This window comes from Benincasa hispida, chromosome 1 (genome assembly GCF_009727055.1).
Source record: "Benincasa hispida cultivar B227 chromosome 1, ASM972705v1, whole genome shotgun sequence".
NCBI lineage: Eukaryota > Viridiplantae > Streptophyta > Magnoliopsida > Cucurbitales > Cucurbitaceae > Benincasa > Benincasa hispida.
This window is the reverse complement of record NC_052349.1, coordinates 65,310,270-65,382,358: the sequence shown is the minus strand read 5'-3', so window position 1 is coordinate 65,382,358 and position 72,089 is coordinate 65,310,270. Positions and strand designations below refer to the sequence as shown.

Genomic DNA, 72,089 nt, shown 5'->3' with positions numbered 1-72,089 from the left:
AATAACGCACAGCCTGTTCTAAAAACTGACAGTATCTCTCAATCCATCCCCATGGCTTCGTAATTTTTTACGTCGAGATCGTGGGAACAAGAGTTGTTGAATCTGCTTCTCAGCTGCAACTTCAGATGTTGCCTACAACGACAACATAGAAAACGGATAATATACTCAAGTAGCTAAAAGGTAAAATGTTCGCCCCTCAAGAAAGGTGCCGTAAGTAAAACTTTATACAAACTAGAAATAATTTTATAAACGGTGAGGTGTAGGTGGCTCACCCTGATTTTAAAGGGAAATCGAAAAGTCTGTACTTCTGTCCCAAAACATACTCTCACATCCATGCCAAGACTATCGACTCCGATCAAAATAGCATCCTGAAAAATATATACCACACACTGTCATATACGCAGAAGTTATTAGTAACTCTAATAAGGCAACTAACTTCTAGTCAGTCTAAAGAATCTTCAACCAGATGCATCAAGGTCACATAGGCCTATACTGACACTGAAGTAAACAACATCTCATGTTTACTAGAACAGGTAAAATGGCTAAACTATATCATTAAAGAATAAGTGAGAGGGCAGTAAATAGCAAGATCTGAATACTCAAAGTTGGCCAATGAACACAAATTTGAACTTTTGTGTATCAACTTAAATGGGAAGGTCGTCTTGTCCTTCTGGGTTGTGAAGGGGGGACACCTTTTTTCCTGTCGCCCTTCAAGTTGTAAGCTAGTTTTTTTTAAATGAAGTGATTGTCAATTCTTATCCCCCACACCCTACCCCACCCCCTACCCAAAATAACTGAGTGAGTTTATAGTATCAAAGATAATGTGACCACCATAGGTTGGTCTGGTAGTCATAATCGATCAGACCAATGAAAGAGTAAGGATGCTAGAAGAAATAAGTTCAAACTACTTGAAATTTTATATCCTATGAGTTCTCTTGGTAAGGTCAAAGAGTTGTCCCATTAGACTAGTCGAAGTGTGTGCGCTATTTGACATATGGTTGTTCCTTTTTGTTCCATTAGACATATGCATGTTGTAAGACTAAAGAATCAAAAAAATCTATTAAACATCTCTTTTTACCCTTAAAAATATGGTTGTTCCTTTTTGTTCCTGTTAGACCGAAGGAAAGCCCTGATGAAGTTGTTCAAAGTATTTCTTTCTCCCCTTTGTATGGGGGCCAAGAAAAACTGAGGCAATCAACAAGAAGAGATCTCCAAGAAAGGCAATGGACCAACCAAATCACCTCAAACAAGGTATGACCAAAATTATTTCATAGTCCATTCAAAATATAAATGGACAAAAGTTCCATGTTTCTTGAATCAACATTGATGTTAAAATCCAGAGTCATGATTAGAACCAGCCAAAGAAGATTTACTTAATAGGAGCGGCTTTCAATGTATACACATTAAATTTTAACCACGATAGAATATAATGTTACAACTTACAACATGCATTTTACTTTTCCTTCTTTTATTTTGTATTGATGGCATGAAGGGAGGAGAGGAGATGCAATAAAACCAAGAGACCTGCTAGGGGATTCCTTCAGAAAAATTATTTTAAAAAGTCTAAGATGGACCAAACTTATATACTAGTGAATGAATTGACGTACTATCGATGAAATTAGAAGAAAAAATTTTGTTGCAAAACATTATAACAAACATAATAAAAAGGATTACCTCAACATGAAGACCCCTCTTTTTGCAAAGAGCTTTAAGAGCAATATTGCACCTAATGCCCTTCTCACTAAAACGCTCTATAATTTCCGCAGTAGAGTGCAGAAGAATATCAGGTTCAGCACCTTGAAAATCTTGCAAACTAACTTCGGACTGAAAAAACCCATCCAAAAATAGCATGTCTAAGTTGCCAATGCCAGAACTTCCTGAATTATTTTTGTTCTCCTTTTGCTTCAAGCTAAATCTATTTGTGTCTACCTTCCATTTTGTAATTCTTTCTTTATTAAATTTCTCCTTAATATTCCACTATCTGATATGATAAATAGCCATTACATTCATTCTTGTCATTCTATCTTATTGACCCTACTGCAGATCATATAAATACTCATATACGAGACCAAATTACAACAGCCATCACTGTCGGAAAAAGGGAAATCATGTACACACCTGAACTCCATATACAGAGAAGAGCTCAATTCTCATTATCTCCAACCTGTAGAGAGTGGATCTTTGGCTGCTTCTATCAATTTTGGACTCCAAGCTCAAGGTTTCGCCTTCTAAACCTGTGGTTAAAGATGAGATGACTAGGAAGAAGTCCATCAACAATAACCCTATTGTGCTTAGAAGCTAGAACGTGGAAATATATATACCTAAACACAAGTAACGAATCAGTGACTCTTCTGTTTATACCAAAAGGAAAATAAAAACCATGCAAATGTGGAACCTTCTAGTACTTTTCATAAATCAAACCCTGATCCAAAACCACAAGAGATTTTGGGTATGTTATTGTAAAACGAGGATCATGAATTGAACCTACATCTAGAACTAATGATTGTGGTATTCCTTCTGTTAACTTGATATATATTCTTAGATATAAACAAAAAGAGGTAAGATGAAATCTTGCACTAGTCATCCAATACATAACTATACATCCTATTAATATCTTCTAACTTGAGGACCTTTACTTTTTTAATTTTTTCTTTTCTTCTTCTTCTACTTCTTCTTTCTTTTTTTTTCCTTTTTTTTTTTTTTTTTTTTGGGAGAAACAAGAGAACATCATTTGAAAAGGCAACGAGCCTAAACAAAACAACTTAAAGGTCAAGAGCCTTTACTTTTACTATCATAACATTGAAACTCTCCACGGTATTCTGTTAGGACCCAAGGTAGTATGGGCTACCTTTGTCCCACATTGGTTAGAATGGGATGACCAATGTGGTACTTAAGTGGGTTAGCTCTCTCACCTTAATAGTTGGCTTTTAAGGTGTGGTTCTCTAAGGTACTTAAGTATTCAACAATGGTATCAAAGCCGATAGTCGACGTTCCAAAGAGAAGCACCAGCGGAGGGTTCTGATCGGGTGTTTTCGAGTGAAGTACTGTCAGTCTAGCCGTCGAGGACATTAGCTTTTCGGGGATGAAGTATTGTAAAGAAGCAAGGGAGTGGGCTACCTTTGTCTCACATCAGTTAGAATGGAATGACCAATGTGGTACTTAAGTGGTTTGTCTCTCTCACCTCAATAGCTAGCTTTTGGGGTGTAGTTCTCCAAGGTGTTTAAGTACCTAACATATTCACACGGCATTTAAGGACCCTAAATGGAGAGATGCTGTCATTTTTTAGAGTTAAGCCTTGGACAAGAAAAGGCATCTGGGAAACTACGATCTTCATCGGTAAATAAAATTCAAATGGTAGAATAAAATGATTTGAAGCTAGGTTGAAAGCTAAAAGATGCACCCAATCATTCAGTGTAAATTACTACCTTTGCACTTGTTAAACTCAAAACATTTTCCTGCTGGCTGTCAATAATGATTGGGTCCTCTATCAATTATATTTTTAAAAAAGAAAAAAACCGATCTTAAATGGGGATCATAAAGAAGAGGTCCATATGGACACTCCCCCTGATTTAGAAACTTCTAGAATAAAGAAATAATCGAAAATTAAAGAAATCCCCTTCTGAAACGATTACTACTTACTAGAGCCAAGTTTGAAAAATTTTTCCAGTGTTGTTAAAAGTAAAGGTTGCATATAATGCCACTCTGGTCCTACTCTGGACCTACTTTATTTGTAAAAAGTTCTACTCATGCTAAATTTCCTACTGCATTGTGTAGGCTGATGATGACATCCTAACTAGGAATAATATGTGGAAGAACAAAGAAAGCCAACTAATTTTAATGTCAACAAACCTAGGAAACCTAACTTTAGGATACGAATTGTTAGATCAAATGAACGAATGAGCATCCTTCAAAGTCAAAGGAAATGTAATCTACTGACATGAACATCAAGTTTAACAATATCCTGAAGAAAAATTAGAATGTTTGGATATAGTTAGCATTTCTTTTAGTATTAAATATTAACCTCACCTATATCCAATTTGAAAACCCAACCAACCATATCCAAATTAAAATCACACTTCACACAGTAAGTAATTATATCATAATACACTTTATACATCTCTATATATCACCCAACTAAGAAGAAATATTCACCGGCCCATACTATATCTCATCAGCTCCCCCTATCATCTTCATATCACAATCATTAAAAGAAAAACGTGTTCTTGTGACTTGATGTGTCAGTGAAAATAACAGCAGAAGAATTTTTTCGGTTGTGCATACGATCGTTGATTTTCTGTTTTGGTTCTTCACAACATGACTGTTTTGTTAAAATGAGTGCAATGCCACAAGAAGTTCGGGATTGCAATTATTGATGAAGTTATTATTATTTTTTTAAATGGAAACAATGCTTTTCATTAATGAAAAGAGACTAATGCTCAAAATTACAATGAGACAGAAAAGCAAGATAAAGCAAAAACAACCAAAGCTGGACAAGTTCAGAAAAAACAAATACAATCAAATACAACCCAAAACGGAACAAAAACATATAGACCTAAGAGGAGAGATGATGAGGATGGTGAGATATGATGAAATTATTTATCATGCCATTTTTTTTTTTTTTTTTTTTGGTGTTATCATGCCAAGATAGTTACAGAAAAGCAGAGGAAGGAAAAAAAACATATAGACCTAAGAGGAGAGATGATGAGGATGGTGAGATATGATGAAGGCTGGATGAAGATTTTTTTGTACTTATGAGACATCAGAAACATCTTTTGTATTATTCCCTTTGAATGGGTCCTTTTCATATATCCTTGGCTATTTCATTCCATCAATGAAATTGTTTCTTATCTAAAAAGAAAAAAGTATCGCGAGATAATATCATAACATGTTAGTTTTAATTTGGGTAGAATCTAATGGATTTTTAAATTGGATAAAAGTAGGCCGGATATTTAATATTAAAAAGAAAAAAGAAAAAAGAAAACAGGGCATCATGTAAAATAAACTTTTTAAAATGACACATCATTATTATTATTTGATTTTATTTGTGTTATTATGTTGGAATCAATTTCAAAAGATAAAACATATGGGGCAAAATTGAACTTTTAAAACAGTGGGAGCCAAAACTGGTATAAACATCAGCAACTCACGGATATAGTTAGCCTAGAAAATAAGTTTAGCAGATCCGAGAAATAAGAGGAAGAAAATAGATAATAAAAACAGTTAATTTTGGAACTTTTCCCTTGGATATGGTGGAAGGAGTTGTAGAACATTTTTTCAATCATACCAATGAGAAATGTATTCACGTCAGACAAATAAAGATCGTGAGATTGGCTAAGTGCTTTCTGAACAGTTCATACAAGTAATTACTTCAACCATTCAACTGAATGGTTAGGATACGATTTATTATTCTAGTTCCACTTTTTCATCATAATGAGGAAGTTACCTTTCCATTCTGTGTTGTAGCCTTCACTTTCTTCAAAGAAAAATAATCTTCTTACATAAGATTCTTCATCAGCATATGCAGGTCTGAGACATCCCAAAATGGAAACCCCATTTGAAGGATGCATCATCTTTCTGTCATATTCCATATTGATAACCTACAGGTAACAAACATTTAATAAAGAGTTGATTGAACTTCACTAGTTCTAACGAAAGTGTTATACCTCTATTTGCAAGGAGCAGGATGTGATGTTAAGAAGAGATTTAAGTTAATAATAAAGGTAAAATAGACTAACAACTAAGATATTTACAACGGTGTATAATGTACAGGCCATGCTACAACGGAAACAAGGTATTGGTGGCAATCACCTTATTCAAGCACTTGGCAAAGTATACAGGATGAACCAAGCTAGAATCATCTGGAGCTCCCCAGTCAACTGGAATATCAGCTAAATCAGTTTCCACTACCTATAAGACCAATAGAAATGCGGGTGCATTAACTCCATAATAAGAACAAAAATAAACAAGAAAAGGAAAATCAGAGAACTCTGAACCGAAACCAGACAACTAGATACTTACCTCAATATAATCGTAATCAAAAGGAACAACATCACCATAGCCACTATCTGCCGCACTATAATCTCCAACTGTCCTCCTACTCTCATACATTTGCATGTCCATTCCAATCAAAGCATTCTGCGGGTGAAGAGGTCATATAAATACCATAATCTCTCTATCATATTCCATATTGGAGTAAGAGAAAAAGAGTGGAGAAACTTTAGGAGATTTAGAAATAAATGAAAGAAAAAAATATATATAGGAGGTATGGAAAAGCAATGCATGATAATGTAACATGTAGATCTGAAACATTTAACTTAAACCTTTATTTATTAATACATTTCAATGATAAATCTAAAACATGTAAATCCTTACCACAGGATTGTGTGCTCCACGATCTTCTAACATGTTCACACTATCAAAAATCTCAAAATACAAATCTGAACAGAACAAAATATTACCAAGTTTGATTCAGTCACTAAGCTACAGTATAAGCTTATCCATAGAAATGAAAATCATTAACAAGAAAAAATCAATAATATAGTGAAAAAGAAATAAAAACCTCCATAATCGTCAATAACATATTGAAACTCATTCCACGATACTTGTTCATGTGGTTCACTGTGCACAGTTCCGGGAAATAACAACAAAGCATTGCTATTGACCTAATAGAAGAAAAGGAAAAGGAAAAGAAAAAGAAGACAGGGTCATGAGGTGAAACCACACTCGATTCTACCTTAATGTTATCACCACATTATACAATAATTTTTATTAACATGTCAGATCACTTCTATTTTATGCAAAAACTTAAAAACAATCAAGAGAAAACACATAGTGCATCAATCCAAACCTCCACAGCGGTCCTTGCTACTTCTGCAGCAGTGAGTTCAGTGTTCCGTGCTCTTTTGCAAACTTTTAGATCTTCAAGAGGATGATAACCTTTGTTAGTTAAAAAACTTGATGAATCTGGAACTGAATCTGGGTAATCAGCAGCCACTGAAACTTTTGACAAGCAAAGGTCACGTCCCTTAGACAACCAATGGAATTCTGTTGATCCAAATCTTTTATTTCTGCCACTAAATATAACCACAGAAACAAGTAACAAATATTCAATTCATAATCTCGAAATGAAAAGTTAAAGTCATAATGTCAAAAGACAAAATCATTTTCATGAAAAGCTGCAACTAGTCATTTCATTATAGAATTTTCTCTAGTATTACGTTAACCTCAACATTCAAAAAAGTCTTAAACACATGAGAAAACCATACATCAACATTTTAAAATAGAATTTTACACACGATCTAAATTGATCACTTTTTAAAATTTGGAGTTTTAATTGATACAATTATTAGTTAAAAGTTTTAAGTGATATAACCCAAATTTTAGGAAAATAAATTGATTTTTTCCCAAAGATAAACATAAAATAGGTTGGAATCATCAGAAATGGATTTTTCCTCTTAAAGATGTTAGCCACTAATCATCTTAAGAGTTTCCCCTTGTATCGTCAAGAACTCTTTGCTAGAGAATGGTTAGAACTTCAGGATATTGTTAAATTTGATGCTCATCTCAGAGTACAATTTACAGTCTCTTAGAAACTAAATAGAATTGAAATTGACGCAGGAAAATAAAACATCCCTCTTCAACTCAATTATATAAGTTCGCTCTTTAAATTTGGACTCTTGAAATTATGTTCGCCTCTAAACCAAAACAAATGAAGTGCCATTCTCAGTCAATATTTGTAGTTTCCATGTGATGAGCATAGAGGACCATAAAAACTAGTATGACGGTATAATTTCAATTTTTAAGGATGGTTATTATGTAATGTGAACAGCCTGGATAGTTGACCAAACACAGAAGAATGAACAATGTGTATATAAGTTTTTGAGTATCCTAATGACGTTATTATCTATCATTCTTATCTTCCAGGCAACCAAAAGGTTTCGTTGCAAGTATAAGACAAATAGCACGGAAACAATGAAAGGAATTGCATCCGTGCCTGAATACAAACAGATTGAGAATGAGCTACAATAGATCATAACCCACCAACATCATAAACTCACCGAACATCAAAAGAAGATCTATTCCAACTGCTTGTGAATGCATATGATGTCGAGCAACAAGCCCCCTCTGTATGACATTAAAAAAGTGGGGAGCGGAGGTGAGGAACAAAACTCAAACTAAATGGCTACAAAATGAAGGATTTTATTAAAATGCCCCAATCACGAGGCAATGTCAAAAGAAAAAACAACTCACGGACGACAAGACCTTGAAATTGAAACCAGGTCAAAATGAATAAATTGTCGTGAAATAGAGATAATTCACATTAATTTCTTCCTATTCCATGACTTTATATTTTCTTTGATAAAATGCAATGCCCCAATGTTGGTGATGGTTGACAGAATGGAAATCCCCAGGTAGAGAAGCAAGAGCTTCTAAAGTTCAGAAAACCTAAACCCTGAGTTGTTCATCAAAATGGAAAAACCAGATTACACAAGTTCATCAGTTGTTCATCATTCTCGATCCAAACAGACGAAAACCCACTTCAAACAAAATTAACCCATCACTCGATTCATAAGTGGGTATTCAGAAACAACTTGAAATTCGATGATCGATGACCCTCCCTTAACAAAAGAAGTGTCCAGACAATCAATTCATCTAGGAAAACGAAATGGGGATTTCCCAAATTCACAATTCGTCACAATCGATGATCCCAAATGCAAAAAGAAAGAATTCAATACATAAAAAGAGGCGAATGAATGATAGCAATTACCAAAGGTAAGTGTAGAAGCAACAGCAATTTCCATGAGAAGGAGATCAAAATCGAACTCAGCTGTGATGGGTATCGGCTTCTACGAATAGGTCGCAGTACGATTTGGCCATAAAGATTGAAACGTCAGCTAAAAGGGAAAATGTCTCAAGTCCCAACGTGGTCAGAAATCTCAGTTTAATAAATGTAGAAAATAACAAATGGGTCAATCAATTCTGTTTATATATGCCTACAAAAATGTTGAGACTGCAAAAATTTTTGAACGAGGATATTGTAATTGTGAAGTACTGGACATAAGACAGACACCACATATTTCTATTTCTATTTTCAACCTCGTACACAAGGTCATGCCATGCCAAGGCCCAAGACAAAGGAGATTTATGTGAAATGTGAATGTGTGGGAACTTTGAAGGAAAAGTAGCTCAATAGATATGTGTGGCTTTTTTTTTTTTTTTTTTTTAGAGAATTTAAAAAACGGTTTTTCAAATATAGAAAAATAAAAAAAAAATATTTACAAAATATAGTCAAGTTTTAAAACTATCAAGGATAGACGATGATAGATTTTATTATATCTTGTAAATATTTTTAACCGTTTTACCATTTGAAATAATTTTTCATTTGAAAATGATGGAATGAAAATAAAGTTGTACTTATATTTTTATGCATGTATTTAGATTCATAAATTAAATTTTAATTTAAACCATTATTTCAAATGTAATATTTATAAACTATAAAAATAGTTATAGTTACCAACTAAATATTAGGTTGATTATAAATTATTATGATTAATTAATTAATATATGATTTTATTTTATATTACAAAAATTTGTATAACTATTGTTTTCTAATATTTTGTAATTTATAATATATATTTTAATTTTAAAATTTGAATTGAGTTTGTAACATGAAATACTATATTTCTAAATATTTTTTGTCTTTATTTAATATAATATTGTATTTTAAATTTTAAAATTCAAAATTTGGATACACTAAAAATATCAAAATATTGTTTTCAAAATTTATACGATTTAGATCACATAATCCAAAAAACAATTTTCAAAAATAGAATACAAATTCTCTGTCAAATATATGTGTGTATATCAGATGATAAAATATTTAAAGTTGAAAAGAAGGACCTCTTTAGGTTAACTTAGAAAGAAAATGTTTTTTAAAAAGTCATTTTCATTTAAGTATTTTTTATAAAATAAAAATAACTAAATAAAGACTCTCACGTGTTGGGTAATTATTTCTAAGAGTGTTTTTATTACAAGTTTATTTAGTTTATTATATCGTGTTATTATCAATAATGTCAAATTACCAAGTAGACTATAAAATACTAATAATTTAAAATAATACTATGCTGGAACTAATGTTTAACGAGTAATTTTAAACTATCAATTCACGAAAATGTAAATCTTTATTATTTAAGAGTTTTTTAATAGAAACAATTTTTTTTTAAATGAATCATAATTGAAAACTTTTAGGTGGCGTTTGGGGTGTTGAGTGAGTTATAATAGTCTGTGTTTATTATAGTCTGTAGGTTAGAATAGTCTGTGTTCAGAGTGCAGATTATTTTAGTCTATATTTGGAGTGCAGATTATTTTAGTTTGTATTTGGGATGCAGATTATTTTAGTCTGTATTATAATAGTCTGTTTGGAGTGCAGGTTATTATAGTCTGTTGTATAGTAGTCTGTGTTTGGTGTGCAGGTTATTATAGTCTGTGGTATAATAGTCTGTGTTTGTTGTGCAGGTTATTATAGTCTGAGTTACAATAATCTATGTTTGGGGTGCAAATTATTATAATAGCCAGTTATAACAGTATGTTAATTAAATGCATGTTATCTTAGTATATATCACAATTGATTCTACTTTTCCGTATATAAAAAGGAAAATTTTAAATGAAATATCATATTTTCACGAACCTAAATAAAATTGTTTGTTCCACTAATTTGTATAAAATGTGTTGAACGTTGCATTGTCCTCATTCCACCAATTTTAACCTTGTTTGACGTATCAAACTTCGTCAGCATGCAGCAAATACAATTTCATTCTCTTCAAAGGATATTAATCATTGCCCAACACATTAATGTATGAAAGATAGAGAAATTTCACAAACTACAAAAAAAGAAAACCAAATCACATTCATGTCCATGAAATAGTACGGAGTGAAACATAAAAAATATTATAAAGTACAAACCATAATTTAGATATGTCCAAATTAAACATGAAAAAGCGGGTGATGAAAATAGTTGGTCAGGCATTGTCTAGAAGAAGAAGCTCGCAATACTTCAATTTCGTATCTGTTGGAACAGACAAAAAACTCTCCGTATTATGCACATTGTGAAATATGATATTCATAGGCTTCATCTTCTGTCGGGTTTGCAGTTTTGGAATATCGTTAAGTTCATTCACAACCTTGGCACGTAGCTCAACCTCTGTTGTACGCTGCTCCTTTAGGCATTCAGCAATGGACTTCAATTGGTCATTTGCAAAGTCCATTGCATTCTTAAAAACTTCAATTAACTTAGACTAATATTCATAACGCTTTCTCTTACTACCCCTTGATGAATTGCCTCCTTCGAAATGAAGTGAAGTTAGGATTCCATCAAACCCATCTTGTGACAGGTCATGTTCCTATGAATCGCCAGTAGAAGCACCTTTATGCATACGGCCTAGCACATTTGAGGCTATGTCACCAGATGTCTCTGCCTCTTCTCCAGTTGCCAGGTCCTTGCCAAAGGTGTAGACTAAGTCATCAAAATATGGGAATGACTTTTTCATGAGCCCTTTTGCTACAGGATGGCTTTACATGGAGAGTATGGTTGGTCAGACGATGAATGAAAAAAATGTTTATGAAATTTTACCTTCACCCAACCATCAAACGTCTCTTTCTCCACAGTGACACATTGGAATTCTTCATTCCAACCAAACCCGCTGCATGTCGGTCCTCACATTTTTTCTATAGCTTGGTACGTTCTTTTAAGGCTTCTTACCATACAATCTATGGTGAGGGTCCCTTGTATTCTACAGTCAGGTATCTTATCAGTCATCATATGTTGTAACTATGCCAAGTACCCAGGGCGAAAGGTCCCGTTATCTGATCTCCATCCACCAGATTCAACCAAAGTCACCAAACATTCCACCAGCTTCGACTCTTCCTCCCTCGTCAAAGTGTGCTTTGGAGCTCTAGAATAACTTGTCATCCTGCAACATGTACACTGTAGTACAATTTAAGTAGTAAAGAAAGAAATTGTCATGTGATGTGTTATTTACAATGGATAAGATGGTAAATCTAATTATATTAAGAAATTTGGAAATTTATTTCCAAAATCGTATAAATGAAATTAAAAAAAAATATATTGTTAAAGCTACAAACTAAGCATGAAGCTACTAATTGTTACATAACTCCCAGTCAGAAAACATATTATGTGCCAGTTCATCTCTTCATTGTGTCCATTCTTTGAACTCTCAATATAATTGATCTCGTCTCCACCAATGGTAGCAGAATGTATGTCCACCTCGTCTAGATCCTCGAGCATTTCGGCAGTATTTATCTCCTTATTAATAAGATTATGAAAAAAGCAACACGTCGTGATCATCTGAGTTTGGACTTGTATAGGGTAGTATGATTTTCTGTGGAGTATTGTCCATCTCCTTTTCAACAGCCCGAATGCCTTCTCGGTGACATTCCTCGAAGAAGAGTGTTTCATGTTAAAAAATTCTCTTGCAGTTGTTGGTGCATTCCCTCCTCCACGTCATTCTGAAAGATGATATCGTTTTCCTCAGTACGGTGCCAAGAAGCCCTCCACATTTGGGTACCCAGCATCACATAAATAATAATACCCTATACAATGTCCAATTGTATGAAATCATAATCGTTGAGTGCTACGATGTACAACAAGAAGTTGTGCGTGTAAGTTGTGACCCTTTGGAACCTTCAATCTGTTAGGTCGTGATATTGCATCTCTAAGCATACGAGAATCAGTTGCAAAACCTTCCCACCTAGGTAAGACAAATACGAAATTGTCATTCGTGTCACAAACACCAAGAACATTTATGGCGATTTTACCCTTCCTCGTCCTATACCTTAGTCGATCAATGGCACTCACGTTGACCTTTATGTATGTACCATCTAACGCATCTAGACAATCTTGTGTGAATACAACGTATGAAATATTCATATACATAAGTTATCTAAACTAGACACAGACAATGCATCAACATTTGTTTAGTTTCACTATACCTCAAATCATCTCCATCTCAAATCTGTACAGGAGGTTGTGATTGACAAATGTTTTTTCAATAATACTTCATGTAGTCGTAAAACGGCATTGAGAACGGAGTTGAAATGCCTAGAAATTGTTTCATCCAACCTAACGAACTGTCTACGAACTACTCTATTCTTAATATCATGGGCTAAGATATATAGGAACATGGCGACCATTTCCTCAACATCTATAACTTATGTTCCCACTAATCTACCAGTTGTCCTTAGTAAAGTACATAAAATGGCAAAACATCTTCTATCCATTCATGTGCTTTCATGACAACTTAAATCAGACTCATGGATTATCAAAAGTATACTAATTGCCTAATATGATGTCTAATGTGATGTGATAGGTATTCTATCCTCCTATGGTCGTTGATTAACAGCTATAGTATTAGCAGTAAATTGATGTTGGGTAGTTGTGAACACCGTTAATATGGTTACTACTTCTTGGGGGTCCATTATACCATAGATTACGAAAATTGGCTCCACGTTTATTAATGAGTGGTTTTTCAAATTAGAATTTAATTTTAATTCCAAACTAATGTACTTTTAATCTAAACAAGAATATAATTATCATGAAATTTTAAATGCATGCAAACTTGTATAATATAGCTTAGTAATAGTAGTAATAGTAGCTATCAGTACTTTTTAATGTTTAACTTTAAGATTGAAACTTTTATCTAAATTTAGAGTGCAATTGGATGAAATTGAAAGTTTGAAGTAAAAATGCATATTTTTTTTCTTTTCTCTCTTTTATACTTCTTTAACAAATAAGTTTAAGTCGTTATCTACGGATTTTTAAGTTTGTTCACCTTAATCCTTAAAGACAGTTATTCGTAGCTATTACTTTACTAATAATTTGTCAATAAACAATTTTATTTGCATTTTTATCAAATATATTCAACCCTACCAAATGAAGTTATAAAATTTTGTTTGCATTTCTATCAAATATGTTCAACTTATTATTTATTTTAATCAACAACAATAACCATATTCAAAATTTCACGCAATGTTGTCGAATAATTTCACTTTTGAATATGAACACATAAATTAAAATTCTCATTGATAAAATAGTCTTGATTTTAGTAGGTTTTAGTTTAGGCTCATGATCAAATCTTGAGTTTTAAATAAAAAATAAATCAATAAAAAGAAAAATAGGAGAAACCTAACAAGTATTTAGGAAGAAAATCAACAAACAACGGAAAGAAAAGATTAATATATAACTGAAAGAAAACCAACTGCAAAAGCATAATTAATATATAACTAAATTATTTTAAGTTTATAAATATACAGGATAAAGAATTTAAATGAAAAGTGAAAGTTTCGTATCAACAAACACTTCAAATATACAAGATTAAATTTGACGAATTAGATTTCACCCGACCTATAATACATGAAAGAAAATATTTTAAATCTACCAACTATAGAGATAAACAAGAAGGACACAAAAGAAAAGAAAATTGAGACAAAAAAAAGTACCACCTTGCATACAATAGAAGGAGGAAATGTGAAGCTTCGCTTGTTCTCTAATAAGTTGAACACTATGACAATCAATAAACAGATGCTTTAGCAATAATATAAAGAAAAAAAAATGAAAGTGACTTAATAGGAGATGTGATAAGCAATACAAAAGAGAGGGAGGGGGAAGAAACTTACCAACAATGGCGTGAGAAGATGGGATTGTCCTCATAGTTGTAAGGAAAAGAGGTCTCATTTATAGAGAAGAGAAATAAAGTACACCTTGGAATTAAGTAGGTCTCATTCATGGGTAGGTCAAAGTTTAGATCTCATTCATGGGTAGGTCAAGTTTAGGTGTACCTATGGTAATAAGTACACTTTGGAAACCCCATCTAGTGAAATAAAGTGAATAGTATACCATTGAGATTGGGAACCAAACACATCAATTTCACTACTGTCAATCACATCTTGCAAACCACTACTTGCAATCAAACTAGAGTAAATCAAACAAGAACAACTTAGGAACCAAACAAGAGTTATGACATAGTTGCAATGAGATTGGGAAAAAAAAACAACAACAAGGAAGCCAACAAACAAACTATCCTAGTATTATGTTTAGACAGTAAGCTAGCCTCAGAGCAACGAAATTCTTTCTTAAGTCGTTCTGAATTTCAGATAATATGATGTATCATGGTGAATAAGATACATTGATCATTAGAGTCAATGCAAAAATAGTCATTGAAATAGTAGCAAAATAATCAAAAACCGATAATCAAAACCAATAATCAAAGACCAAGAATAGAAGCAATTAAAAAAGAGTCATTGAAATAGTAGCAAAATAATCAAAGACCGATAATCAGATATCAATAATCAAAGACCAAGAATAGTAGCAATGCAAAAAGAGTCATTGAAATAGGGGCAAAATAATCAAGGATCGATAATCAAAGACCAAAACAGAAGCAATGCAAAAAGAGTCATTGAAATAGTAGCAAAATAATCAAAGACCAAGTACAGAAGCAATGTAAAAAGAGTCATTGAAATAGTAGTAAAATAATCAAAGACCAAGAACAGTAGCAATGCAAAAAGAGTCATCGAAATAGGGGCAAAATAATCAAAGACCGATACTCAAAGATCAATAATCAAATACCAAGAACAATAGCAATGCAAAAAAAGTCATCGAAATAGGAGCAAAATAATCAAAGAACAATAATCAAAGACCAATAATCAAATATCAAGAACAGTAGCAATGCAAAAAAAAAAAAAAAATCATCAAAATAGGGGGAAAATAATCAAAGACCAATAATCAAAGACAAAACATAACAGAACACTGAAATCAAGCATAGAGACTTATAATCAGACAAAAACAGTTATTGAATAGAACAAATACATTGATCATCAGAGACCGATAATCAAAGACCAAAAATACAACATTGAAATTTAGCGTGGAGTAAAATAAGCTTACATTTGTCAAAAAAAAAATATATATATATATAAAGTGGCTCATCATCGGCTAGTGAAGAGAAAGAAGACTTACCATTGGATCTAGTAACCCTACCAAGATCTGAACACCATCCTCCATCCCTTATCATGCTTCAAATGAGGATCTTCATCTCCTACCAAGCAAGATTTGAGCTCCGATTCGGACTCAGATAGATAGGAGGGACAATACAAAAAACTAGAGAATCAAAAGAAGCGCCAAGGGGAAACCCTCGTTTGGAACAAAGAGAACCAAAGAAGCGGCAAGATGAAGGAGGAATAGGAGTGGCATTTGAAACGACAAGATGAAAGAGGATGGGTTACTGATCTAGAGAAAAACACATATCGAGACTACCAAATATACCGTAGTGTAGATCTGCGAAAGATTTCTTCAAATCCGACCAAAGAGAACCATAATGACAGTTGATCGGTAGGAACGGAGGAAGCTCCAAAATCCACCAAGAATGACGCTAATCGTGAAAAATAGCAAAACCTTAAGGAGAAGAGATGGAAGAAAATGGAGCAAAATAATCGAGCACTAAACGGAGTAAGGAAAACGAGGGAGAGTAAGGAAACGAAGCAAAATAATCGAGCGTTAAGTGAGATTTGGGTTCCAACTATTTTAGTTGGAGCCCCAAACGTTGGGTGGGCTATTATAGCCCATCCGCCCAACTCTAAATAGGGGGCCCAAATGCCCCCTTAATGTGAAGTGTCTATGTCAATCTACCATTATTATTCCATTTTATTGAATTTTATTTCTTTTCCAAGCTCATGCGAACCAAACTTCAATGGTGAATGTATCCCCTCCCTAAATTTAATAACTTTCTTTTTAGTGTAGCAAATGAAGGGGTGACTTTACTCTCTAATTTAGAAACAACTTGCCAAATCAAACATAGCTTACTTGACATATGAGTGTACTAGAAACCACAAAGTCTATGGTTTGAATCCCTTTAACCCCAATTGTACTAAAAAAATCTAAAAGCAACTTAGCTTGATTTAGCAAGTTTGAGCTATGATGTAAGTGCTATTAGAAACCTTCAATCAAATGAAATTTATATTTTACCAATCTAGGCTACCAACTTGTAGTATTTAATAGTAGACTAGGTCGAACGACAAGGAATCAAACTTGATTTCTCTAAGCTAAATTTGCAAAAACAATAAAATAGGTGATAATACCTAAAATGTGTTATCTTAGTGTATCTGAAATATGTTATTTTAGTGCCTCTAATCTCACTCGTTTATGATGGTTTGTGATATCCCAAATTTTTAGATAATTTAAATTTAATTATTTTAAAATATATGGGGATTATTTTGAATTTTAAGGTTAAATTGAATTATTGTCCAAGGATAATTTAATTTAAGAAGAGTTTGGATTTAATTCAATTTGTGAAATTGAATTAAATTTGGGAGATTTAGAAGTTGTTTATAACTTGGAGAAGATAATTGATTTACATTAATTTTATATGATAATTGATTTAAATTTTGTTTGCAAAAGGAGTTGAGATGTAATTTCAAAATATTTGGAATTTGGAATTTTGATAAGATATTTAAATTTTAAGAGGGGAAAAGGAATATATATATATATATATGGATATTTGTAATAGATAGTAAAATAAGGGGAAAAACCTAAATATATATCACATCTTTAAAATATTTGCAAATATGGAAATATTGACTAGTCAACTTTTGAATTTTGGAAAATTGCATTGTATGACAAATACATTTTAAGAAACCAAAGTCATGACTTCATTTTTTTTGTAATTGCAGGTGTGACAATCACATAGCAATTACATAGAAATCATATAGAAATCACATAACAATCACATAGAAATCAGATAGCAATCAAATTTTCAAGCTGAAGTTTTTTCACATGTTTGCAAAAAAGCAAAACCTAGGGACACCCGCCCAATTTTTAATTTTTTTAATTAAAGTTGCAATTGTCCCTCGACCTCTCGTCTTATCTTGTTGTACACTTTCTTCTTCCCTTTCTTTTTATTTTTTTATTTTTTTATTTTCTTTGATTTTTGCTTCTTTACTTTTTTTTTTTTTTATTTCTTCCAATTTTTGATTCTTCACTTTCTTTTATTTTTTATTTTTTTCTTTCTCCAATTTTTGCTTCTTCCCTTTTTTAGAAAAAATTCTTTCATTTCTCCGGTTTTTACTTTTTTTAAAAAAAAATCTTTCATTTCTCCCGTTTTTGCTTATTCTTTTTTAAATTTTCTTTTATTTCTCCGATTTTTCTTTTTCTCTCTCTCTTTTTTTAATTTTCTTTCCTTTATCCAATTTTTGCTTCTTCTCTCTCATTTTATAAGAATTATGAGGTTGTAGTACCCAATTCATAAGAGACTTAACACCAACAAACCAATCATTAAGTTTGATTATTATAACGAAACATTAAATATAAATAGTAAATGAAAACATATTTGAAAGAAACCATTTTTTAGTCCATTAATTTGCACCATTTTTAGAAACATTTCTTAAAATTTTGAAATAAAAAACGAGAATAATTATTAAACAAGTTTATTTCTCAAAAAATGAGAAATGCGAACGATATCAAACAAGGCAATAGTTTTTTTTTTTTCTTTTTTCTTTTTATAGAACTTTATGAGTATGATGTCTATCAGAAATAAACTTGAAAAAATGGCATAGATGGCTCAAACTGAAGAGTACAAATTGAAATATTTGTGTATTTATGTATCGTAGTATTTGTTTACAAAATTAAACAAAGAAGAAGGGTTTGGTGTGACTGTTCATTTTTTGCAGAAGTTCACTTGAGAGGTATCAAAAAGAAAAGGGACCATACGAGTGTTTGGATAGGACATGGAAAGGGATAATAAGATGGTTAGTAGATCATTGATAGAAGCTACCATTGATAGCATATTATCGATGATAAAAGCTAAAACTGATAACACATTATCAATGATAGAAGCTACCACTAATAACACGTTATTGGCGATAGAAGCTACCACTAATAGCATATTATTGGTGATAGAGAGCTATCACTGATAGCATGATATCAATAAAAACATTGATAGCATGATATAAGTGAAATCCTTGATAGCATCTTATCAGTGATGTGATCAGTGAAAGAAGCCATCATTGACAACCATGATATGAGTGATGTTAGTGATATCGGTGATAGAAGTTAGGTGAAATCTATATATCGAGTTTCTTTCACAGTTTATGACTAGTTATAGAAGTCTATCATTGCTAGCCTTAAGAGTTAATATTTCAAGGTTGATTTTAATTGATGAAAGTATATCAGTGATAACGACTGATAGCTGCTATCAGTGATAGCCACAATAGAAGATTATTAGTGATAGTCACTATGTTAATCTTTCAAAATTGATAGTCATTTATGAAAGTCTATCAGCGGTAGCCACTAATAGTTTTCCATCACTAGTATAGCTCAATCTTTCAAAGTTGTTGGTTTTCTTTCAATGTTGATAACCACTTACAAAAGTCTATTATTGATAGCCACTGATAGTCTTAACTGTTAATATTTCAAGATTGATTCTAGCTGATGAAAGTGTATCAATGATAAGTATTGATAACTGATAGCAAATTAAAAGCTAATATTTCGAAATTGTATTAATGTTTATCAAACTGAAAGCTACCACTGATAGCTGTTGAGGATGATTCCCTAAACTCTCATGTCCTGTAGTTTGTAAACATAATTTTTAACAAACGCTTGTTATGTATAATATATGATATTTTCTTCACTTATTGTCTATGAACATTGGATGTTTTATTTGCTTTACCACAAACCAATAAACTAAAATCTCTGGTTGTCATTATGTAACTTAAGCATGTATGTGCAGACATACAAGTGGATCATGTCTTTAAGTGATAACCAAAATGGTCTGTAGTATATGGATAAAGGAGGAAAACCTTATCCTGGTAACGCTACAGATGCGGCCCGCTTTGTAGAATAGTTAGCAATGTTTTGACTTGCTACAGATGGTTTAATCCTGATCATTCATGTGGGGGCATGTGAGCGAGGGTGTCTTATACAAAGATTTTGTATAATACCTGACCACGAAATGTTAACGTTGTTAGGATTGGTGTCCTAATTCTCCCAGAGTCTTGTTGTTGTAAAGATACACATTGTTTGATGAATAAAATAATTATTATTTAATTCTGGCATTTACTCATATCCAATAAACAAAGCTCCATGGTTATCTTATGTGAACTTAAGCATGTATATGTGATATACAAGTGAATCATGCCTTAAATGATCACCTAAATAGGTCTGTAGTATAAGGATTAAGGTGGGATACCTGATCCTGATGACACTACGGATACGACCCACTTTGTAGAGGTTTGCAAGTTTTGTAAACTACTATAGATGGTAGATCCTGACCATTCATGTGGAAATGTGCAAGCGGGGGTGTCCTATACAAAGAGTTTGTATAAGACCCAGACCAAAATATTACTAGACTTTGTATATAATGCCGTTGATACTAGAGACTTACATCTCACCTAAACGACCATAGGTGACACGACCTCAATCCTGAGTGTTTTGGGAACCCCTGCCTTTGTGGGCAGTCCTTTGATTAGTATGGGTGAGAGTGGCCAGATTGCCCATTCAACATGCCTACCTTGGGGACTTGTCTGATCTGAGAGCTGAGAACTCAATCCACAAAATGGAATTCAATCCTTTCCCGAAGCAAAGATAAGTAGAGAGATTGCTCACTTAAGGGCTGATTCTGGGGCTTGAACATAGTGGCCACAACTTCTCTTTAAAAGAGAGGACTCAGTCATAGTAGGACTATGACTTATATTTATTAGAGGGATCAGTGGTACTTAAGGAGTTAGATGTAACTATAGGGGCATAATGGTTATTGGCTCAACTGTACTTACGAGCGATCTGTGAAGGGTTGTTACATTGTTAATTGGTTAAGATGGACACATAATATATTTATGATAAGAAGAGTTCAGCTGTCGGTCTTTAGTGGAGTGCCTGGTAGTTAACGGATGGTGAATCTCGTGACTAAAGAGTTTAGTCAGTTATTCACGTACCGTTGGAGCTTCGAGCTACATGTTCATAAGGTCCCCTTGGTAGCTCAATGGATTCAATTGAGGATCATTTCTTGGTGTTGATTTGAAATGTTCAAATTGACAAGAAGTATTTTGATTATATATGATATGATCAGTATGATGTATGAGATACATCTAGTGGAGGATTAATGTGTGCCATGGAATAGAAAAAGAACTATAGTTTATATGTTTCATGAGATGAAATATTAAAACTATAGGTTATAAATATAGTATGATAAGTTGGTTATCATTTATATTTATAATAATATTAATTATTAGATAATTAAATCTTTTTCTCTAATAACCAATTGAGTGGGAGGTTATTGGTGGTTCATGGTAACCGTGAGATAAAAAGAAAATTATTTTCCTAATTTTAGTAAGTTTTTGTCAAAAATTGTTTTAGAGATTTTTTTCAATCAGAATCTCACGGAAAAGAAGTTGTCAAGTAAATACGATTTACTAAGTGACAGCTTGAGCGAGCTAAACGAGAAGGGCGTGACTGCAGTAGTTATCAACCCTTAGGCTGACACTTACTGCCTAAAAACTCTTGGGAATAACTCTGATACCAAATACAGATTATATGCAATGGGACGGCTGTAGGCCCACAATTTATTAATTTAGAAATTTAATATGTTTAGAGTATTTACAACATTAGATTTACAAGTCCCAAAACCCACAAACCCTAGTCCGTATATGAACAATAGTAACATGTGTACAATATTAACAGTAACCACCTAGCAAACGGTTACAAGTCTTTTCGTCCTTTAGTGGCAGAGAAGATACTGAGCTGTCTTCAGAGGATTTGACCGCTACCTGTAGGGGGGAAAAAACATTTGAAAACGAGGTGAACTTATGCCCAGTGAGTGACCGAGAAAACATAGTAAATTCTCATGCATAATTTCAGATAATAGTTTTATCTGAAATATAAACTTTTGCAGCATAAATATTTTCCAAGTATAAATTATATAAAGATGTTTTAAACATAAAACAATTAAATCATTTCTCAAATCAAAGTACTATATAACTAGTAAAATAATCCCAACACCAACTACTAGTCCAGAGAGAACCCTTTTGCTCAATCTCTGACTTTATTCACTTGTGACCACATTAGGTACTACTGCTCAGATACCTTCTCCTTGTACTTCAGTATCGAGCTACTAGGATACCTTCTCCAACGTCCTTCAGTATCCTATTGGCTTGTACCTTCTCAAACGTACTTCAGTACCAATAGATACCTTCTCCTTGTACTTTAGTATCTAGTTGGGTGGATGCATTCTCCTTGTACTTCGGCATCGCATTTTACCAAAACTATTTATAAACAACTTTTCTCTTTAAAGCATGTACAGTATAACACATATATAACATGACTTTAAAGATGATAACGCATGTTGGATAAAATCAATACATATACATATGTAAATAGTTTTTCAACAATATGCATGCGTTCAAATCACAATTCAAACTTGCTTGGAAACCACTTTAGAAAACTAGTAGGCATGAGAATTATTTTCGCAAACAGGCTTTCTATAAAACGTTTGTAATCAAATCAGTTTAAAAACGTTTTAGTTTGAAAACATTTTAGCCACTCATCTCTAACTCTTAGGAACTTTTCACTCTAGTAGCTCCTCGGGTCCCTTTTTCACCCCTAGAATTCAGATTCAACTTACAACTTAGATTACTTATAGTTCCAAAGCTTATTTGGAAATACTTCCTTCTGCAAACTTATTCTAAAATATCTTAGGAATCTTACCCTAAACTTTCAGCTTATAATTCTTCATGGTTTGGCCGGAATCTTAAAATATTCAAGACTGGCTCAGACTGATCCGACAGTCTGACCCTTCTGCTTTCTTCTCAATCTCCAGCCCNCGGAATCTTAAAATATTCAAGACTGGCTCAGACTGATCCGACAGTCTGACCCTTCTGCTTTCTTCTCAATCTCCAGCCCAGTTCCTTTGAGCCTTTTCCTCCGGGATCCCTACTCGGAAAACTAGACTTCTAGAGCTTTCAGATGGCTTTAGAATCACTCCAAATGCACGAGTAGATTGGAAAATCTTCTTGTCCAAAATTGACACATTCCTCTAAACCCTCACTGCCCTCTACTTTCTCTACGAAATTTATGATTTTTGTGCGATTTAAAAATGAAATCCCAACTCCCTATTTATAGGCGTTCAAATTGCTCGTGGGATTGATAGCACCTACTTGACTACATGGCCAAATGTTTAATCCTCCTTTTATCAATGTAAGCTGACTTCATCTTGGTTCAATGTGTTTTTCCTAAACGCATCCAACACAGTTTCTTAGGGTTTAAGAATTTCTCTTAATCGGACACCTAGATTTTAATTGACATTTGCCCTTACGTCTCCAAGCTTTTTTTGTATTCAAATTAGGGTTTTTAAATGCATAATCCACTCTAACGCATCCAAATACATCGCCCAGAAGCTTGCTCGGCTGTTCAATGCATAGGCGAGGCGTGGGCGTGACGTTCGAATCAGACAAAGCAAGGCTAACATATAGGCACTCTCGCTCTTTTCGCTCTCGGCAGTGTCGCTCTCTCCATTCTCGGCAGTATCACTCTCTTCCACTTTCTCGCTGGTCTCGCTCTCTCCCCCTTTCTCGCTCAAAATCTCGCTCTCTCCAACTTTCTAGCTCAAAATCTCACTCTCTACACTCTCGCTCTCTCCTACTTTCTCGCTGGTCTCGCTCTTTCCCATCTTCTATCCAATTTTGCTCTCTCCCATTTCCTCTCCAATCTCGCTGGTCTCGATCTCAATGATCTCACTCTCAACGATCTCACTAATCTCACTCTCAACAATCTCGCTCTTAGCTACTACGAACATTGTTTGTCTCCGTGCAATTCCTATACAATTGTGCCACTAGTCACTTGCCTTCCAGTACTTTGTGCACAACAGCATTACACATAACTTCCATATTTTTCTCGGTCCTTCAGCCATAATGCATTTCACATAACTTCTCTATACTTAACCGAAATTTTCCAAACTTAATTTCTATATTATTTCACACTAGCTCAACGTATTTATTATTTTTCCCCAACTTTCCCAACTCAATTCCATATTTTTCTTTTTAAATCCCCATTCCTTCTTCACCATTTCACACTAACCTTCTCATCAACCTACTCAACTTATTTATACAAATTTAATTGGGGACACACAATTAAGTGGAAAATTAAGACAATTTAAATAAGAAAATACACTTAAGTGTAAAATTGGGATTCGGGGTTCACACATAGCCTGTATGTTTTCGTTTCTTGACTGTAATTGTTGTTGTTCGAATACGATCGAAATTTGGAACGATCCTTCTGCTGCTCGTGGAAATCCTCATGTCCGATTTCCTTCACATTAGAGGTTTGTGATTCCTTCATGATTCACAAGAGGTTAGTGTCTCCTTCGGGATTTACATGAGATTTGTGATTCCTTCAGGATTCACCAGAGGTTAGTGATTTCCCTCGAGATTTTAGCAAAGGTTTGTGGGTACATCTCACCTACGGTAGACTGGGTTCAGTTATTCATTAGATGACTACCCATGTTTAGTAGTGGTTTTTGTATGTCGCACTAGAATGCTGCATTTATTGGACATAAATACATAGTCTAACCTTAGTAGTAAGGTTACTTACTGAGTATTTTATACACATCCTTTACCATGTTTTTTTTTCAAGTAAGGGTAAGGACACACTGGCGAATGACAAGTAAAACCCATGACATGCCACTCGAACTAGCCAGATGCTTCCACTCACGTCTTTTACTATGATTACATGTTTTAAAACTTAGTTTGTCGTTGAATTTAGAGAACCTTTAGTCTTTTTGCACTATTGGTTGTTTTAGATAAATTTTTCTAGTGATGTTTTGTTTTTTTAAAAAAAAAAATTAATTAAAGGTACCTTGTTTAATAAATTTCAAGTATTTACTTTTAATAAAAACTATTTATTCTATAGCTTTTATTTGGTTTTTACAAATTCATGAAAAGTGTCATTTTGAAGTGAATGCATGTATATAATAATGACCTAGTACAAGTTCTAAGGTGCCGGGTCGTTACATGTTTAATGTGTTTACATGTTTATATTTGTAGAATCTTGAATAAATCATGCATTTCGGAGCGTTACGGTTTGTTTGGAGTTAATTTAGTGTAATTAGGAACTAGCTAGAGCAACCAGGCTTCAAAGAGAGAAGAAATGACAAAAATGCCCCAAGGTGGTCTGGCGTTTCAGTACTACTTGACGCCAAAGATAGATAATTGCATTTGGTATAGCATCGCGACGCTCTGGAGTTTGATGGAACAACGCATGCATATCAGGCATAGAGCGTTGTAGCACCTCACGACACTGGGCAAAAGGGTTAAAGCGTCGCGGTGCTACTACGATTCCTATATAAATTTTTTAATTATAGGGTTTGGGGGCGTTTTAGGAGCGATATTCAAAGGTTTTTAGCTCGGTTTTGGTCATATTTTGCTAAAATCCATGAAACTTCTTTTCATCTTTTCTTTGTAATGAAGATTATGACGTCGGGATTCAAGATTCGATGATCGACTAAGCCCTCAAATATTGATTTTGAGGTTTGTTGGGTACTTTTTTTTATGGATTTATGAGATTTTCATGTATGTTTTTAAGATTTTTTTATTTCCTCTTGTTTTCTATTCTTTGCTTGGATATCTAGGATGGGTATACTAGTTGATTAAATTGACAACTTAATCACATATACTTATATGTTTGTTTGGCCACACTATACATGTTAAAGTTATTCGTAATTGTAATGATAACATGACTTAATTTAAATAGCGAATATGTTTTAGTTATAGTTATGATTTGACTTCTAGCGTTTTTAGGGTCACTCAATAATGAAAGATAACAAAACCTAAGAAATGGAAATGTGTTAAGTTAGATTTGGCCAATTTAATCTAATGTTCTAATCAATCCAAAATTTTAATGTGATTAACTAAGTAAATAGGTTTCCGTGACAATACTTAGTTAATTTAGGAATCGACATTCGCGTTGGTTTTCCAAAAGAAGCCTGTCTAGCTCTTCTAAACAGTCGATTATGCTTAATAATTAGCTAACCGACAAACTTGATGTTGGGTTTTATGTCCTAAAACTCGTGATTTGTAAACAATAAACTTATTATGTTATCAATATAGATGTTATTGAGGTTTATTCAATAAAGTTGTTATTGAATGTATGAATTGCTCATTTTGTTTTAGAAATAACATAAATCTAATAAACTAAGATCTATGGCTATTACATGAGTACTTGGACTCTATGTGGAGACATAAGAGTGAATCAATTTCTAGTAGATAGGCAAAACGGTCTATAGTATACAGATAAGGCTAGGTACCTTATCTTGGGAACACTATTAGATGTGACCCACTTTGTAGTTATTATAATTGTTGTACAGTGCTACAAACGATGTGATCCTGAATCGTCATGTGGAGACATGCGAGTGGAGGCATCATGTGCAAAAAGTTTGTATAAGACTGGACCAAGAAATAAGTCACTCTTACTTTATCACCTTGTTTACTGTATAAGACTAATTATTTCAAAGCGAATGCGTAGGTAACTTGACCTCAATCCTGAGCTAACTATGAACTTCAATTCATTCGGGATTATCCTTAGATTTGCATGGGTGAGGGTTGACTCATCAATGTCAGCTCAATAAGCCCCCCATTTCAGGGGTAAGACCAGGTAAATAGCTGGAGACATAGAGTGCAAGACGGAATTCACTCCTACCCGCTTTTAGGGATAATAGAGAGGGTGTTCCCTTAAATGCTGACTTTGGGTCTTGAACAAAGGGCCCCCACCCTTTCATTGGCCCAAGAGGAACTCAGTTTGGTGATTGGATCACAAACCAATTGTTCATTAGAGGATCAATGTGACTTAAGGAACAAGATGTAATCACGAGGGTAAAATAGCTTTTGACCCAGTCATTATTACGAACAACCTGTGAAGGGTTGACTTACTGATTATGGTGATATCAAGTGAAAAGAAATATATCTACAGTGAGAGAAGTGCAACTATTGGGCTTTAGTGGAGTGATCCGGTAGTGAATGAATGTTGGTTAATTAGGTTAAAGAGTTTACCCGGTTAATCTCAGATCGTTAGAGCCTATGATCTATAGATCCATGAGGTCCCCCACTAGCTCATAAATGGACTAAACCTTAAAATAGTGTGATGAGAGAATTTGAAACGTTTAAATTTGTTTTAAGGGAATTATAAATTATATACGATATAATTAAATGTTTAACTATCAAATTAAATAAATTGGAGCAGTGAAAATATTTAAATATGATTTAAATATTAATTACATGAATAAGTTTGGAATAGGTGTTTTATTCATTTAATATTTGATATTAAATTATTTAAAATTAATGAATTTCATTTAATATTAATTGTTGAATTAATATTATTTGAAATTAAAAAAAAATTACATTTTGATATTTGAATTTAGGAAATTCAAATTAAATTGAATTTTGGTAAAATTTCAATTAAATGAAAAATAAGTTAAGTGAGTGGGTTTTTCCTACTTCACCCACTCATTTAAACACCTCCAAGTCCATGAGAGGTTTTGGTGTCAAATTTTCATGTTATTTGAGTGCATGAAATAGTTTTTATAAAAACTGAAATTCAATTGCTAAAAAAAGGTTTATGCAACGGTTGAAGAATTATTCGTCAAAATTCTCACACCAAATTCTGCTATCCTTTCCGAAATTTTCTCAAAATTCATTCTCATTTTGGATTCCACAATCCAATTTAAGGCTAGAGAAATGGTAAGAAAGACACTTGTGGTGGTCTACAAGCCATTGGAGAGGAGAATCAAGCTGAAGATTGGAGCTAATTTGGAGTTCTTCAAAGGTACTCACTGAAACCCTAGTTTTTGGAATATTATGGACTTGCATGCTTGTAATCTAAAATATAGTTAGAGTGCTTAAGATCATAATTGCTTTCACATGTTGAATGTCAACTCCAACACTTGATTCACATGATAAATCAATTAATTAATCTATAGATAACCCAATGGTCTCTTAATCAACAATGGTAATCTCGTGTATTACTTTCCCTCTCTCTCAAACTATCTTACTTTCCATACTTTAATTTCCTACAATTTAATTTTTCTGTCAACTCGAACTCAAAACCCACCATATTTTTACTGGTTTTCAAAGGCTTATTTAACTTAAAGAGATTTTATCTTTGGCTCCCTGTGGTTTGACTCGGTCTTGCTAATGATACTACTTGTTAGTTGAAGTTCTAGATCTGAGATTATAAATTATATTGATCGATAGAAGACCTTAATAACCGTTTGTCCATTAATAGGGGTTTAGAGATCGACCAAATAAGAAAAATAAATGAAAGATAGAGACACATACAGAAGGAAACAAAGTCTTACCAAGGTTTCTAATTCAAGGTAGTCTCATCCAATTGTAATTTCAATCTCAGACTCACCAAATCAAATCAATCAAGCATCCAAGCACTTAATTTAATTATTCGAAAAAGTCTAGATAAGTTTAAGCCCCCTTAGTCTATTGATTATTAAAACAACATTACAACCAACTCTTATTATTTAATTAAATGGGCATGATAGTGTTCTATATCAACTCAACAATAAGCATAAGTACAATGGGAAGATTAATACAAAATCAATTAAATGATATAGCTACATCAAAACAATTTCATTTCTTTGTATTCTAGAGTCTATCAAACAAACAAGCTATGTAATCATGAAAAAGTCATATATTGAAAAAACACACCTGAGCTAACTCTTATGCTACTAAAATTTTAAAAAAAAATCATTCACGACAACTATGAATCCCAAAATCATGGCTAGTAGTGATACAAGCAATCAATATAATTGAGGCGTTAATTTAATTAACAAGAGCTTATAAAAAAAATAAAAATAAAAAAAGAATAAAAGAATACTTGGTTGAATACCGAAATTTACTATTAAGAACAAAACCTCATGGTCTTATAATTATACTCAAACCAACCCTTGAAATAGAAACACGAACTCTAGTCAGACATCATGATATATCTAAAATTTAACTTGGGATCCATAAAATCTAATATTGTAGTTGGATAGAGGGTGAAAAATCGAAGAAAATGATAGATCATTCGCCCAAAACGACCATCTACACAAAAATCTATCACCTAAAAACCAAAGAGATGCATTTATAGAAGACACGATAGCATGGAGATGCTAGGGAAAATTTTTGACGTTATCTAATTTTCTAGAATCAATAAAAACAATCGTGACCGTTTATTTGGTCAACTCCTACAACGTTTCAATGTTGTCACCTCTTTCTTGGTTTGGACTTCAATTCTCATTACTCGACTGCTCAATTTAGGTTTGATTAACTTCAAATTTGATCCTAATTCTTCTAAAGCACTCTAAAATGACACCAAATCACTCAATTTCTACAAATGAACAATGATACATTTGAGAGTAATAAATCTAGCTTAAATAAACGACATAAAATAGCACATTAAGTGTGCTGTCAAAGTATATTGATAAATAAGCACATTAAAATAAATGACAATGTCTCGACTGCTCAAGATCTTGCTTGCGAGGCTTCTACATCAATGGAGAATTAGAGTAGAGATATATGACGCCTACTGTGGAATATAAATGTCCCTTCAAAAACAAAAATATTTTTGCAGCATGCTTGTATTGAAGCCCTTCCTACTGGGGCAAAACTTTTTTACAGGAAAAATTATGATTCAAGCTGTTGCCCTCTCTACAAAAATGCTGTTGAAATAGAGCTACATGTTATATGGGATTGTAAAAAAATAAGGAAAATTTGGGGAAGTTAGTTCCATGTGCTATCTCATATATGAAAAAAAAAATGCTAACTTTGCTTCTCTTTTTATTAGGGTCTTAAAGGCTTTAAGTGCGATGGAAATGTGGATCTTCACATTGGTTGTTATTGCCATTAGGAACTAGCATAACTTGATGGTGTTTGAAATAGCCAAGAAGAGGCTGTTTGACCCTATCTAGTGGGCTTGGGAGTTTTGTTGAGGAAATGGATAAGCATGCTACTTAGAGAAGTTCAAGTTTGTCTCAGGCCCAAATGACATCTCTTTCAATTATTGATGATGTTCACATCAACCACCGGAAGCCCCCAGAGAGTAACTCGTATAAGATTAACTCTAATGCTTCATTCACCATGGGAGAGGTGGGCTTTGGAGCCATTGTTCGTAATTCTAATGGTGAACCTTTGACATCGCAAAAAGCTCTAAAGTTCACCAATAATGTTGAGCTTGTTGAGGCTACTACTTTTCTAGATGGTATTATTACAGTCGAAGAAGCAAAGATTTATCCTTGTTGGTTTAAAACAGATTCGACGATTCTTTGGAATTTACTTGAAGGTCGGGACTATTTCAACAATGAAGTCCAAACATTTGTTGATGACATTAGAGCTTTTCACCAATGAAGCATTGTTTCAGGCTTCTCTTTTTGTCAAAGAATATGTGATACCATTGCTCAAGTTCTGGCATGTAAAGCACGACGAACCAATGTCTTTGGTATTTGGCTTAAAGATCGCCCTCTATAGATCGATGTTGTGGTGTTTAGTGATTTGATATCGTGTTAGTTTTGTTCTTCTTTGAATTATTAAAAAAAAGTTGAATTAAACTTATCCAAAATTATTAAAAATAATATAAATTAGGGATTGGTTTTCATTCTTTTTGGTTCATATGTAAAAAAAGAAAAACAAAAAGAAATAATAAGACAATTGACATTCAATCGGAGATACGTTAACAATTTTGAGTTTTTTCTATATGTAGAGTAGGAGAATAAAATTCCTAAAATTCCTAAAATTCCTAAAATTTCAAAAATCTGTAATAATAATATAATTGAGTGTATGAAAATTTGAATCATATAGTTCGTAGTTATTAGAAAGATTCACGTTGAGTGATTTTATGATGTATTTAAAGCATATAAGTAGTAGAAAGTCCCAAATGGCACCAAAATAACCAAGTAGTAAAGCACACGATAAGAAGTAATTAGTGGGTGTATTGATATTTGTTGTATTTCCATTCTCTTTAAGCCAATTTCAACCGAAAACTTGCGATGAAGCTCCCGGTGGCGAGTAACGATGGTTCCCTCTCACTTTCACTCTCACACAGCGCATCTCTCCGCCTCCAGTTGCCTTCACCGCCGCCGCATTCACTTCGTCAGTCTCTCTCATGGCGGCCTTCCATCAAACGGACCATCTCTCTCTTCACCAATCCCCAACAGAAGCCGGTCTCCCTAGTCATGGCGATGTCAGCTAGAATCAACGACGAATCTGCGGTTGAATCTCCAGCAAAGGCGCTCCGGAAGATTCTGGAGATGCCGGGCGTCCATCAAGGTCCCGCTTGTTTCGATGCTCTCAGTGCTAAGCTAGTCGAGAGAGCTGGATTTCTCTACTGCTTTACCAGTGGTCAGTCTCTCTCTCTCTCTCTCTTGCTCTCTTCAACGTTTTGGTTATAATCAATTGAAATTTATTGCCGGGAACGTGGGAAGTTATTGAGCTGATGAAAATCTGACCATAAGAGTTAATTTGTAGTTGAATATGTTAGTTGCCATTAGCGGGCTGGAAGAATTGCTATTTAAGGATTTGATATAGTCAAGCAAGCTAGTGCGACGTTGAATTGGCCTTTCCTACAGGATTTTCTATATCGGCTGCTAGATTGGCGTTGCCAGATACAGGTTACATATCATATGGTGAAATGTTGGATCAAGGGCAACTAATCACTCAATCAGTGTCAATTCCTGTCATTGGGGATGGTGATAATGGATATGGCAATGCAATGAATGTGAAGAGGACTGTTAAAGGATATATTCGAGCAGGCTTTGCGGGGATCATACTAGAAGATCAGGTTCTTTTATAGCAATTTAAAATGTTCTGCTCTGCATGAACACTGAAAGTAACTATATTTTATTTAGCTATATAAAATCCAGTTTCTGACGAGAAAAATTGTTCTGTTCGAGCTGCTGACATCAGGTGAATTTGTAGCTTATCCTGCTAACCTTCATCTCCCCTTTCTTTGTGTTTGTCCTTTTGACGCTGGACAGATTGGAACTAGAGAGAGGGAACAGGGAAAATAGAGGAATAGAGGAGAAGAATCAGAACATAAAAGCATCGAACCAATCAATATGTTTTCTTTTGAAAAGGAAGTGAAGCCTTTATTGATAAAATGAAAAAGAGACTTATGCTCAAAGCACAAGGAATCCAAACTAAGTTATCGAAAATATCAAAACGAATACAAAGAAAAGAAAAGGACTAAGCATGAGAAACAAAATCAATCCGGATCAAACATGAAGAGACTTGAACTCAAGTTGAAACAAAGCGTTGTAAAAACCATTGAACTCTTTCAAACCAAAGCTTTAACATAAGAACTTAAATTGAACGCCAACGATATGTTCTCTTAGACAAGAAATGAAATTTTTCATTAAGGATATAGAAAGAGACTATTGCTCAAGGATACAAACTCCAAAAAGAGAGAAAAAGCAACAAAAACAACATAAGTAAGCGAAGGAAAGCAGAACCGACAATCAAAATAAAACTGATACACAATTTAAAAAACTGGAGAAGTAAAAACTTCCTAGCTGGCGACTCTTGAGTGGAAAAATGAACAAAAAAAACTTTGAGAGAGAGAACTAAGATGAAGATTTTAGGTGAGATGATTAAATCTATTATAGCACGTAAGAAAATAACTCTGAAAAATTCTGTGATTTCTCTCCACTCATAACTCTGGAACAATGACTTTGACCATGTTAACCTAAAGAAAATTTGCCGTTAAATTCATGGAAGGACCTAAGAGAACTTGAGAGACATTTTACTTCATTTTTTTTATAAAAAATATTTCATTGATTAAATTGAAATATCCAAAGAGTTACAAAAGAGATCCTATCAAATTCTAAGACTTCCTTGGACGATCTGACTTTTACATGGAAAATTCTTGCATTTCTTTCATTTCAAATCTTCCACAAAACAACATTAACGATGCTAGAGCAAAGGATCTCTTTAGTAGATCTGAAAAGGGGCAACATTCTTAACCATCCATGAGAGTCTAAAGGAGGAATCCTGGACCAGTCGAGCTCTAAACAATTTGACCCACATAGCAGCAGAAAAGGGCAATGAAAAAAAATATCTTTTTGTGATTTACTGTTGTTCTAGCAGTGCCATCACCTTGGTGGAGAGAGATTAATCCACGGGCATCTTTTTTGTAGTCTATCCATAGTGTTGAGGCAAGAGTGAGATAATTCCCAGAAAAAGAATTTGACTTTCTTAGGACAAGGGGTACTCCATAGCTTCTTGCCTCAACACTATGGGTAGACTACATTATCCTTGAAAGAGTTGGAGAAAATCCACCGAAGGTTTCTGATACAAAGTGTTGAAAAAGCTTAGAATTTCAGCTTCAATTCTTTGGAGTGGACTACTTTTTAATGCCCGTGGACCTTTTGTGTTGTATTCTCATAAACAAACAATTTGAGAAGAGACATTTTGATTTAGGAGCATCCAGTCCATTTTCTTTTAAAAAATTATATGCTCTTTGCAAGAAAGCTGACTAATTTAATTTGAAAGTTAAAATCTGTCCTTTTATTTTTCTTTTGATCCATGAAACCCAGAAGTACTTTTCGATTCCTGAAACCCAAAAGTACCTTTTGATCATTTTGATGCATTAATTAGCATTTTTCATCCTATAAAGTATTTGGTTTTTCATCATAGAATTTGCTCAGTTATCTAGGGAAATTTTATTGCTTACAAGATTATCATGGCAAGGTATCTCCAAAAGCTTGTGGCCATACACAAGGCAGGAAAGTGGTATCGAGAGAGGAGGCTGTGTTGCGGATAAAAGCAGCTGTTGATGCTAGAAAAGAAAGTGGTTCTGACATTGTCATTGTAGCTAGAACTGATTCTCGTCAAGCAGTGTCCCTTAGTGAATCACTGCGGAGAGCTAGGGCCTTTGCAGATGTTGGAGCTGATGTTCTTTTCATTGACGCACTAGCTTCAAAAGACGAGATGGAGGCCTTCTGTAAAATCTCACCGAAAATACCTAAAATGGTATCTTTTGATTTCCTTAACAGAATAGAAATCAAGCAATATGCATTCAACTCTCATATAGAAAATTTTTGTTACATGAATGATTGACGTAAAAGATCTTCTTTTTAAATGTTTTCTCTTGCAGAGTCTTAAAGTGAGGATTTCACAGTTTATATATTTCTACTGCAGAGTCTCCAAGTGAAAAACAGGAATGACTATACTAATATACCATGGACCATTTTACTGAAGAAGCTGTAATTTTGAAACAAAGGAAAATTGGGTTATCAAGTGCATAGCAATGCCATTGATATTCTTTTTATGCATTTTCATGATATTAGGCACAATTATCAAAAGATTTGGGTTTCAATTCTTCTCAACATCATTTCTTATTTATAACTTTTGGTGTTTGAGTGTAAAGAGATAGTAGCCTAGTTTGGACTAGGTAGAAGCTCTTATATTGTAATTATCTTTTTTGCTTGATTAGACCGGAATTTAGAACTAAACAGAGGAGTGAGAATGAACTGAAGTTAGAAAGTTTTTTTTTTCTTTTTCCCCATTGCTTATATAAGAAAAGAGGATATAAAAGGGACATATACGTGCAAATAGGGAGAAATGAAAAATTATAAAATGAGGAAGACTGATAAGAAACTGAAAATATAGCGAGGAAACAATATATGAGGAAAACAATTTCTATGGTAAGTAATATCTCTATGATATAAAAGATATAAAATCCTGAGATTCCAACTGAAGTCTGACTAGATCACATGTTTCAGAAACAAATTGTATGTTTTGTCTTATATGTTGTTCTCTATTGAGTTTTCTTACATTCAGGTCACATATAATATTCATGCTGTTGCAGTCGTTGATCATTAATTGACTGGTATATCTCTTCCACTTTTATGCAGGCCAATATGCTTGAAGGAGGAGGAAAGACGCCCATTCTTAATCCTCTTGAACTGGAGGAAGTTGGATTTAAACTTGTTGTTTACCCTCTTTCCTTGGTTGGTGTATCAATTCGAGCAATGCAGGTACAGCATGCCTTCACCTATAATATGCACAATAGCTTTGATCATAGTACTCAAAAAAATTTTTAGCAAAATTTTCATTCAAGTTATGAGAAATTACAAGATGTTCTGGCACAACACAATATTAAATGATTAATAAAAATAATGGGAGGATAAGTATAGGTTTGAAGATGCTATTTCCTAATTTATGGACTTGGGAGAAAGTATTTGTTTCTGAAAAGTGATACTTGGAAAAAGGTTAAATTATGTAGTTGCCCTCATCTATATTGAAATCCCATCAAAATATGAGGGTGTTTCTTTAAAGCAGTCCAAGAAACTCTTGTGGAATCACTTCTCTAGAGTGATATTTTGGATAATTTGGAATGAAATAAACATTGGAATCTTTCAAGAGAGAGCAAGATTCTTGGAGAAACTAATGGAATCAGCTCTTTTTATGGCTTTTTATTGGTAAAAAGTGTTTCTACCTTAAACAATAACAACTTAAAATTCCCTTCCTTTTATCCAATTGCAGACGTTTTTGGTAATCCCTTTGGATGTGTTTTTCTTTCTTTTGTATATTTCAAAACAAAAGAAAAAGTTATTTCTTTAATTATTAACTTTTTCCTGTTTATTCATTAGAAAGTCTTTAATTGCGACATTTGAAAATGGCTAGTAGATCTTTTCGGGAACAATCCTGGAATGTCATTGTTTGGAAAATTACATTCACCTTTTAAGTGTAAAATGACTACAACCCTAGTGGAAAAGTCAGGATGGTATAGTTTTTCCCTACATTTGGTTATTTCAGGATGCACTGCTTGCAATTAAAGGAGGTCGATTGCCTTCTCCTGGAACCTTGCCAACATTTGGAGAGATGAAGGAAATATTGGGTTTCAACTCTTATTACGAAGAAGAGAGGAAATATGCTTCTGCTGTTAGCCAGCCTTCAATTAAAGGTTTGTAGAACTTCTAATCTCTCCAAGTGATGTGAATCTATTGCATTCTTTATGGGCCAAGCTAGAAGTTTCTACTAGTAGCAAAATTACATTCAATACATTTTTATTCTAATACAATCTTTCAATTTTGAAAATTCAAAAGATAAGTTATTGCTCCCAGTCCCCCGTGTTCCCTCCTCTCAACCTCAACCCTAATTGCTGCCACTTCTTCTGGCATCGTCGCTGTCATCTATTTTTTGGCAAGAGGAAAGAGGAATCAGAATTTGGTTGAGTTCTTGGAGAAATACAATGGAGTGGCTGTGAAGGAGGACATGGATATAGAAGAAGAAATTACCTCTTTCTTCTCTAATTTTTATGCGCTGGAGTCCCATTTCAGAGAGGGAGAGGGTTGAATTGGAGGGCCCTTTTACTATGGAGGAGATTTGCACGGAGGTCTTTGGAATTGATATGGACAGGTCTCCTGGGCCAGACGGCTTCTCTATGGCTTTCTTTCAAGATAATTGGGAGCACCTAATTATTGAAGACAAACATGATATTCTTCAGCTGGTTGTTGGTCCCATTTTGACCTCAAAACTGAAGTAACTTTGGTTAAACTTGGGTAAAGCTCTTTTATCAAAATTGTGGATGAAAAGAAATCATAAAATTTTTTAAGATAAGTATCTCCCTTGGTTTGATCGGTTCGAGAGGTTTTTCTGTGTTTATACCATATTTTGAGCAAGAAGTTTCTTCTTGTAGCTTCTGTCTTCCCGACCTCTGATCATTCCTCTTTGTTATCTTTGGGGTTCTTTCGCCCTTGTTCTAATAGAAAGGCGTTAGATGTGGTGGAACTTTTTTCTATTCTCTGTGATCAACACGTGTCTTAAGGGAAAAGGAACATCAGATTTTGGTCTCCTGATGCTTTGAGGGGATTCTTCTGTAACTCTTTTTCAATATGTTGTCTGTCCCTTCCTCCCCCATTTGCCTCTGTTTTCTTCTTGCTCTGGAAAGTTAAATTCTTTGTATGGCAGATTTTACATGGGAGAGTCAATACTTTATATAGTATCCAACATCACTCGTCTTTGGTGTTGGTCCATAGGAGGATATAACTGAAATTGAAACATTTTCCAAAGTTCACGAGTGCTTTGTTTTGTTTTGTTTTGTTTTCTTTTAATAAGAGACGACTCTTTTAATTGATGAAATGAAAAGAGACTAATGCTCAAAAGATACAAATCCCATGTGGGAGTGAAATAAGAGAAACAATGGCAATAATAAAAATAACAGTAAAAAAATGTAAACATAATAAGATAGGAAGATTCTTGCTGCTAAAGGATAATAATGTCTGTCCATTGGATGAAATAAATTGATATAAGAGATTTCCTTTTCCTTGCTTAATTTTCATCTCCTGCCTTAAACAGGTTAAAATGACGCATTCCTCTATTAACCCAACTGACTGGGATCCTCTCATGAGTCCATTGAGTCACGTTGTAGTCACTGCCAATACACCAAGGACCCTCAAAATATAAATAAAGCGAATACAACTAATCCCATAAAGCATTCCTCTCCCGTAATCATCTACACCACAAATATTAGTAATCCAACATTCTTTTTGTCCTTGAAAAGAAACTTTGACTGATATTGAATAACCTCCTTGCAAAAATTCTAGTGGATGGGTGTTTTGTATGATATAACTAAAGTCGTGCACATGCAACAAAATATCTACGTTAAGCCGTGACAAACTCTTTCTGCATAGAGTAAATGTAATAATATATATATAAACAAGAAACAACTTTTTAATGATAGATGAACTAATTGAAATGTTCCGGGAAACAACCTCCTAAAAGAAGAAGGAAAAAAAACTACTACCAAATAAAAATAGACAAAAACAAGAGTCTCCAAAAAAGAAAATTACAATTAAAAGCCAAAAGAAAACCAACAAAAAACTGCCAACAAAGAACCAAACACCAAAGAAAAACAAAAAAAGAAACCAAAACAATCAGATTTTAAAAAAGGAACCCCCCGCCCAACAAAGCATATATTACTTGGTTTGCTTTTTTACTTCACCTGAGGCAGAGTAGGACTTTGGTTTTGTTGGAAATACTAACGAGTTTCACAAAATTTTTCAATAGTGTGATTATACATGGAAAAGATTTTCTGTTCCCTTATAGCCTAATCTTCTTTGCACCCGACTTAAATTTTTATGGTAGTTTATTACCATCGCTTCATATGAATTAAGATTGTTTTGTCAGTGGGCAGTAGCATAAATAGTCTTCAAAGGAGGGTTGAAGATGATTCAGAGAAGAAAGACCAAAATCCGCAAAGTCCAGTTGTCGAAGTGATTACACCTGAGATATACAGAAACTATGATGGAGATGGATCAAAAGGTCCCTTCTCTGGTATCTGGTCCCGGAGATTGAGAGTCAAAATAACCGGAAGAGATGGATTCGAGAGACTTGATGTTAGAATTCCTGTAAGTATTAAATATAAAATGTCTTGTTTAGCATTGTGTTTGTAAAATAAATGTCTCTGTATCGTATTCAAAAATAGTAGCACCAATAATTAGAGCACCAGTCGGAATTATTGCAGCTATGAGCATGATCTTTCATGTTGTTGTACGGGCATATTTTGTGAATTCATATTCATATTAGCTACTGAATATTTTTGATCTCAGCTGTCAATTTTGTGAATATATATATTCCTTGTAATATGGGGTGTCAGAACTAAGTCCTTGTCCCACCGTAGTTTTGTTAATTATATTACTACTTGTTCTGTTTCTGATCAAACTTTGCATTAGTTTTTCTCTTTCCTCCATTATTACTAGTTCATTGTTTTGAGGAGGTTTCTATATATATCTATTTCAGGCAGGGTTCTTGGAAGGACTAACAAACATAGTTCCAGGTAGTTTTTACTTCTTTAACCTCCAATTGACCAAAATTTAATCTTTATTTGACTATATCTTTTATGACTAATGAAATTGACATGTTTTTGAAGCATAGCTTTGGGAGGTATAAATATCAAAGAACTGATGGACGATGCAGCTGGAGAAGTGGGAGGGAAATTGTTACTGGATTTTATTGATGGCATGGGTGACCGAATTGAGGTCTTTCTGGAGTAACTTCATTTTGTTCATTGCAACTGTCATAAAAATCCCAGAGTGAAAGAAGGTATATCAACCATAAAACCTGCCTAATAACATTTGTAAATTACGTTCTTTTTTAGATACTCTACAAATGTGGTTACGCAAAATTATCAGAGTCTCTACCATCTAGTTCTGCGTTTTTAAATTACTTCAGCCACTGGTGAAACTAATACTAGAAGATTTATCATTACGAACTTCAGGATGTATATTATGAATATGTGAGGCTCTAACTGAAGAAGCATGTTTCTGGTTATGGTAAAATACAGTTTCGTTTATTTCTTATTCTATTTAGACACGCCTATTTTCCCTGAATTCATCTAGGCTTTGTGTTTTGGTGCAAAGAAACTGTTGTTTAGGCATTTTCCCTGAATTCATATCTTGTTTTTGACGTCGCAGAGACACCTCTTGATTTGATATTGATATTGATATTGATATTGATATTCCATCAAGAGTTCAGATTCTACATGCCATAAATTTAGAGTCCTAGTTCTCTGTTTGTTTTGTTTTGTTTTTTCCTTTCCTCCCTTCCTATCTTGTGCTTCTTCTTCTTTGGTTTTTATCCAAATAAATAAATAATCTTGTGCTTCTTCTAGGGCAGCAGCTTCGGTGATCGGGCGTGGCCTTAATTGTCAAAGCACAACTGTGTGCCCAACTGCATGAGGGTGGCTGGATTGTAGCTATCTTATGCAAGAAAATTTCACATCTTACAATGGAATGGCCATACAATTGTACCTTTTTTCTTTTTAAGAGTCTGTCAAAGATCTCGTGGAGTTCCATCTGTGACGTACAAAAGGATTTGGGAAGGCACATTTCCGTTGGGGAAGACTTATTCATACTCAAGTTATGAAATTAATAGTACTAAAATAGATGTACATTAATTACTAGAATTCCATTATCTATTAAAAAGATACTCAACACATTAAGGGGGAAAAAGCAGAAAACATCAAACAACATCCTAACCAAAAGCCATAAAGTCTCTTGAAACAAACAGGGTTAACACACGAATTGAGATATGCCTATCATGTACCTACGAATTGAGACAAGTTCACACTCAAAATAGAAATCAAGAAACTCTCGGATATTTCAATTATATTTTACCGAGCGTTTGTAAATATCAAATCACTAGACATGAAAACATCGTGAAGGGCGATCTTCAAGTCAAATATCAGAGACCTTGGCAATACAAATGTCTTAGTAACTTAATCCAAGTCAAAGTATTTACTAGGACTATCGTTTTTCAAAAAGTTTCTCCACAAACCCTATGGATTTATTATTGGGAATTATCCACGGACTCATGACTACCTAGGTCCATTGATCAAATTATGTTCATACTTGAGAGAGATTTCTTTGTCTTACATTAGAAGTTTAAGAGTTGAGACGAAGGTATAATTCTTCTCGGTCATCTTCTCCTTTGATTTTGAACTATTGTTCTCTCATTGATTCCAACCCTCCTTCTGAGGAGTGCTCGTTTGAGGTGAGTGTTGTGTAAACCTTTAGAAACAATCAACATAAACAATTTGTACTGCGGTGGGCAGTAGTTTCTACGGCACAACGATTCAGTTTCGATATTGACGACGAATAACAATTATGAGAAAAACGAACTATGCGACATTTGACTATAATAAATGGAAGTAATGTTTCTGTGTTTGACTTTCAAAAACCAAGATCTATTTGACAATAATATAGTTAAAATAGCATTATGGTTTTTTTACTTTAGATTTTGTTCTATTTTGGTTCTTATTGTTTGAATTTTTCAATTTTTGTTAATGTCCTTTTAATCAATCTTAAAATTAGTCCGTATTGATTTCTAATTATAGCATCTTTCAACTTCACTTTTCTTTAAAATAAGGAAATTATATGTTGCAGTACGACCAAAGTCCCATATTGGCTAAATAAAGAAAAGATTTATAGTATTAAATGAGGATAACTATCTTGATAGTATAGTATTGAGGCCTTCTAGGTGAAACAAAAAACAAAACTATCAAATCTATGTTTAAAGTAGATAATATCATACCATTACATAAAATGGGAAATTCCAAAAAAAAAAAAAATGGAAAAAGGGTTTGCTCCAACCAACCAATGGCAGTGATGATGATGACGGATGGTTCTGATTGAATTGGGGCAAAAAAAAAATGTAAAAAGAATGCACCAGCCGGGAATCGAACCCGGGTCTGTACCGTGGCAGGGTACTATTCTACCACTAGACCACTGGTGCTATTGCATGCCAGAGGCATTTTAATTAAATATTTGTAACATATTATTAGATTATATTTTAGGAAAAATATCAATTTAAACACTAAATTTTAGGGGTTATATTAATATAAACTAGGAAATAATAATTGCATTAATTTAAAAATTAATTTTTTTATAATTGTATCAATTTATACCTTTCATTACATTTCGATAGACGTTTATATGTGAAACTTATAATTATATCAAATAAATCCTTAAACTTTCATAAATGAATCAATTTAGACTCTTAATTATAATTTCTTTTGAGAATTGTCCATGCATTTACTCTAATCATTCATTTTCTAAAACCAACATTTGAAGAAGTCTACACACGTTTGAAAATCAATGCATAGATGATTTTCAAAGGTAATCATAATGAAATGTCTAAATTGGATGGGAAAAACATTTGAAGTTTAATTGACTCAAGTTATAAATCTTGCACGACATTGGTTGAATGAAATCTGAAGGAGAGTATAAATTGATACACTTACGAAAGTTTTGGATTTAAAATGATATAATTATTAGTTCAGAGTTTTAATTGATACAACGTTTAAAATTTAGGTATATAAATTGACATTTACCTTATAATTTATAAGAAAAACCACCCTTGGGTTGGAGGTCATCAAAATTACTTTCAAGTTTTAAATTTAACCAATCATTTAGCAAAATTAAAAATTATTGCAATTAACTCTTAGATATTACAAAATGGAAAAGCAATGATTTATATTGTCACAATAAAATTCTTGAACTATTGAATTGTTACCAATAAACTCCATTTTTATTCAACATCAACTAAATTAAAATGAAAGTCTAGCACTCATTTGAAGGCGAATAGTTTTTTTTTTCAAACTTCATGGAACTAAACAAATTAGTTTAAATTGTAACAAATACCATTTTCTTCATTGTATTAATCAATATTGTAAGTAGTCTGTTGAGGTGGATTTGAATTGACTTTCTTGATGCTTAAAAATACATTTTTAAAACACTTAAAAATAAATAAATGTGCTATGGAGGAACTATCGGAGAAAATTATGTATGACATCCCGAATTTAAGGTAAATTAAAATTAATTATTTTAAATTATTTGGGATTAATTTCCTTTTAATTTTGGTTTTTTTAACCAAAATTGAAATCATTATTTGAGCATTGATTTTATTTGGATACTATTGGATAAAAAATTTGTGAGATTTGGAATATTTAAAATTTAAGAGGGGAAGGTTTAAAAAAATTCAAAAGATTTGAAGTTGTTTTGAGTAAATATTTGGCGAGAGGCCTGCAATTTGGAAAGGAAAAAAGAAAATATTTAAACCTGGGTAGATTTACGTTTAGGCCACGTTTACCAAACCGTAATGAAAAGTAGTGTACTTGTTATGAAGTTCCATTGATGAATGAACCATAATAAGTTTGAATCGCCAACGGAATTAGATTATTTTTTATCATGTTTACTTAGAATTACAAATTTGTCATATTTATTATTATGATAATGGTAAATATAAATATAACAATAAATGTGTTAGATTTATAATTCTTATATAGTTACATAAGCAATATTTGTAACAATGTCGGTAAAGATAGTGGGTCTCACGTAATTTGCATACACAATTAAATTGAACACCCTCCATTCCTCAATTAGATTGTGTATTTTGATAACAAATTTGGAGGTGGGCTCCATAATTTATCATGATTAAGGAATACAGGCAACGACGAACATAATCAATTAGGGACCACTTTTACGGATCATGTTTCAGTTGGGGTAAATGTGGCCTTATATATATATAAATTTAAAAAATCAAAATTTAATTCTTTTCACCTTAGACCCACGTACAAACCCCAGTGCCCACCGTTTGTCTGTTACACACCTCCGCCCCGCCTCTGCCTAGTTGCCAAACGATATTGTAATTGTCGTTGATAGTCTCTCTCTCTAGTCGTTGACCCAGCTGTATGTTGTCGTCACACGCCATCGCTCTTCACTAGATCTTCGTTTTGGGTAAAATATTTGGTGTTTTGAGGATTTTCTTGAAGGGTCTTGAATAATCATCGAATTTTGGTTTAAGTTTTGGCTTACCCGTAATATGTTGATGTTAGAATTGAGTTTTGGAGACTTTTGGCTCACTGTCCGGTAGATTAAAGATCGTTTCAAAAAGATTTTAGTTGGGGTTATTGTGTGAAGTCTTAAAGTAGATTTGGTTTAAGCTATAGTTTGGGTTTAATTCAAGGATTCATAAAGATAAAAGAAAAAAAAAGGGAGGTTGGTTTGTTTGGATAAACATTTGGGCTTTATTTCGAGATAAGTAGCTATGTAACTACCTTTATGCCAAGTAAAATAGATTTAAAACACTATTTTCCATTTTTGTCAAATAGTTTTAAAAAAGATATGTTTTGATTGTTAAAAAAAATTATTTATGCATGTTATGAGTTTATGAGATGATATTGTTTAAGCTGATGCCCTAAATCTCATGGTCTTGTAGTTCGTAATTTATATACGTACAAACGTGTTATTTATTTAATAAACTAACTGTTATTTGATTTGACATTTAATTGCATTAACCCAAAACCAATAAACTAAGGTCAAAGATTATTCGATGTAACTTAAACGTGTATATGGAGACATACAAGTTGATCATGTTTAAGTAATAACCTAAATGGTCTGAAGTAGATGGATAAGGCTGGATACCTTATCCTGGTGACACTATAGATACAATCTGGTAGTAATTGTTACAATTGTTGTAAAGTATTACAAATGATATGATCCTGATCATTCATGTGTAGACATGTGAGGGGGGTATCCTATACAAAGAGTTTGTATAAGACCGGACCACAAAATGTAGTCTCTCTTTATAACACCATTGTTAGAAGATACTTACATTTCACCAAGATGTTCATAGGTGACTTGATCTTAGTCCTGAGTGAGTTATGAACTCTTGCCTATGAGGGCGGTCCTTTGATTTGCATGGATAAGAGTGGCTAGATTTACTAATTCAATATGTCTACTATTTTGGGGATTCGTTTGATTGGGGAGCTGGGAATATAGCTACACAAGAAGGAATTCGTTCATTCCCATTGTTAGGGTAAGTAGATAAATTGTTCCCTTAAGGACTAATTCCAGGTCTTGAACAATGTGGTGTCACTCCCTCCCCTCCCCCTCCCCCCTTCCTCTTCCCCTGTCTCTTATACACATCTTGAGGCACCTCACCCTCTCCTGGCCCGAGAGGGGTTAAGTTATAGTTAACTATAATTAATTGTTCATTAGAGGGATCACTGGTGCTTAAGGAGCTAGATGTAACTATAAGGATAAAATAGTAATTTTGACCCAGTTGTACTTAAGAGCAATTTGTGAAAGGTCAACATACTGTTGATTGGTTAAATCCAGTGGACACAGAAATATATCTATAGTGCGAAAGAGTGCAGCTGTTGATCTATAGTGGAGTGACTGACAGTTAATGAATGTTGATTAATTTAATTAAAGAGTTTAATCAATTAATCAAGTATCATTGGAGCTTCAATCTATAGGAGGTCCATAAAGTTCTCTTGTTAGCTCAATATGGATTAATGAGAATCAAATTAATTTTGGACTAATTTGAATTGTTCAATTAATTAAAGGAAAATAATTGTATAGGATACAATTAATGTAATGTATATAATACTTATAATATAAAGTTTTAATGAGAGAAATAAATATTTGAATATGATTCAAATATTAATTATATGAATATGATACATATAAATACTAGGTTAAAATTAATATGAATATGATTCATATAAATACCATAGGTTAAAATTAATATGAATATGATTCATATTAATATTATAGATTATATTGAGAGAATAATAAACTATGAGTTATTATATATGATATAATATAAACCATATGTTATATGTTATATGTAATATAACATATAGTTTAATATAATATATATTAAATTAGTTAATATATATATATATATATAAGATTCAGTTTTTTGAATTTTTGAAAATTAAAAAAATGTGGAGAGAGTTATTTTGATACTCCCTCAACCCCTCTTTTCCTCTTATTAATGTGATACACAAACGAGTTGATTTTTTTTAAGTGTTTAGTTTTTCTTTATCATAATCATCCATCTACTTCGTTTGTACAATACAATTACAAACTATAGGACCCTATGAGATTTAGGGTATCAACCCCAACCATCTCCCACTTGACCTAAAACTAGTCGGGTGTACAATATAAAAGTCAAACTATTATACAAAGTATACAAAACAATAAACTAAGCAATGCCCAATAAAAATCTCCCACTTGCCATAGTCTAAACGCAGTCTGTCCCATAGACCCATACTCTGTAGATGACCCTCAAACACCTTAGCCATGAGGGCCTTTGTATAAGGATCAACAACATTGTGCTCTGAAGCTATCTGTGTGATGATCATGTCTCCTTGATGCACAATCTCTCGGATGAGATAATACTTCTGCTCTATGTGCTTCTTGCATTTGGGACTCCTAGAATCTCGAGAATTAGCCACAACACTACTATTATCACAATAAAGTGTGATGGATTTTGACATGTCTGGAACGAATTCTAGATTTGTCAAGAATTTATTGAGCCAAACAGTTTCCTTAGCAGCTTCACAAGCTACTACGTACCTCGCTTCCATGATGGAGTCAGTAATGCACACCTGCTTGGTACTCCTCCAGACTACTGTCTCTCCATTAAGCTAATGTGGATTTTCTAGCTTAACAGTCTGAAAACCAGAGTCCGTGTATCATGTAAGGATCAGATCCTTAGAACCATACACGAGCATGTAGTCCCTCGTTCTTCGTAGATACTTGAGGACATTCTTAACGACAGTCCAATGATCATATCCTAGATTAGATTGATATCTACTGACTATCCCAGCGTATAGCAGATGTCAGGTCTAGTACATGACATACATTAGACTGCCAACAATCGATGCATAGGGGATCTGTCTCATTTCCTCAACCTTTTGAGGTGTTTTAGGACACTGTTCCTTAGACAATATAACTCTATGTCTGAAAGTAGTAAACCTCTCTTGGAGTTCTGCATCGAATTACTTGACAAATATTTTGTCAATGTACGATGTTTGAGATAAAGCTAGCATTTTTTTCTTTCAATCTCTAAAGATTTTAATTCTCAGAAAAAATGAGCCTCTCCAAAATCTTTCATTTAGAATTGGGTCGTTAGCCAGTTATTAACTTCAGCCAGTTGACCTACATCATTCCCAATGAGTAGGATATCGTCTACATACAATACTAGAAAAGCTACTAAACTGTTGATGATTTTCTTATATACACAGGCTCATCAACATTTTGATCAAAGCCATAATATTAGATCGCAGTATTAAATCTTATGTTCCAAAATCGAGAAGCTTGTTTCAGTCCATAAATGGATCGATTAAGCCTGCAAACCTTTTACTCTTGACCTTGGGTTATGAATCCCTCAGGTTGCTACATGTAAATGGTCTCCTCAAGATTGCTATTCAGAAAAGTAGTCTTAACATCTATTTGCCAAATCTCATAGTCATAATATGAGGCAATGGATATGAGGATCTGGACAGATTTTAACATGGAAACAGGTGAGAAAGTATCCTCATAGTCGACTCCCTCAACTTGGGTATAACCCTTTGCCACTAATCTAGCCTTGAAGGTTTGCACCTTCCCATCAACACCCAATTTTCTCTTGTAGATCCATTTGCAACCTATAGGTTTAACCCCATAAGGTTGATCTACAAGATCTCAAATTGCATTGAAGTACATGGACCCCATTTCAAGATCTATAGTTTTAATCCACTCATATTTTTCAACATCCTCTATTGTCTTCTTGTAAGATAATGGATCTTCAACATCTCTATTAGCTACCATATCTAGGATTTTTGTTAAACCCATGTAGCATACAAGCAAGTTCGCAACCCTCCGACTATGTCGAGGCTCTCTCAACACTTGAGGTGGATTTTATTTACTAAATGATCCAACTTCAACAACTCTTGTTGAGGTGTTGGGTTCGTCAATAATTCTTATAGATGGTTTAGTAGATTCTCTGGAAAGTTCATTCAACACTATTTTACTGCGGGGCTTGTGCTCCTTTATGTGATCTTCTTCTTGAAAAGTAGTGTTTATTGACACAAACACTTTATTTTCCTTAGGGTCGAAGAAGTAATCACCTCTCTTTCCTTTGGGGTAGCCTACAAATAGGCACAGTTTTCAATGAGATTCTAGTTTCTTAGGATTTGCCTCAAGCACATGTATTGGGAAACCCAGATTCTAAAATGAAGTAAACTAGCTTTACGGCCATTCCATAACTTCAAAGGTGTTCTCGTAACACTCTTAGATGGAACAAAATTCAAAATATACATTTCAGTTTTTACAGCAAAACTTCAAAATAAATCAAGGAAGCATAACTCATCATAGACCGAACCATGTTCAACAGGGTTTGATTTCTCCTTTTTGATACACCATTCTACTCAGGTGTACTAGGGGCTGACAGTTGGGACACTATTCCATGTTTTATCAAATAGTTCTATAATGTAAAATCCAAAAACTCTCCACCTCGATTAGATCGAAATGTCTTAATTTTTCTATTTAATGCATTTTCAATTTCGGCCTTGAACTCTTTGAACTTTTCAAAGGATTTGGGCTTATGTTGCATTAAATAAACATACCTATACCTTGAATAATCATCAGTAAAGGTGATGAAATATTCAAACTCTCCTCTTGCTTTTACATTCATCGGATCACAGAGGTCTGAATATATTAGCTCTAAGAGTTCTTTGGCCCTGTGACATTTTCCAGTAAAACATCTTTTAGTCATTTTGCCTTTAAGACATGACTCACACACAGGTAAAGAATTTTCTTCTAACTCGCTTAGAAGTCCATTCTTTTTCAATCTCTCAATTCCCTTGAGATTGATGTGTTTTAATCTCAGGTGCCAAAGTTGGGCTTTTTTTTTGTAGAATTCTAAGTCTTTTATTTTGAGTTACCATAGTTTTAAACATTTCAGTGTTAAGGAGGAATTTAGTTGCTAACAGTCTTAGCACATAAAGATTATTTTCAAGATTTTCAGAACAAATATATACACCATTTTTGTAAATAAACACTTTATTTACATTAAAAAGGAGTATAATTTTGTTCTAACAGACATTTTATAGAAATAAGATTCCTTTTAAACTTAGAACCACAAATACATTATCTAGTATAACATATGATTTCTGTAAATAAAGTCGAAGTCCTCCCGCTACTGTAACTGAGGCGACGTGCCCAGTTCCAACTCGCATCATCATCTCCACAGCTTCTAGTTGCCGCCAAGAACTAATTTTCTGAAATGAAAAACAAATATGGTTAGTGGCGCCCAAATAAATTATCCTGGCCGAATCATCATTCTCCACTAAACAAGTTTCTACAACAAGCAAATCATATTTACCTTGCTTAGTCTTCTTCTTTTCCGCCAAATATATGGGATAGTTTTTTTTCCAATGTCCTTCTGGTTGCAATAGAAACAGATTCTCTTTGCAATCTTGGCCTTCTTGCACTTTTGGGCAGCGACTGGTGGATTAGCTTTCTTCTTTCCACCTTTCTTCTTCTTCCACCTTTTGGTGCCGGAAGAAGAAGGCACAGACTTTGTTCCAGAGGTCGAACCTCTGAAGAACTTCTTAGAGGATGAAGCAAAATTTGCATCACCCTTCTGTTCCTTGGTTTTCATTAAAGATTGAAGTCAATCTTGTTTATAACAGCATTGTTACGGAACTATAGGAAACTTTAAGATAAATTTTCCAAGATGAAGCTAACCTGACCGGCTTCATTGATGATGGATCATTCATCTCCGCCACGTTGAAGTGGGCCATCATGTTGAGAACATGTTCTCTAACAAATGCCCCTTCTTGCATACAAGCATTAAAGTTGAATGAGTCAAAGCCGTGAATTTCGAAATGGAGTCTATATGTAACGACCCAACTTTCTAGAATTTATACTAGACATTACTACATGCTTAAATCTCAAAACAACTTTCTTATAAATTTTAACTAAAATCAAAGTAATTTTAATAAATAAATAGCTTTTGTAATATCTAAATAACTAAAAATCTTTGGTTAGGTTCCCCCTTAAATATAAGTTCAAAATAAATTTCATGAAGCTTTATAACAAAAAATTTCAAACAATATAACTCTAAGTTCAAACATCAATACTAGAATTAAGAACATTGAAACATGAAAACATGAGCAGAAGCATCTATCTGATCTTAATGACATGATCACAGATTACTTCTAACATTCGTTGATGTGCCCTTGTCTTTACCTGAAAAACATAACATAATAAAGAATGAGTATAAAATACTTAGTAAGTAACTCCACTACCAAGGTCAGGCTATACATTTATGTCCAATAAATGCAACATTCTAGTATAACATGCATAAAACCTCTAATTATCATGGATGGCAATCTAATGGATAATTGAACCCGTCCTACCATAGATGAGATGTATCCACAAACCTCTAGTAAAATCCTAAAGGAGATAACTAACCCTTTGACGAAGTCCCGAAGGAAATCACTGTTGGATTTTATGCCTTAAAACCCGTTGATAGTGAATATAACATTTGACCGATCATTAATAAAGTATTATTAATGTTTACTGCAATAAATAGTTATTGTTTATCTTGTATTTATCTTGCCTAAATAACTCTCACTGGTCTGAGAGGGGTTTCTATTTAATGCTTGGATCATAAATAAGTTGTTCATTAAAGGAGCACCGGTACTTAAGGATACAGAAGTAACCCAGGGGTAAAATGGTAATTTGGCCCCAACTGGTGTTACGAACACTTGTGAAGGGCTAACTTGCTGTCATTGGTCCATATCCGTGGACATAGAAATATATCTGCAGTGAAAAGAGTGCAGTTATTGGTCTTTAGTGGAGTGTACCCACAGCTAATGAATATTGTTTAATTGATTAATGAGTTAGTCAATTAATCTCATATTGTTTGAGCTTTTGATCTGTAGGTCCATGAGGTCCCCTTCCTAGCTTGTAAAGGGAATTGAGGTAACTATGCTTTGAACAGAATTTGAAATATTCAAATTCACTTAGGGAAGTAATATGTATAATGATACATTATAATATAAAGTTTATGTTTTGATTAAACTTTATAATATTAATTTATTTTTGGATATGATTCAAAATTAATTGATGGGAAAATTAAATATTTGAAAGAATTCAAATATTAATAAATTGGATTCATATTCAAACTATAGGTTAAAATTAATGTGTATTTGTTGCACATTAAAACTATAGGTTACGAGAGAAATACAATTGAATATGATTCAAATGCAAGCCAAATTAACTATTTGATATCTAATTTGGAGATAATTTAATTGAGAAGTTAAATAATTATTTAATTTAATTAATTGAACTAAAATAATAGATTATGTGAGAGATGTTTTATTTGATATGATTTAAATGAAGTCATTAACTAAATTAATGATTTATTTGTTAATAATTAATCTAATTAATTAGATAACTCTTACATAGGAGAGTTGTCTAGAAACGTGGGTGGTTCCACGTTTCTCTCCCTCTCTATCTCGGTTGATAAAAAAAATTTATTTTGATCACAGAGGATAAAAGAGAAATATCATGCACATAATAGTTCTGGCCTTTTCACTTCTCTCAGAGAAAAATCCTCCTACTTCCTTTCTTTTTCCCAATTCAATTGGTTCCCACAAACCAAAAATTACCAAAGGTTTCTCAAAGGATAGGAAGGTTGCTCTTTTGGTGGTGTTCTAAAATCTCAATTGGAGAATTTGATTCTCACTTGGTTCTACAAAGGTAAAGGTTTTCTATCCATTTTTTTTTTAATTTTAAGCATGCTTAACCTAGGTTTTAATTTTACATTAGGCTAAGTTTTGTTTTTCTTTGATCTCTGCATTATTTCTGAATTGCCCAGTGTATGGTATTTTAGAAATCCCAAATTAATGATGAGTTTTGGTTCTTTACTTTTCGCTGCACTAGAGCTTTCATCCCTACAATCACAACCTCTAGTGAAGTCCCGAAGAAAATCACAACATATGGTGAAGTCCTGAAGAAAATCACAACATCTGGTGAATCCCGAAGGAGCCACAAATCTCTGGTGAATCTCAAAGGAGATACAAACCTTTAATGAATCCCAAAAGAGACATTAACCTCTAGTAAATCCCGAAGGAGACACTAACCTCTTGTGAATCTCAAAGGAGACACTAACCTCTAGTAGGTACATGACTACGGGTAAGAGAAAATTATCAATTATTGAGGTTGATGCTCTAAATCTCGTGGGTCCTGTAGTTTGTAATTGTAATGTACAAATGATTTATTTATTTAATAAAATATGAGATATTTTATTTGATATTTAGTAGCATTAACCCACAAAACCAATAAACTAACATCAAAGTTATCTTCTTTTCCGTAGCATTGCAACACTACGTCATAGCGTTGCAACGCTTCGAGACGAAAAAATTGAACTGGTTCGCGTACGGTTCGGTTTGTGGCTCAACTTGTTCGCATCCGATTCGCTTGGTTTGAGTGATTTGCAGGCGGTTCGGGTTTTGGATGGCTCGATGCATTTGATGTATGGTTTAATTTTATTTATATATGTCATAATGTATGTCATATAGTAAAATTCCACCATAAGTTATGCATTATTCATGCATCATTTCTATTATAAATGTTATAATATATAGTTGCATGATTCAATTTTTTAGCATGCCCATGCATCATATAATATAAGTGTTATAATATATGCTTGCATACATTAATAACATAGTCATGCATCATTTATATTATAAGGGTTATAATATATAGTTTGGATGTTTAAACATCGCTATTGTTCATCGCCTATCGTTCATTCACCCCTGATCGTTCATCGCCTATCATTCATTCACGCCTGATCGTTCATCGCCTATCGTTCATTCACACCTGATCGTTCATCGCCTATCGTTCATTCACGCCTGATCGTTCATCGCCTATCGTTCATTCACATTGATCGTTCAAATGTGATCTTTCATCGTCTATCGTTCATTCACTGGTTGATCGTTCAAACACTGATCGTTCATCTTGTCGTCGTTCATCCTATCATTCAAACTGATCGTTCATCCTATTGTTCAAACGGATCGTTTAATGACTCCTCGTGTAGACTTGCCCTAGCACAGATCTGATATCCTTCGACTCCTTCGACTTCTCCTTCGTTCAAACTCATTGACCTAGCGCAGATCTCCTTGCCTAAGCACAAATTCGTTCAAACTCGTTGACCTAGCGCAGATCTCCTTCTGCGGTGAGTACTTACATGATCTCTTCCAATTCTTCAATATATTTCTACTTATCTCAACATCGATTTGATCTCTAAAACTAACCATGTTGCTTCATTTCTTCTTGTTGTTGGTCATTGTTGCTTGTGTACTCTGTTGGAAACTTAGAAGCTGTCAAGGTAGTATTCTTCTTCTGCAACTTGCTGTCAAGGTATGTTTGATCACTTAAAAGTTATGTTTTCTGTGGAATTTTTTTTATATAATTTTATGCTTGGAAGAACAACATGGCAACCAATAATGTTCCCTCATATTCAATTAAGGAAACAGGATAAACTTTTGTATACATTCTCTAGACCAAACAAGAGTTATTCCTTCTAAGTCAATATATATTAAAGTTTTGTGTGGTCTTTTATATTTGAGTTTAGTCTCTAGGGGCATTTTCTTTTTAAGAATGGTGAGGAAACATATATATCATTGGTGTAAGAAATATTACCCAAGAAAAAAGGGTGAAAACCATAAACTAGTCTACTATGAAAGTCATTACAAACTTACAGTTTATGATCCATATTTACATATGCAACATGTGATGTTCTTCACAGCCCCACCTTCTCAGCTTTAGTTCCCAATTTCTCCTAGAGAATTTTGCCTCTCTTATAGAGGCATTATATGTTATATGAGTTTTATGTACATTCATCTCTTTCTGACATGTTTTAGGAGAATGGACTCATCTCTTTCTCAGTCAATCAAGTGTAATTGAACTTTCTTTAACTCTTAATTCAAGTATTTATGTTATTTTAATGTTTTTAAAACTATTTAGTGGATTGAAAATATGGCAAGCCAAGCACGATCTCCAACACCAATGGTCTTCTTCAAAATAGAAAATTTGCATTCATACTATAACAAATTATTTCATTTAAACATAAGATCTCCATTCGTTCGCAAGACGAAGCTCGCCATTACCAAAGGTAAATTTCAATTACTTTTTCTTTTTGGGGGGATTTTGTGTTCTTTTGAATGTTGTGTTTTTTTGGGGGGGATTTTGTGTTCTTTTACATGGTTTGTGTAATCCTTTTTAAGGTTTCATTTTGCAGAAAGGTCTAGAACACAAGTTAATAAGACTTTATGTTATGGGGAAAAGGAAAGCAGATTCATTTGGGTTTCTTCATTGGCCATTGATATAAGTTTTTTTTGCTTGAAAAGCAGCTCTTTATTTATTTATGTATTATTATTCTTCTTTTGACTATTTTCTTTTCTTGGATTCCAATATATATCTATGGTCTATTTTTTTTCTGGATACAAAGTTACCAAGTGTACAACATTGAAAGAGACCATGGAGAATTTTAACTCGGGCATTATTTTTGTTACGTTATTACGCTTAGTGTTCATCATACTGAAGAAACTAGTTAAAAGAATTGTATTGATTATTGTGGTACATGTTAATATGAGATATTTCAACTAGTTAAGACATGAGGTCGAGGGTAAACATTTCAAATTCTCTCAATACTTTATATGTTGTTGAACTTTAAAGAAAAGAGAAAAACTATTTTTGTTACCAAACAGTAAATTTCAATTACTTCTTTTTTGGGGGGATTTTGTGTTCTTTTGAATGTTGTGACTGTAAAACTAGTATATAGGTGAAAGTTTGATTTGGAAGGTTGTGGTTGTATTAAGTTTTTTTTTCTTTTCATTTTGCTTTCTATCTATCTTTTTCACCGATTTCCTTTCTCTTTACTCTTTTCTTTCTATGGCTCTTTTCATATTTATTTTTCAGAGGTATGCCATAAAAAAGTTCATTGAAAAATTAGACATTAGAGCAAAGTAGCCGTTGATTTCACATTCTCACCTTCTTCAGAGACACAACATATTTGAGAGTTGTAAGGTGAACACTTTTCACATACTCTTCCCTCTTATTAATTTGAAAATTTTTGTCATCCTTTGTTTCCTTTATGTTTAAATTCAATCTATTTTGAGTTAAATGAGTTGAGCTCATAGAGAGAGGAGATTAGAAACCCAAAAGACAGAGGCATTATTGCTGCATATAGAAGGAATTAGGAGTGTTCACCATCCCGTGCAACACTTATCAAACAAAGAATTTGATTACATTGTCTACGTCCATCTTTGTCTTTTATAATTAATATATTTGGATTCCGTCAAAATCTTTAAACGTTTAATTCTTTATTACTTTACCATCCCAGAAATAGGATGCAAGGCCTATGAATTTCATCAGGTTGGCTCATTGAAAATTGATATTATCTTTTCTCAAATAGTGTTTGGTGACCAAATCATTGGCGATTGAACTAATCATCCAAAGAGATTACCAACACCTTGAAAATATTCAGCAAAGATTGGGTGCATCTAAATCGGTATAAAAGTAACTAACTATTAGTTTTAAGTTAATCTTTTGATGCATAATTAACAAAATTGACTTTGTCCAATAGTGCTAGTAATGAATATATGGAAAGAGATGAAATTTTCTACAAAAAATGAAGAAAATGAAGTCAAATGGCAATAAAGTTTTGTTCCCATGTAAAGAATGTAGAAATATGAGACATTGTGATTTTGAAATCATAAATGAGCACTTGGTCATTAAGGGAATTGACCCTACATAAAATATTTGGTGTCATCATGGAGAAGTATATGAAGGGGATGAAGTCCAGAATGAGTTGATGATAGTTTTATGTTTGAAGCAACAAAATTCTATGAGAACACATATATGGTAGAAGAGGACAACATTAATGACCAGTCTACATCAAGGAAGGAAAACAATTTTTCTCGAAAGGTTCAAGAGGCAATACTTCGTTGTATGTAAGTTGTATAAAGTATACGAAAATGTCAGCAATTGTAGCATTATATAAACTGAAAACCTTTAATGGTTGGTCAGATAGAAGCTTCACCAACCTTTTAAGGCTTTTGCATGACATGCTCCCAATGGACAATGTTATTACAAGATCTATTTATGAAGTTAGAAAATTGTTCAAGGAATTTGATTTAGGCTATCAAAAAATTCATGCATGTGTTAAGGATTGTTGCCTATTTAGAAATGAGAATGAAAAGTTAGAAAGTTGTCCTCATTATACGACTTCAAGATGGAAGATTGATGAACGAACAAATCAAATCAAACAAGGTGTTCCTGTGAAGGTATTGAGATACTTTCCTATCATTCCACGACTTAAATGGATGTTTAAAATAAATGAAGTTAGTGTAAATTTATGTTTGCATTGGAACCATAAAAGTATTGATGGAAAAATTCGACATCCAGTTGACTCTGTTGCATAGGAAACAATTGATAAAAAGTGGCCTGAGTTTTCTATAGATCCACGCAATCTAAGGTTAGGCCTTGCTACAAATAAGTTTAACTCATTCTCCAATTTGAGTAGTCGGTATAGTTGTTGGCCAGTTATGCTTGTTACTTACAACTTTACTCCTTGGTTATGCATGAAAAAGGAAAATATAATGGATATTATTGATTCCTAACCCTAGACAACCAGGAAATGATATTGATGTTTATCTACAACCTCTGGTGGAAGATTTACAACAACTATGGAAAGGAGTACAAGTTTATGATATTGTAAGTAACACATATTTTAATTTGAGATCAATTCTTATGTGGACTATAAATGATTTTCCAGCATATGAAAATCTTGTCGGATGCACCACAAAAGGTAAATATGCATGCTCAATTTGTGGAGATAATACTCGTTCTTATTGGTTGAAACATAGTAAAAAATGTGCACATATGGGTCTATCATTCTTATCAAGGGTTCATCCGTATTAGAGAAAAAAGACATGGTTCTACGGGAAAATAGAAGAAGAGTTACCTCCCAAAATTGCAACAAGTAGTGCAATTTATACCCAACTTGAAGATTTTGATAATTGTTGGGGGAAAGGTGAAAAGAGAAAAAGCAAGAGTCATAAAGGATCGTTAAATAAAAGGTGGAATAAGCGATCAATTTTCTTCGATCTACCATATTGAAAGGTTAACGAACTCTAAGTTTATGGTGTATTTTATCGAGTTTCAAATTATTGAGGTTCAAACTAGATCATTAACGATTTGAAACTTTGATTGTGTAGGAGTTACCAATACACTACAACTTGGATGTCATGCACGTGGAGAAGAATATGTGTGAGAGTATTATAGTACATTATTAGATATAAATGGAAAGACAAAAGATGGAATTAATGCAAGAAAAGATTTAAAACTTTTGAAAATTTGCCCTGACCTATATCCTCAAGAACGAGGAGGGATAATTTACCTACCTCCTGCTCCACACACATTGTCGAAGTCTGAGAAGAAATTATTTTGTTCAAGGTTGTACAAACTAAAATTGCTAAATGGATACAGTTCAAACATTTCAAAGTGTGTATCATTAGATGAATGCAAAGTGATGGGGTTGAAGTCTCATAATTATCATGTGTTGATGCAACAACTTTTATCTGTGGTGCTTAAAGGCTTGCTTCTGAAAGGTCCAAAACATGCAATATCCAGGCTATGTTCATATTTCAATAAACTTTGCCAACGTATAATTGACAGAGAGGTTATGTTAGAGCTTGAAAAAGAAGTGGTGGACATTTATGTCTTTTTGAAAGGTACTTTCCACCTTCATTTTTTGATATAATGATACATTTGGTTATTCATTTGGGTCGTAAAGCTTGTATATACGAACCTATTCAATTCCGTTGGATGTACTCATTTGAAAGGTAACTATTTGACTTTTGATATATTGATAATTGTGGTCTTGTGTATACTAATAATAACTAATCTAGATATATGAAGATATTGAAAGGTTATGTACGAAACAAAGCACAGTCAGAAGGGTGTATTGCAGCATGTTACTTAACTGATGAATGTGTTAACTTTTCAAACAAGTATTTTAAACAGTCAGTTAAGGTAGTGAATAAACAACAACGTAATGAAGATTACCAAAATGATGTCATAGTAGAGGGTCTCCCTATATCTTCTGGAACTCCAATTGTATTATTTGATTATGTACTTGAGAATGTACATCGATATGTTCTATTCAATACAGCAGAGGTGGAACCATTTACTGAATGAGTTATTTTAACAATATTACTTAGTTTAATTTAAGACTATTATTTAATGACATCTTATTGGGTAGGATGCATATGAATAAACTCATGATCTTAGATAAAAGACTAGCAAAAGATTCTAATCTACTTTGGAAGATTCATACAGAACAATTTCCATCATGGTTGAAATCCAAGGTAATACTAACTATTTAATAACGAATGGAAATTTAAAACCATAATATACTTTCACTAACAAGTAGGTATGTTTATTCTTATCAGATTAAATTAGATTCATCTGTTGAAGGTTACTCTGACTTGTTAAAATGGCTTGCAAATGGGCCCAGAAAAAATGCTATGTCTTACACTGGATACATCATAAATGGGCAACGGTTTCACATAAAGAGTGCTAAAAAATCAACCAAAAATAGTGGTGTTGTTGTACATGCTAGAACATTATGTAGATCCAGTGCAAAAGATCAATCTCAAGTTGTGAACCTAGTTCCTTATAGAAACCATCTTATTAGATTATTGTGTTTACTAACTTCCAATCTTTCGATGCGACTAGGTAAATATTCGTAATGGAGTAAAAGTCGAGGAAGGATTCACTCTTGTTAATTTACATAAAAGCCAAAGCATATTTGTGTGGGAGCCTTTCATCTTTGCATCGCAAGCCAAACAGGTGTTTTTTGTTAGAGAACATGACACCTCAAGTTGGTATGTCTATTAAAACCACCACCAAGAGGATTTCATGACTTGGAGATTTAAGGTGAGAATTATGATGGTATTGTGGTTAGTAATGAACAAATTTGTAGTGCAGAAATTGACATTGACGAAAGTGATGAGCTTACTTATGCAAGACAAGATTGTGAGGGTGTTTTAATTTGAGGAGCAGTTTGATGCATTGTTTAAATGCTTGTTTGTGATTGTTATACTTTATAATATTTATTTTTTAAAGGTGCTTCGTTTACATGATCTAACCTTTGTTCTATAAAAACTTTTTAACCACTTTGGCAAATACAATATATTGATGTAAGTTATTTACTATCAATTAACTTTCTTCATAAATCCTTCTTCATAACTTTGTATCAATATCGATGTGTATGTCATTGGATAAGCCACCTCCACTGTAGTGAGATCCCAAATGATGGTAAATATTTATATTATAAAAAGAGTTCATTATTTTTTTTTAACATATGACCCCTATTGATTATTTATTAATGATGCTTTTAGGTTGAGATGGAAAGAAACATGCTACCACCTCAGACTATACAAGATACCTTGGAATTAAAAGTCAAAAGGGAAAAAAGAAAAGATCTCTATGAAGGAAGATTTGTAGTGATGAAATGTTGTATGACCACCAACTAGAAGACGTAATGATCCAGAGGAAAAAATCAAATGCATCTAACTATGATAATGATAGTTTACCTCTTCTGAATGACCACCCTGAATATTTCTCACCCAATCCTAATGAGAAGACAACTAAAGGTAATCCTACTTCAATTCCTACATTAGGCTCACCGTCTGCTCGAACAAGATTAGCAATTCATAGGCAAACAACAACTTCTAATGTAAACAGACTTGAAAATGAAGATCATATAATCAATGAACCCCCATCTGAAATAATGGCTCTGCCAAAAAGAACAAGGGACCCTACAAAGATGAAGATAATAGTCGTTGATATACAATCTAGAGTGACCCTTATTTTCAATGAATATGGACAACCCATTGGGGATGAATCGGTAGGATTAGCTTCATTTCTTGGTCCACTAGTGAGAGAGGTTGTACCAGTGAATTTAGAGAACTGGAAGAAACTACCTATGAGGTTGAAAATAGTCTTATGAAAATCTATCCAAGTATAAAGTTACTTTATTTTATTTATATAATTCAAATTGAATGCACATATAATTATGATTTATTACTAACTATTCATAACTTTAGTCAAGGTACAAGTAGATGAAGATTGGCAAAAAAGGTTTTTTTTTTTCCAAAAGATGGGTAGATTATGGAGGGAAGGAAAATCTCGTCTAGTGAAACAAATTTGAGATGCCCCAACAAAGGATACACTTTTGAAGCTAATGCCCAACAATTTGCAATTTGTAGAAGACTGGATGGATTTTGTGACTAAAAAGACTAGTGCAAACTTCATGGTATGAAAATTTTTACTTCAAAACGAGTACATTTACTTTTTCCTATTGTTACTTTGATAAAAATATTGAATGTCTTCTATTTGAGTAGTTGAAAAGTGAAAAATACAAAGTCATGAAGAAAAAAACAGCTTCCACATACATGTAGTAGGAAAGGGTATGCCCGTCTAGCTGAAGAGATGGTAAACATCTGTAGGAATGTATTAGCAACAGCCGAAGCAACAAGGATCATTTAAGCACTCTAATTCATTAATTTTGGCAAAATATAAAACATGCTCTTGCAGAAAACAAGTGAGTTTCATGACATACCATTTTGTAGAACCTCTCAAAGCACAATCTCCAATTGCCATCTTCTCCGAATCTTGTTGCAGACCACCTCAAGAACTTCTCCACTATTCTCTTGGTGCTCTAGATTGAGTGTGGGACTCAAAACAAGCTTGAATCGAGGGATTATGGAGAATTGCTCACAGCAGCAATCTTGTTGAAGAACACTTTCTTCACCACACAAATTTTCTCTAAAATTATCTTGATTGCATGCCCAAAAATTCACTCCAAACTCTTCAATTATATTGCAGACCACTATGCAAGGAAGATAGTTGCATGAGTTGTAGCTCATGCTTGGAGTAACACAAGGTAATGGTGAGGGATTTTGTGTGAGCAAGTAGAAAGATGGATAATGGAAAAACTTTCTTTTCCATTTGTGCATTATGCCAACTTTCCAATATCCATCAAAATCAATTTCAAAATCAATTATGATTTTAAAACTGAAAAAAATTTATTAATTTTATAAAGTTAATTTCATAAATTAATTTTTAAATAAAACTAATTAATTTAATATCAAATATTAAATTAATTTTTACAGATAATCCATCTTTATATATTTAAATCATATTTAAATATAAATTCTCTTATTTCATTTAATTCTCAATTTAAACAAGTAATTATATTTCATATAATTACTAATTCTCTTAATTCTAATTTGAACATTTCAAATTAACTTTTCACGCTACTCTAGAGCTAATCCATTACGAGTTAGTAAGGGGATCTCGCGGACCTATAGATCATAGGCTCCAACAATTCGAGATTAATTGGTTAAACTCATTAGACCAAATTAACCCCATTAGTTAACTAATGAGTCACTCCATTAAAACCCATAGTTTCACTCGCTTCACTATAGATATATATATGTCCACATGATTTAACCATAATCAGCAAAGTCGACCCTTCACAGGTTATTTGTAATAACGGCTGATCAAATATCTGTTTTACCCCCGAGATTACGTCTTATTCCTTAAGTTCCTACGAATCTTCTAATGAACAACTGGTTTGTGATCCAATCACCAAACCAAACTCTCTCAGCCTAGTGAGAAGGTGGGGCCCCTTATTCAAGACTTGGATTCAGTACTTGAGAGAACAACCTTTCTCTATCCCTAAATCAGCTAGGCGTGAACTCCATCTTGCACCCTATGTCCCAGCTATCTATTAGGTCTTACCCCTAAATGGGGGCTTATTGAGCCGGCACTGTTGAGCCAATCCTCACCTATGCAAATCTAAGGATAATCCCGAATAAACAGGAGTTCATAGTTAGCTCAAGATTAAGATCGAGTTACCTAGGTCATCTAGGTGAAATAGTCAGTCTTATACAGTAAACCACGTTATAAAGTAAGAGTGACTTATTTCTTGGTCCGATCTTATGCAAACTCATTGCATAGGACACCCCACTCCTTATGTCATAACATGTACAAATTAAGATCACTTCGTATGTAGCACTTTACTACTCTTTATAATAACTACAGAGTAGGCTGCATCCAATAGTGTTACCAGATTAAGGTACCCAAGAATAAAGTACCCAACTTTATTCATGTACTATAGATTATTTTGACTATTTACTCAAAGCTGATCCACTCTTATGTCTCCACATAAAGTTCAAGTACTCATATAATAGTCATGGGTCTTAGTTTATTGGATTTAGACTTTCATATAATTTATAAAATCAATAATAAGTTTATTAATTATAAAAAATGTTTTATCATTTTACAAACTGCGAGTTTTAGGACATAAAACCCAACAACATCATTGTTACTATATTTCAATTTCGCTTTCATATTGTATGTGAGTTCATTTTTTTAATGATTTGATTGAAGTGTATTACGTTTTGGGGGGAGGGGACTTGAAAAAGTCTATGAGCATTATTGACTTTGTTGGGATATTGTGCTTATAGAGTATGTGAAATTTGAAAGTAACATTACTACGTTCTTTTTCTTAAAAGGTTGTTAAGAATAATCTTTGTTGGTATAATTGGAAATCAAAAAAATTCAAAAGTTGACTGGTCAACACTTCCATATACTATATTTTTAGATTGTTTCCAGTATCCATTGGAGCCCCAAACATGAAATGAGTTATAATAGTCTACTCCACCCACTAGAATTTAGTCCTTATAGTTTATAAATTTTTCATAAATAGTCTGATATAGACTACAAATTTTGAAAGAAAATCTTATTCATTCAATGTCCATACATTGGGTGGAAGATTATTTATAGAGTTTTAATACAAGTGGGGGTAAGGAGAGAATTAATCTAAACCTATTATCTAATTACCCAATTTAATCACATTCTATTTACACCATAGCATAGTCTAATTTTGATAATTTTATCAAATAATAGAGACTATTTATGAGGTTATATAAAATAATAAAGATTAAATGCTTTTAAAATTATAAAGACTCAATTATATATATTTTTTAAATAATAAGAATTAAATTTATAATTTAAATAAATTAGAAAAAAAATTGTAATTTAAATTGGAGTTTTTTTTTTTTTTTTCAATTCCTGGGCGTTCCAATCTACCCAATATTCAAGGTATTTTTTTTCCCGTAAAAATATTTTTAAAAACAATCGGTATTTTTTAAAAAATAAATAAATTCTAAAAAAGTAAAGAAAAAGAATGCACCAGCCAGGAATCGAACCCGGGTCTGTACCGTGGCAGAGTACTATTCTACCACTAGACCACTGATGCCGGTGATAAGAATCGTAATATGTTTATATTTAACTTATTAAAGAAATTAGTCGAAATGAGAAATTGTTGCAATTATTAGAAACTAAATGGTGCAAAATGCAAAATTAATTATAAATTATATCTATTTTCTCTATCAAATTCTTGAACTACAAAATTACTAGGATTAAACTAACCTTTTATTATTAAATCATTCATTTTAAATTATAACTATTTTCACTATTATATCACTTAACCATATAAGCGCTTTCACATTTTACATTAACGACTATTTCTTTTATGATTTTTTTTTATTACAACAAGGAAAGGTGTGGGGATTTAAACCTCCAACCCCAAAGGTAGAAGTATATGGTAATTATAACAAGCTATGCTCGCTTTGATATGGATATTATATTTTTTGAACCTTATGAAACGAACACAAATTGGATAAAATTGAAACAATATTATATAATTTGAAGTTTTGATTGTAACAATTTTATAGTTAAAAAGTGGTTTATGCATGTTGAAATAGTTAGGTGGACATCCTAGATTCTCATGGAGTGGGCATCTAGATTACCGCGTTTGTTTTACGGTATTGTAAGATGCCCGATATCTGAAGATTCCTAGACATCCTAAGTGAAAGAACGATGAAGTTCGATTGCGGAAGCGGGATCGTCCCAATTTTATATTTTCATAGAATTGAATTCACGGTACATATAATTATGCATAAATGTTAAATTTACAGCATGCTTTAAATTAGAGGAGGAAGAAGGGTTAGAAATCTGAACTTACCCTTGAAGCCAAAACCTTTTCTTTACGAATTTCCTTTTCTCCGGTTACGATCAAACATGCACCAAAAGCCCGTCAATAAGGATACCATCACAAACGTTTCTTCTATATTCTATGATGGGAAGAGAATTCTCAAGAGTGTGTAGTTCTGAATTTTGGGGGAGGGAGAAAATATTTAAAGAGGAATTTTTTTTCCGTGTGTTTCTAGGAAGAACTAGAGAAAACAAAAAATAAAAGAAAAGAAGATATTAAATCTTCAGCCAACTCCCACACACACGTTCTACTGAGAGAGAAAAGAGGGGGAGAGAGTTACAACTCCCTCCCATATTAATTTCAAAAATTAATATAAAATTCAAAATAATTTAACAAATTACTTTTAATAAATTTTTTTAATATATATTTATATGATAACTACTTTATCATATAATATATATTAAACTATATGTTATATCAAATATAACACATAACCTATAGTTTTTATATTGTATCAAATACAATATAACCTATAATTTGTTTCTCTCTCAATAATACATGGTCTTTAATATAAGTCCAATTCATATTAAACTTAATTATATGAATCTCATTCATATAATTATTATTTGAATCACATTCAAATATTTAATTCCTCTCAAAATAAACTTTATATTATAATGTATCAAATACATTATATTAATTATATTACATATAATTAATTTAAATTAATTATATCATATATAATTAATTCCCTCAATTAATTTGAATAATTCAAATTAGTCTAAAATTAATTTTCAATAATCCATATCGAGCTACAGAAGGGACCTTATGGACCTGTAGATTGAAGCTCTAATAGTACTTGAATAATTAATTAAACTTCTTTAATTAAATTAATCAACATCCATTAATTGTCGGTCACTTCACTAAAGACCTGCAGTTGCACTCTTCGTACTATAAATATGTTTCCGTATCCATTAGATATAACTAGTCAACAACGCGATGACCCTTCACAAATTGCTCATAAGTACAGTTAGGCTAAAAATTACCGTTTTACCCTTGTAGTTACATCTAACTTCTTAAGTATCACTGATCTCTCTAATGAACAATAAGTCATAGTCCAATTATGACCAAACCCCTCTTGAGCCAAAAGAAAGTGTGGCGCCACATTATTTGAGCCTTTGAATCAGCCCTTAAGAGAGCAATTTGGCTACTTACCCCAACATTAAGGAATGAGTGAATTTCGTCTTATGTAGCTATATTCCCAGCTCCTTAATCAGATAAATTCCCAAAAGGGTAAGCTATTGAGTCAGCGATCTGGCCACTCTTACCCATACAAATCAAAGGACTCCTTTCATAGGCAGGTGTTCCTAACTCACTCAGAATTTATGTCATGTCACCAATGGTCATCCTGGTGAAATTTAAATCTATTATTAATGGCGTTATATAAAGAGACTATTCACGGTGGTCTAGTCTTATACAAATCTTTTTGTATAGAACACCTCCACTCATATGTCTCCACATGAATTATTAGAATATCATATCATTTGTAGCACTTTACAATAATTGTAACATCTACAAAAAACGGGTCGTAATCGTAGTGTCACCAGGATAAGGTATCCATCTACGACATACTATTTAGGTTATTACTAAAACAATTGCGCGTGTTATGCTTTTGAAGACCGGGAGAAATTTTAGAAGAAAAACTCTTCAAAGGTAACTTGTTCTTCTCCCCAACAACTTGTAAAAGGCATGCTTAACTTATTGTCATTTAGTATTCTATAACTTGAAATGTACGAATTTCATTGAAACAAAGCAATCATATGCTTCTATTAGAAATTGGATTCCTCTTCACTCCCTCTATTCTCTCATGCATCATTTTGAACCCTCTTCGTCGATTTAATTTTCAAGGACCAAAAAATCCATTTATCTTCTTAGACGATGCTTGATATCCATCATGTATCTCTATACTCCTTTTATCACATACCACTCCTACTATGTGTCATGTATTTGGCCTGAGAACATTGACCAAACTTGCTATTTAACTAAACTAAAGCCAAGATGTATCTATACTTGTGCATTTCACTCTTATCACATGACAAACTATAATTAGAAAATGTGCGGGTGAAGTCCATACTCCCTTGTTAATTTGAGGTCTGAAAATTCATTATAGTTTGGAACATAGGAAAGCAGTGGACGAAGCATCCTTCTTCCGATCCTATATGTACCCAGACTTCTCCCCTCTCATCCTCACACTGTACTACACACTCATTCCTCTTCATCTCCAACATGTTCTCTCCTCCATTTCCGTTCTTCCTTTTCTATCTAACTGCTTTTACTGAACTAAATTGTTGAAGAATTAATGACAGAAACTCCGGCCAAAGCGCTTCGGAAGATCCTCGATTCGTCTGCTGTTCATCTAGCTCCCGCTTGCTTCTAAACTTATCCAGAGAGCTGGATTTTCCTACTACTTTACCAGTGGTATGTTATTTGCTTCTCTCTTCTCATTCTCTTTTCTTAACCCATTACCCTATCCCTTCTTTCTAGTTTCGATGGCATTTTCGAAATTTTTCAAAAATATCCATCTTTCACAATCATTTTAAAAATTTTCCAAGGATTAACACCGAGGTTTTATATATTTTCCAATGACTAATTTGAGCTATTATCAAATATCTTTAATATAATTGAAGTATGGAAAGATTCGAATCACATATCTCATTATCACTAAATTTTAGCATATCATAACATATATCATATAGTATTAAAAAAAAGCTTTTAAAAAGGTATAATTTTTAGTTTTGACTAATATAATATAAATTTGAATTTTAAATTTTCGTATTTTATTTTATATTTCAACTTGAGTTGGTTTTCACCATCTAATTTATTATAAATTCTTAAACTTATTACTATATTTAAAAATATATATTTACGTTATGCTATTTATATAAGTATCTCGATTAAATATCTACGTTTGGTTATCGATTTTAATAGTTTTTTAAAAATCTAAAATCGCAATCCTAAGATTTCATGGTCGAGACTATTAATCTTAACCATAACTATGTTTAGATTGATGGAAATCAAAAAATTATTATAACAAAAAAAATCATTTATTATAAATATTATAATATAGATTTAATATAATGTCCATGTTTAGTGTTCAAATATATCACAGATAAAATTTCTATAAATAATGGACATTCATAGATTTTGTAAAGAAGTGGACATCGGTGAGAAATAAAGAAATTTGGAGAAAAAATCTACTTTAATTTCCTATATTTTTTTTCTTTCTAAATTTTAGTTATTAATTTTATATATTGTACTTTATTTCTTCGGTATTCCCATTCTCATAGTGACTCATTTTGCTCTCAATTCTACAACATGATTGAACTTTTATGCCTAATAAATGAATAATTTACGGAGGTATGTAATTGGTTAATTATTATTATTATTATTATTATTATTAACTTTGAGTCTTGTGTCTATTCAATATTTAAACTTTCAAAATTGTCGAATAAGTCCTAAACTTTATTAAGTTTCTAATAGATTTTAAACTGTTACTTTTTGTATCCAATAGATTCATTGATTTGCAATCATGTATCTTATAGGTTAAATATTTTTTATTTTATTTTTTTTAAATCACTTATCTACTAGGTACAAAATTGAAATTTTAAGTTATATTAGACATAAAGTCAAATTTATATCTAATTAATAGTTAATTTTTTTAATATATCAAAGACCTATTAGACTAGACATATAATTAAAAGTTCAAGAATCTATTCGATATTTTTAAAGTTCTAGAATTTATTAGATATGAAATTGAATTTTTAGGATCTATGAGACCGTCTTGAATGTTCAAGGATCAAATAAACACAAACATCAAAATTTATGTACTTCAATTATAATTTACCTTTCGAGTTGTCTCGTGAGATCAGTTGAAATGCGCATAAGTTGGCCTAGACACTCACGAATAAAAAAAATTATAATTTAACCTTTAATTAATTACCGATTCTTAAGCCTTAATTAATTTAATCACTAGTTAGGAAGGTAAATCATACTTAAAATTAATAATTTCATGTAAAAATAAATAAATTTAAAACTCAAATCTGTAATTTTGAACTCAAAAGAATTCTAATTTTTATTTTATATTCTATTCTATAATATAATCTGAAATAATTCTAATAGTTAATTGAATAATAAATTAATGTTTAAAAATACCATTTTGGTCCAATATTTTGAATTTGTTTAATTTTGGTTTTTGTATTTTTAGCTGTCCAATTTTAAAATGTATTTTCAATAAATCTAAGATTTAGTTCTTCAAAGATAATTTTTACATAAATTGGTTAAATAATAATATGTGAATATGTTTCGAAAATTTACAGTGAAAATGCTAATAGATAGCAATAAGTTCTTTTTAAAAAACAATAATAAACTAATAGTAGAAACTAAATTTAAGATTTATTAAAAACATAGTGACTAAATTGGACATTTAAAAATATATACACAAAAATTGAACAAACAGTTCTAATTTTAATTAATGACAGAGGTTAAATAATTGAGTGACAGAAATTTATTATTTTATATCTTGTTTGAAGAAAAGATAATAAGATGTACCCGTAATGGTGCATTCTTTGCCAGATGCACATGGGATCTTCATCATTCTTGAAGTTCAGGTTCTTTTATAGCTACTACTCTTAGTCTTCCTTCGCAAGGAGGTATGCATACACATACTTCTAGAATCTTTTTAAATGGCAACGGTTAAATGGAACTACATGTCTTGTAGTTATTAACATGCTCGTATGATCGCTTTGACATTTCTTTGAATAGTTAAAGTAGGGAAGATTGATAAATTTTTAACACACGTCTTTTGGTTATTAAAAAAAATAATTGTCATGTTTGGAGCATAGTTTAGGAGGTATAAACGTCAAAGAATAATAATTGTTGCTATCATTTTGATTGTAGTTTGGACCTTTAAAATGTCCTTTAGGTTTTAAGCTCCTATTTGAGGGTCAAAATTTTTGGAATTTGTCTTGGCTTACATATTAAATAGTTTTTCCACTCTAAACTAGACCATGCTTACAGAAGTGGGGAACTACTTTTGTTGTTTATTCTGTGTTCTGTATTTATGTGAGGCCCATTGCTCAATTTATAATTAAAAAATAAAAAATAAACCGATTGACGAGCATTGATGATCAATCCGTTTGCGTTGAAACTGGTGATATTTATTTCATTTAGCACTAGGTCTCTTTGCGAAGCATTCTTCTAGTTAGCTTCCTAGAGAGAGAGAGGGGGGAAAAAACTTCATCAATTAAAACTTGTAATCAATTTGATGAATTTCCAACAAGTATATAGGAAAAACACTATAGTAGTTGTGAGAGCAATGAACTCATTGTTATTGAAGTATGATATACTTGGACAATTCTGTTGCAAGATCACAAACCATTTTCCCTAATGTCTTCAAGGGTGCACTACAAATTTACACATGAGATGGATTTAGAATGATCAAGCCAATAGAGTTTCTCACAGCTTATAATCTCACCACTGCAAGAATACCATTTTCACTAATGAGGGGTCAATTCTAGTAAACTAAAAATCCATCCCAATAGCCACAAAGCAGATCCTAAAAAATATGAAATATGAATGAGACAAACTTACACCATCGTATTTTATTATTTAACTTGTATTCAATCAAATATACAATCACAAGAAAGTGGAAGGAAAATGATAAGAAAGATTTGAACTCGTTGATACACACAAAATTCAAAGCAGAACTCAACCCACAAAGAATGACTAACAGAAGATTTGGTAGAAAACAATGAAGACATGGCCTTCATTCAGTGGAAAAAAATATAACTTCGAATAATAAAATCTTGGGTTGGATGCAGATCTTTGAATATTTAGTGCTGTCCTATCTAATCTTATAACCTGATAAACAAGCAAAGGCTCTTCCACAACTCTAACAAGATATTTCACGTCATCGGTAACTCCCGTATGGTGGCTGTTGAGGGGCATAACCACCAGCACCCATCATCGGGTTGTATACACCGGGCATGTTCGCTCGAGGTTGCTGCATTTGGATTCCTTGCTGCCCCATACCCATATTCATCCCCATGCCACCCATGGGTTGATTCATACCTCCATAGCCTCTCATGCCCATGCCCATGCCCATGCCCATGCCAGGATTGGGGTTCATGCCCATGCCCATTCCCATTTCCATGCCCAAACCGGAACCTGACATTGCATTTGAAGTCGGCCTTAGTGCACCAGCACCGGCTCGGCCTATCCCAGAACCAGATCCCATAGCTTTACCCATGTTAATGGTAGATACCACTGGAGCTGTACTAGGCTTCTCCATTCTCTTCTCCTTCCTATTAAGGGCTTCAAAATCGACACCAATATCCGCCATTGGGTTTGTTTTAGCTGCACGAGAACATATTCTTCAAAAAAGGAGGAATGAAGATTTATTATGTTTTTCTAAACGTATGAAACCTGGTACGTCCAAAAGAAATCAACACAATCAGGTTAACCTCATTGGTGTGTGCAAGTGATCGACGTAATGAAATCAAAAGGGAAAACTTACGTCCAGATATGTTTAAATTGACAAGCCCTCTGCTTAATGTGTCAGACCATACTGTGGACTTGGTTTCAAACTTATTCTTCGAAGCTTGAGATGCAGTTGAAAGTGATCCAGCCGGAGGAATTTGCTGGGGAGCCATGGATGTATAGTTTCCTGCTTGAGGATTAAAACTACCCATAACGTCAAGGTTAGATTTTACAACAGGAAAATTTGAGGCTTGGTGAGACGCTTGAGAAGCTACTGGAGCTACAGAACCGTGTGGCGGATTGAAGTTTCCACTATCAAGCTGAGCAGGCCTTGTAGTTTGAAGCGTGACATGAGAACTCGTGGGAGCTGCAGAACCATTATGAGATGTTCCAAAATTATTGGGCTGTGTATTAGATCCAGCATTTGGAGGAGCCATATATGAATTGACATGAGCTGGTATTCCTCCTTGTGCCATGAACATCCCATTCCCAAACTCTCTCCCTGGTTCGGTTTGATTTTGAAAATTTACAGGAGCAATATTTCCATCTTGCTGATAATTCCCCAAGTTTGAATTTGGCTGTGCAGGCAAGCCAGCTACAGCTTGAAAATTTGGCTGTACTGGTTGGTTTGATATTGTGGGCTGTGAAACAGCAGCAGGTAAAGTTTCAGGAGGAAGGAGATCAGCCAGTACACCAATATTATGATGTTGCAGAGTCTCTTCACGAGGATGGTGCAAATTCGGCTGAGGTTGAACAGGGATGCCTGGTGTGGAGTAAGTTGCGGCAGAAAATGATTCCCCACGGTGAAAATGTGCTTGTTCTTGGACACCAGAGGAAGAAATGGCTTTAAAAGGCGAGTCCCCAAACGGGTCTTCAAAGGTCTGCATGAGCATACGAAGTTGCAAAATTTCAATCTCTGCCATCAATAATAATTGATCTAGAATCCAATTTTACGACATAGAAATCAACCCAAATTTAAATTTGCATTCGAGAAATCTAAAATTTCTGTACTCCATAAAAATGCAATCTCCCAGTATGCTACATCTACCAAAACCACGGTACAACATTCTCAACAATGCCAGGAATAAGATTGATGAGAAAGCACTTAAGTTATGGATACATGAAAACTAAAATCGCATGTATAAACATAGCAACAAGCGGAACAGATATCAGTTCAAAATCATTTCAATGGTTCAATATTACCTGATTTTGAGTATAGGACCCCGCAACAGAGCTTGTCTGAACATGACTCTCAGAGTCTGCAGCTGATGTTACTGGCCCAACAGGCACTAAGGCCAAGGAGTCAAATAAATTTGTCTCCAAACTGCTTGAGGCATTTGGGGCAGCATTTGGAGCAGCTGAAATAAGAAATGGAAAAAGAAAAAAAAAGAAATAGATATTAAGTGTAAATTATAAAGACCAGAGAAAATTGCCATACCATATAATAAAAATGATGGAAAATACTTTTTTAATGCAAATTGTCCAACCATGGAAAAATCACAAGTGCTTCCCATACCTGGAACTGAACCACGGGGGTCAAATTCATCTGAACCATCAAGTCCCTGCATAGGCGGGGATGCAGTGGTTCCATGAGTAGTTGGCTGGCTTGGACTACTGGACGTGGGTGGAGGAAAAGCTCTTGGAGAAGTAGTTGCTGGAGCTTCTACATCTCTGTTTACAGATACAATATATCAATTGAATGAATGGCAAACAAGATTAAAAGAAAATGTGACATCATTATCTTTGGAACAAAATTAGCACCTTTGACTATGCACGGTGCTTCCAGATTCATTCACAGCTTCTTCATAACTTGGCGGAGGCGGAGCACCAATATTCTGTTCTGAAAATTTACGTTCAAGCTGCCTATGAAACATTCAAATTTTGTAATGCAACATATTGTTCCTTTTTAGGGATAAAAGTGATATATCAAATAATATCACTACACTGCACCATCATCAGAGAAGTATAAAATAAACAATTGAAACTAACCTTCCAATCTGAGATTGCTCGTCGGCTCTGGCACCATTGTTGCTGCAAGAAAT

General features: G+C 33.1%; 3 protein-coding genes and 1 non-coding gene across 12 annotated transcripts in view; 1 reads left to right on the top strand and 3 right to left on the bottom strand.

Annotated features, from left to right (window-relative positions):
* LOC120085922 (uncharacterized protein At3g49140) overlaps positions 1–9,069 on the bottom strand; it is a 9,641-nt gene extending 572 nt beyond the window's left edge. The window contains exons 1-12 of one of the 4 annotated variants that reach the window (XM_039042242.1): positions 8,768–9,065; positions 8,058–8,124; positions 6,848–7,073; positions 6,560–6,662; positions 6,373–6,437; positions 6,019–6,135; positions 5,809–5,907; positions 5,444–5,597; positions 2,119–2,255; positions 1,675–1,824; positions 273–368; positions 1–132 (exon numbers count right to left, since the gene is read on the bottom strand). The exon at positions 1–132 is cut by the window's left edge and continues 572 nt beyond it. In XM_039042242.1, coding sequence (XP_038898170.1) covers positions 19–132; positions 273–368; positions 1,675–1,824; positions 2,119–2,255; positions 5,444–5,597; positions 5,809–5,907; positions 6,019–6,135; positions 6,373–6,437; positions 6,560–6,662; positions 6,848–7,073; positions 8,058–8,124; positions 8,768–8,801 — 1,362 coding nt within the window. In that variant the 5' untranslated portion in view covers positions 8,802–9,065 and the 3' untranslated portion in view covers positions 1–18. Of the gene's footprint in view, positions 133–272; positions 369–1,674; positions 1,825–2,118; positions 2,256–5,443; positions 5,598–5,808; positions 5,908–6,018; positions 6,136–6,372; positions 6,438–6,559; positions 6,663–6,847; positions 7,074–8,057; positions 8,125–8,767 lie in introns of all 4 variants that reach the window. The other 3 variants (XM_039042251.1, XM_039042260.1, XM_039042267.1) reach the window with 3 other exon arrangements.
* A 21,919-nt stretch (positions 9,070–30,988) lies between these two features.
* Positions 30,989–39,994, top strand: LOC120091220 (2,3-dimethylmalate lyase). Of its 4 annotated transcripts, none has more exons than XM_039049162.1 (10): positions 30,989–31,428; positions 31,656–31,867; positions 33,775–34,056; positions 34,181–34,189; positions 34,941–35,063; positions 35,845–35,992; positions 38,218–38,438; positions 38,830–38,866; positions 38,965–39,132; positions 39,709–39,994. In XM_039049162.1, exons 1-9 carry the CDS (start codon positions 31,077–31,079, stop codon positions 39,081–39,083), a joined length of 1,503 nt encoding a protein of 500 aa, XP_038905090.1. In that variant the 5' UTR covers positions 30,989–31,076; the 3' UTR covers positions 39,084–39,132; positions 39,709–39,994. The 4 variants fall into 4 exon arrangements, with proteins under 4 accessions (XP_038905090.1, XP_038905080.1, XP_038905074.1 ...); XM_039049152.1 differs by having other exon boundaries at positions 39,706–39,994; XM_039049146.1 differs by having other exon boundaries at positions 30,991–31,428; positions 39,701–39,994.
* Positions 39,995–41,251: 1,257 nt separating this feature from the next.
* On the bottom strand, positions 41,252–41,322 carry TRNAG-GCC. The gene has a single exon. It is a non-coding gene; the product is annotated as a tRNA-Gly (tRNA).
* A 27,819-nt stretch (positions 41,323–69,141) lies between these two features.
* Positions 69,142–72,089, bottom strand: part of LOC120074533 (clathrin interactor EPSIN 2-like) — an 8,778-nt gene continuing 5,830 nt past the window's right edge. For all 3 annotated transcript variants that reach the window (XM_039027691.1, XM_039027697.1, XM_039027704.1), the window contains exons 10-15: positions 72,037–72,078; positions 71,809–71,910; positions 71,564–71,718; positions 71,251–71,405; positions 70,085–70,928; positions 69,142–69,924 (exon numbers count right to left, since the gene is read on the bottom strand). In XM_039027691.1, coding sequence (XP_038883619.1) covers positions 69,479–69,924; positions 70,085–70,928; positions 71,251–71,405; positions 71,564–71,718; positions 71,809–71,910; positions 72,037–72,078 — 1,744 coding nt within the window. In that variant the 3' untranslated portion in view covers positions 69,142–69,478. The remainder of the gene's footprint in view (positions 69,925–70,084; positions 70,929–71,250; positions 71,406–71,563; positions 71,719–71,808; positions 71,911–72,036; positions 72,079–72,089) is intronic.

Excerpts from the sequence above, each read along its gene's own strand:
- LOC120091220 (XM_039049162.1), top strand. The coding sequence starts at position 31,077 with ATGAAGCTCCCGGTGGCGAGTAACGATGGTTCCCTCTCACTTTCACTC. Across the intron at positions 31,868-33,774 it reads GGATCATACTAGAAGATCAG|GTATCTCCAAAAGCTTGTGG; the intron begins GTTCTTTTATAG and ends TATCATGGCAAG. Across the intron at positions 35,064-35,844 it reads TATCAATTCGAGCAATGCAG|GATGCACTGCTTGCAATTAA; the intron begins GTACAGCATGCC and ends TGGTTATTTCAG.